Raw genomic sequence first — 55612 nt, forward strand, 5'->3', positions numbered from 1 at the left:
ATTGAATAAAGTAAAGATTTTCTATTATAATGAGTAAACTAAAATTTTCTTTTATTATTAAATTACTAATTCTGCAATTACCACTTAATTAAAATTCAAAAATTTATAAATAGGAAATTATATATTGGTTCTAATTTATCATAATAATAATAAAAATGATATTCTCATTCATATCAACTCAAAATATTCGGATTGAAATGCCAAATCAATTGCAAAATAAAAGTGATAAGAACTGAAGGTGGAGTCTTATCACCCAATTTTTTTCTGTAGACTCAGATTTCTGTAGGAACCCAATCTTGAATTGTACACCGTGGAAGATTGCTTGTCAATCAAATATATCTTTGTATCTGTATCTACTGAATACACGTGCATGCAAAGCTCTGATCACATATACATATACATATATATATATCTGTATCTACTGAATACACGTGCATGCAAAGCTCTGATCACATATACATATACATATACATATATATATGTACATTCACATCCAATTTTAGATTACTTGATTTGTTTTGTGTTATATACAGCGGTAGGATTATAAAAAACTGAAACTTGTATTTTTCCGCAGGGAAAGAAGGGGAAAAGAAAAAGGTTTGGTGTTTGCTATGTGCCTACATTGATGGGGGAAAGAAGAAATTGTTTTTCATGTTTGGCGGTCTGAATTTTCTTAGGAAGCCCTTATACATTTACACACACACACACACACACACATATACTCATATATAAGCTCTGATATGTATAGTGTTGACGGTCTACAGGTATATGCATAGATAGTATTATGGATTCAGTAAAATTCCCAAATAATTCATCCTTAAGTTGCCAACACACTCTTACTTAAACATTACAAGTGCGCACCGTGTAGCTCCGACAGATAGCCAATTCATTTTTAATTTATATTATTTCTTTACCTATTTATGTTTATAAGTCTGTACAATACAAATTCATATCTTATATTCTCCCTAAAGATTAATAATTTTACTTAAAAATAAATAAATAAATAAACTAAGAACAAATTTAGGTACATGATAATTTTATCTTTGGTTTTTTTTTTTTTAATAATAAAATCATGAGATTTACTTTATGAATAGTAAAAAAGATTCAGTACGAATGGTCATGATAATCTGTTGACCAGCAATATCTTTGTTAATTGTACTTGTGACTGAACTAAAATTATATACCATTCAATTTAGGGTTCTTTTGGAAAAAAAAAAAAAAAAATACATGGTGGGTCAATATATATACATACATATAGACATACACACGCAAGTATAGAATGATGAATTGTTGAAAAATCAGGTGGAATGAGTGAGATGGCTAGAATTTATTACAAAAGAAATTATTTTTTTCTTGAAAAAAATAATTAACCATTCAATCAAATATATCAATCATTTTCTGTTGAAGGAAGAGAACTAAAAAAATAACAAAATTTAAAATAACAAAATTTTCATCGAAGTTATACAATAATTTTTTAACTTATTCACAGATAACTAAATTAACACATAAAACCCATGAAAGAAATGTAATTAAAGAAAGGAAATGTAACCCTAAGTCAGAATAAAGTAAACCTAAAGAACTAATCAAATTATAATCTCATTGTGCAATGTCTTTCACTTGGATAAAAGTCAAATCCTATTATCTTGCCAATTGCATTTCAAAGAGCACAACTTATTCTTCTTAAGCCATTAAATAGAAAGGACCCCTTAGCATATTGACATATAATTCCTAAACCTGACTAAACCTTACATCCCATAAAAGCATCATAATTAAGCTTATAAATACAAAGATGTGGCAGACACCAATGCGTAGGCAAATTTTCTACCTATTGTACATACGCATCCTTCTTTAACATCTCAAATTCATCAATATGCATATGCAATTGCAACTTTGCTAAGTATCCTAAATATACTGTTGTCAAGAATGGATAGATCATTTATAAGTCAAGATAATTTAATTGTCGTAGGAAAATAATCAAAAAATTGCTTAAAGGGCTTAACTTCCAAATATCCCTTATATATAAAAGAGTTCTAAATAAATAGTCAACACACTCTTCACCTTCACCTTCCCCACACATCTTTTAGATTATGTCTACATCCATACCTCTTTAAACTAAGCAAAAATTCACAATAATGATATTCTTAGTTAAACACCACATAAGATACTTTTTCCTTGGTGAAGTATTAAAGTTCTAAATTTTTTTCTAACATAGATTCATTCCATAAAATGATGATCCCGCCACATTTACCAACATTTACCTTGATAAACTTATAAATCCAAACTTAACAGTGGATAATTCAAATGACTCATCTTTTATTTTAATTTGTTAGGAGATTTTCTATACCTCATCGGTAGACTCTCTATCAACTGCACTTCATGAAGATGAAATAACTCTAATAAGAGGTTAAAATTCTTATATGATCTATCATAAATAATGAAATTAAAAACTTAAATTATAGAAGAAATAGTTGGTATAGGACTCCAAATCCTCCCACTCGGTTGTTCTAGAAGCCATTCATCCTCCCATAGTCGAATGTTACTATCATTCCCTACCCTCCATCTAAATAACATATTAAAGTAATTTTTTATCCAACAATATGCTTCTTTATATATAGTTAGGTTGTCTACCCAACGTCACCTTAAAAAAATCTCTGTCTTTAAAATATCTTGTCCTTTTTAATTAAAAAATAAAGAAATTATAATTCTCTAGCATCTTAAAGTTTGTTTAGCAAATAAAGCTTTATTAAAACACTCAAAATCCCTAAATCCAAGGTTATCAAGAGTTTTGGCAAACTATAAAAAGACCAACAAAGCTAATGGATCTTAAAATGTTGCTCCTACTAATGCCATTAGAAATTTGCTAGCTATCTCTCAAGTTGTTTACAAGCACCTTTAGGAGGTAACACCATCCTCATGACACAGGAGGGAATAACTTGTATTATTAATTTAATATGTTTCTTGCCTACACTTAAAGAGAGTAAATGACCATCATTGTTGAATTCACCTTATCATTCTCTCTTATGTCCAAAAATCTCATTCAAAAATCGACTAACCATTGCCAAAACCGCCAAATATTTAGCATGTCCCGCCATCCCATGAACACCCAATATATGACATAGTTCTTTACAATGTTAATGATAACAAAAGTGAAATGGGTGGAGTAGATGGAGCAATCTTTATACCAATAATTAGTTCAATATCTTCAACTATCTATAATATAGCTAAGAATGCTTTTATACAAATAATAAACAAATAAGACAATAAATCATCCCTTACGGGCAACCTTTTTATGGATACATAACTGTAAAGGTTAACCATTTATCAAGACATAATAGGAACAAATGATATGTATGTCATCATAAGTAAGACAGAAGCAAGGTAAAAACCTAAGTTGAAAAGTTTTTTTTTTTTTTCAAAAAGGGTCAAACAATTCTATGATATGCCTTGCTAACATTTAGCTCTAAAGCAAAATAGCCAAAATGCATTTCTTATGAAACGGACCAGTTAAAAAAAGTAACCATAACATTGTTTGTAATCAATCTACTAAGTATAAAAGCAAATTGTGAGATATACTCATGCAAAAAATTCTTTAAACAATTTATAACACATTTCATAATCAATTTCATAATTACATTACATTAGCTAATATGTCTAAATCATTTAAGGTTTTTGGTTATGAGACTTTAGGCACAATGGTGATATATGTATGATTTATCCTATGTAATGATGTACGATTATTAAGTGCATCAAGAATCTAGTTATATATACATGAATAATGTACCAAAATTTTTAAAAGAATAGAGAAGACATACCATCCATTATTGGAATTTCAGTATTGGTATATTTATTTTATTGCCACAAAAACTTCCTTAGCAATGTGTGGTGTATTTGTCCTATAACCAACAAATCACCACTACTCTATAACTAGATTATGGCATGAAGGTTCTTGCAACCACGTAGCTTAAAAATAAAATAAATTTTTTCTTTTTTAATGTATGTCAAGATTTTTATAGTATTGAAGATAGTAACAACACAATCAGAATCGTACTTAAATGAATATTGAATATAAGAAAATAAAAAATTGATCTCTAAGAATTTATCATAATGAATCTCTCTGACATTTCTTATACATTTTCTAAACCTTTACGCCTATTGCACCAAGTAAATTGATAGCGTAATGAATCTATCTGACATTTCTTATATATTCTCTAAACCTTTACACCTATTACATCAACTAAATTGATAGTTCACGTAGCCCAAGTCTATTAGATTACATGCTTATAATGTCCTTCTAAAAGTCTCCATTTTTGGCCATGGAACAATTCAACTCCCTTTCTTTTCATGGTGATAAAAGATTTTATTAAAATCTGCCCACAACCACCACCCAAGAACTTGATATTGTGTGAGACAATTCTAATAATAGATCTTAAGTTCTTTGTTTATGTACATTGTCAAACTATTTATAAATACATGTAAATTGTCACGCTAATTCATCAACAATAGATAAAATATGTCAATATAATTATTAAAACAAGACAAAATCTCAAAGACAAAATCTCCATGTTATTAGTTTTTGGATTCAATACGTCATACAACAGAGTGCACGCGTGCATATACAAATTCCATGAGTATGTTGAATAAAACCCACTACAGCCACCCAATTCCACCTAATGACCTATCTCTTCATTTCCTCCATTGCCGTCTATATTTACATATATATATACACACACACACACACACACACATATATATATGTGTGTACGTTAAGTGGTCAAGGTTTTAGCAGTGAAAAATTGTATATTATTTTATCGAATTTTGCAGTATAAGAGACATTTGTCATATTCTCATTATAAGAAGATTTTTTAAGTCTTAAACATAAAATTAATCTATTTGTAATGCTAGATAAACCTAAAAATTCCAAATAAAAATTTTAGCATCAACAACCACATTAAATATATATATATATATATGAAACTAGGCTAGTGAATCTTTATTTACCGTATTATTATTGCACATTAATTTTTAATTATTGTTTTTAATATATATTAGCGGGCTTTACCTTGAGCAACAAAACATTAAAGACGAGCTACCTTTTCGTGTATCACACAATCTGAAGTACGTAATATACTTTTTTCAGGTGTTAAATTTCAGCTTCTTCCAAGAAAGTCATCGTTATAATTAGCAATAATTTCATTCTAAACGTGTATAATCCATATTTATATATGCATATTATATGCTAGCTAGTTACGTATAGACCAGCTATATATATGTATATTTAATCAAAGAAATAGCAATAGCATGCAAGAAGATTCCATGTTGCTGTAATTTAATTCACGTGTAGTACGTATCAATTTATCACTAACCTATGCATACATGTGTATGTGTGAATTTTACCGAACTCGATTTTGTCGTTTTCTTGGAATCCTATTGCCACGCAATCATTTGTTGACTTTCCTAACAAGGTGGGCTTGACTCTTCACTGTGTAACTTTATCTCTTGGTGACTCAACTGTAACACCTAAATTAAATTAATTATATAATTAATTAATTAATCATCAAAGCTTTTTCCAAATTATGATAAAAGAAGAAAATTGCATTCTCCTTCTTTTAGAGTAAAACGGGTACGTCTAATAAAAAATTATATTTCTTCAACTATGAAGTCTATGTGACATATTCACTTTAATATTATTTTAAAAAATTCTAAATAAAAATTGTATTATGCTTTATATATTATTTAAAAATTGTAAAATTTGTACATATGATAAAATGGTATCTTCTAATCACAAATTATATATATATATATTTGGGAAATCATTTGGAGGGAGGGAGGGAGGGGGAAAAAGGAGACTTGGTACACATCCCAAAAAGGGGAAGAACAAATCTTTAAAGAAATAATGCAAAAGCATATATGTATATGTATTGATGATATAGTGGTGAATGACATGGATTCTTCTCACGACCTTACGATTTGAAGCACAAAGAAGAACATCATCTCAGAAACACTTTACTATTGGTAGTCTCCGCCACTTTCATTTGGACAATCACCTAGTCAACAATCAACATGATCCACTCACTCATTCCATAAGCAAAAGGAATAATTTTTTTTTTTTAATGTTTATTGGAGTAGATATATTGAAATTTCTTAATGTGTTATTTAAAAAAATGGTAACATATTGATTTATAAATTAAAATATTAGTAGATAGTTTTTTATATTTTGATTTAATAACGTGTCATTTCAATAATCAAATCAATTCAAATTGAGTAGAGAATTATTCTTGTTAACATAAATAAATGAGAGTGGTTGGATTATGATTCACTTACTAAAGAATAAACTATTGTTTACCGATCAATAGAGAAACTAACTATCCATCCATGATGAGTTAACTCTCATCTGCCCGACCCACCAAGAAGTGGTGTGGATTTGTATTTATCCATTAATGAGTGAACTATCATATATATAAACAGGTCTGATTTATTCTCTATTTATCAAGAAGTTGATTGACTATATTTGTATAGGATAATATTTTTTTATGATAATAATCGCAATAAGTAAATTTATATTAATTAAAAAAAATTAAAAAATTGTTGATATACATATCTTTTTTTTTTATTTAATGTATATTATTATCATTTATTTATTTAAATAAAAAATTATTTTTACTAAATTTAATTTTTATTTACTACAACTTTTAAATTCTATTGAAATCAAATATAGATAAAAGAAATTTATTTATTTTTGTTAAAATTTTACAAGTATTGAAAATAATTTTATAATTATTAAAAAAAAAAAGACTTCGTTGTAACATGACAAGCTGTTCAAAAAATATTTCATCTTCATATATAATATTTTTTTTATGGTTATAATATGATAAGATAGACATTAAAGATGATTATATATACATATATATATATATATATGAATTATTCTAAGACCACACTTGAAATACCTGGACTTTATTTCTTAGATTTTTTTATAATAATATACTCTTATTTTAATTTTTCGTCACAAAACAATAAATATTAAATTATAAATAATTTCAAGTTAAATTAAGATAATACACTTTAAATAAATTATTTAGAATATTAAATTTCATCATTTTAAAAATTCTATAATTATATAATTTAAATAAATATAAATTTAAAAATCATAAAAAATAGTCTAAAAATCTGAATACCTTCCCTGTTTTTTTCTTTGCTAACCCGACATCTTTTTCCTTTTAAAAAATCTCAATATTTCTCCGTCCCCGTTGTCATTCCACGTGGCTTATTTGACAAGGCTTTTTTTTTTTTTTTTTTTTTTTAAAAAGAAAAATTGCGACGACAAAGAATTAAATGAATACCTGCCTCTTGGCTTTGTTTATTTATCATTGACTCATAAGTTCCCTATCTACCAATCAGCTCCAAGTCATCACTGCCAGCAAAACAGGTACTATGAGATACAGTGAGCTCAAGTTTATTTGACCCGATTACGTGTCTTAATACTATTGGTCAACTGTTTCACTAATTTAGTTCTGATGGCCCACTTATTCCACATGATTTGTTTTTGTATGATGCAGGTTGAAAGGCACAGGTCAAATTCATGCATCTGACCTTGGAAGATAACGTCAGTTTAGCCTTTTATTATTTATTTATTTTTTGAAAAAAAAAAAGGAGTGGGGCCAGAATTAGCATAAATTAATATTAATATTAAGAATAATTAAATCTGTAATCTTAATGCTCAAAAAGTTTAGAACCTTTACTACTTATTTGTTTGATTCTCCTTTTATTAATGTTAATTAATTAATTTTATTAGAATATTAATATTTTTTTTAAAGAAAGAATATTGATTAATTAGTATGATTTGTTTGTTTTTGTCTGAGAGGAAAAATAAATTAAGGAGCCTGGGTAGCCCAAGTTAATTTGAAGGGTCAGTATTAATTAAGAAAATTATGATTATAAATATTTTATGTGTTTGAAAATTATAAAAAAAATTAATATTATTTGTCAATGATTACATTGCATTTTGGGTTTATAAGTGAGGCCTACACACCAAGGTTTTTGGAAATTAAATTAAACCAAAGAAAAAAGTAGATTCAATATGTCTGTTTTAATGATCAGCTTGTAAAAAAGACAATAACACAGATATTTTAATTAATTAATTAGCTAGTGTTTTATACATGTTTGGCTTGATTATATATATATATATATATATATATATAGAGAGAGAGAGAGAGAGAAGCACAGGAGTACAATTCCAATATATATGTATTATAATAAGAAAATGATAACCCCCCCCCCCCCCACTAATAACTTCTCTTGGTGGGTTTAAATTTTTAAATAATTTTTGGAAATAATAATTTTTTTTAAAAAAAAAAAAAAAAAAATGGAATGCTAATCGTTAGTTTCTTCACAGGTGCATGTATGTAATCATACTCTTAACAGGTAGAAACTAGGAATCTTCTAGCTGGAAATTCCACTCTATCATATTTATCACTACTACATCTATACACATCATAATATTTAATACTAATTATACTATATTAGGCTTAATTAATATGGCTAGTTTGTTGAATTAATGAAAACCATATCCTTATAATTAATTACCGGTTTATTCTTTCCTAATAATGTTATTATATAAAATGGTAATCCCTTATTATTTAATCCAAGAGATTATTCGAGAGAGAGAAATTTAAGATTATTAGTGACTGTTATTATGATATATATGACTGGTATTATATAAACATTATTTATATTTATATCTATATAATTATTATGGAGATATATATAAATATAATTACCATAGAGAAATTAATTGCACGACAGATTAGGTGTATTATTGGCAACAGAAGTTTCAAAGACATTGACATACTGAAAAGCTTTTGAGCTTTTTCTCATTTGTATGGTTCTGGAAATATTGCTTGAAAGCTATATAGATATATATACACACACTGTACATATAGTATATAACATTAGCAGACAGTGCAGACAAGACGGAACAAGATCTGTGGGGACAAATGTTCAGTTCTGTGTCGCAGTCCAGAAGAGAATAGCCACAAAACATGCACGCTGCAGTACTCACTCTTTCCCTCTCTATTTTCTTTTTTTTTTTTTCCCCTTAAATCTCCTGTGCCATACACACGCACATATATATATATATATATATAACTAGTTAGGTTTAATTAACAATCCATGAAACTAATCATGTTTAGTTTACCTGATCTTCTCTCTTTTGAAGAATCAGTTTCTTAACATGTGCAAGTTCTATATATTTTATGTGCGGCAACACTGTATATTATTATTATTTTTTAAAAAAGTGAACCTACTAGTCATCCTTATATGGACAAGTAGAAAAACTATGCTTCAACCATAGTTTTTCCACTTTGGTGACTGATACACAATATATATATATATATATGTATGTATATAGGTATGTTGCTTCTTCTCCAGAAGTTGAAGTTGGGTGGTAAAGCCAAGCTGGGTGGGTTGCTGTAAACATGGGTATAAATAAATAAATAATTATTTATTTCTGAAAAACCTTTGAATGGAGTGATATTATGGTAGGGATCACTAATCAGTGTTTAGCTATATAAAGTAGCTAGGTCGGTACAACTCTATTAGGGTTGCCCAAAATTTTCACCAAAATTCAGTTCATTTGGCCATGTAATTAATATATATCCATGCATGTCCACCTCCATCCCTAAATTAATATCTTCTCTGCTATATTATTCAAGGAGCATGTAGAATTAAATTATCCCACAACCTCATCCAAATTTAATATCTTATTTTATCAAAAAGTACTTGTATATCTATACCGGCCACCTAACAACCTCAATCAACTATACTCATATATGATATATATATATATATATATAAATGTATAAAATAAATATACTTGATCAATTTTTTTTTATTAATTTTAAGTTTTTAGTGTAATCAATTTAACAATGTTATTTAACAAGTACGAGAGTAATTTTTTTTTTTCTCCAAAAGAGGAGAGCAACCAAGTGATTAAGATTTGATCTAAGTTGAAACTACGATGCAAAGGTTGGATCAATTTTTTTATTAATTTAAGTTCTTATTATAATCAATTTAACTATGTTATTTAACAAGTACAAGAGTAATTTTTTTCTCTTAAAGAGGAGAGCAACCAAGTGATTCACATTTGATCTAAGTTGAAACTAAGATACAAAAGTTGGATTTAGGAATTTAAAAGCAAAGAGCAAACTTCTCTTTAAATGACTTAATTATTTATTGTCTGTTTTGGATTCATCTTGAGTTATGATTTTTGTAGGCTATAAAGTGAAGGTTGATGAAGAAAAACTTGAAAGAGGAAGGCTAGTAAGACAACATCAATAAAAGAGACCTTGAACTAGTGTTTTAAAGTAAATGGAGTGATAGGGGCAAGGTTTACAAGGATAAAAAGGATAGCAACTTATAAGTGATAAAAAAGTTTGAGAGAATGAATTAGAGTCTAGTAGTTGATAAGACCGTCTAACTAAGATTAAGACAATAAAAAATGAAAGTTAATGAGAGTAAGCAACTAACTTCGTAAGGACTAAAAAAAATACGAGATTAAAAATGACCCAAACTTTACTGTACATGTTGATGGTCATCTTGGAGTTAGGAACTCATTTTTTCTCTTTAATGATTAAAAGAAATAAATGATGAGACTACAACTAAGAGTTTTTTGACTTATAACTTTGACATTCAAGTTATTCGGTGGAAAGTTAATATAAATGATAAAAACTTGATAAATTCTACTAGAGATAATAGCTCAAACTACATACATAAAAAAAGCTTTGGCACAACTAGAGCTAAGTGATGAAAACACGATTAACCAAATTGTTGGTAGTCAACTAATGAGCAATCTTGAAGTAAATATGAAGCCTTTGGCAAGTTGGTTTTGTAAAATTAGTTAATCCAAGTCAAACATTCTAGCATTGAGCACGTAGAAGTCCACTTGTATAATAGTTGGGTCCAGAATTTGGTCCGAAATTAATTTTAAAGTTTTAAAAAAATGTATAAAAATATAATTTTTAAGATTTTAAATTTTGTTTAATGTAAAATTAGAAAAAAAAATAGGCTGAGAATGAAACTGAAAATAATTTTGGAAAAAATGGGTGAAATTTTGGATTCAAATGGTATTTTTGAAAGAAAATTTGAAAACTAGAGGCCAAAACGCAATTAAGAAAAATTGCACCACGTAGGATTGCCTAGTCAGCAGCTCCAACGAATCGAAGTGCGCTACGTGGTAAGACACGTTGACTCAGTGCCTCGCGGGAGGCCACGCTGGCAATCTGCGTATTTGCGATCGGACGGTCCAGATGCGTTCCTGCGTACGTGGACGATTCAGATCCGTTCCATCTTCAAGCGCGATCGGACGGTCGCGATTAAACATGATAAACAGTCTAGATTCGTTCTCTCTTTAAATGCGATCGTACGGTCGAGATTAATTGCGACAAACGGTCCAGATTCATTTCTTCTTTAAATACAATCGGACGATCGTGATCAAACACGATGAACGGTCCATATTTAAGGAAGACGAATATAAATATCTCGCATCATAGCGAATCCAAATCCTAGCCGCCAGCCTCCCGCCGGAGAAGAAGAACCAGTCACCGGAGAAATGAGCTAATCGCCGCTCGCCGTCGCGCCAGAGCCACCTCCGACCGCCAAAAAAGATAAAAATTCTCTTATATGCTCGAAATTTAATTCAAACACCTCCATGGCCAAATCGGAGCAAAAAAAAAAGGCAAATTAGCTAAAAATTGCGGGTAAAGCTCGGCAACACTGCCGCAGGCAAAATTCGAAATCGCATCCGATGAGCCCCTTCCCGTTTTCCGTTTCGTACGATTTTTTCACAATTATGTTTTCTACATGTTGACAGAAAAAAACGCGCAGCCGCGAAGGTGAGTCGGCGGAGCCACCTCACCGAAAAGTTCCGCCACCGGTAAGTTTTTATTTTTTGATGTTTTTGGCCAACCGAGGCTTCCTAACGTATTTTCTCGCAGGGATGGGTATAAAATCAGTCAAAACTGGTAAAAAACGGTCAGGCCAAGGCAAATTGCCATCGCAGCTAGCAGTACCATTGTCGGAACACGGTGGTGCTACCGTGTTGGAATTTCAGAATTGGCCAAAAAAGATTTTTAACACAAATTTTAGATTTTTTGGGAGTATTTTTAGGTACGTGAAACGTGTTTTAATCTCCGCAGGAAAATTTAGGAGATTCGGATACCGCCATTAGGCGCAGTAGAAAGTTCGGTGTTTCGAACATTGATTCAGATAAGAATCCCTCACCTTATTCCCTATTATTGAATTAAAGTTTAATTATCAATAATACAATATTTTACGTAATTTAAAAAATTTTGAGAATTAATTACAGGTTACTAATGGAGCTAGAATCGGTTATTTATTATTATTTGTCCTGTTTAACTGATTATTTGACTTTACAGCTTTAAATGTATGATAATATACTAGAATTGGTAAAATGATTCAATTGTTTTTCCTTAATTCATGTATTATTTGTCTTGCATAATTTACGGTTGAATTGTGAAACATAAAATTAAACGTAAACAGAAAATTGATTAGTTAAGTGAATGAATGAATGGTAATCTTACTGGATATCCTATGAGATGGTGGATGGACCGGGTACATACGGAACCCTACTGTGAATGTCACCTCATATCGGATGGGGTATCAAGAATTGGTATTTTTGGTGCTCATACCGGACGATGTATGGGGAGGCTCGTTTCACCCTCATATCGGACGAAGTATCAAAAATTAGTATTTTGATGCTCATACCAGAAGGGGTATTGGGGACAATCCGTTTCACCATCATACCAGACGGAGTATCGATGATTAGTATTTTTGAGGCTCATATCAGATGGGATATGGGGACAGCTGGTTAGATAATAAGGTTGGATGTTGGTTTACGCGTAGTGGGACATCTCTATGGACATCCATGGATACTAGTAGACAAATAAAAATGGAAAGTTTATATTCTTACTTACTTGAATATGATATTATGATATTGTTGAGCTATTGTCTCTATAGGTCGGTTTTGAAAATCTCGCAACGGTAAACATGCAATAAATAATTTTACTTATGATAAATGAATTTACTTAATTAAGAACTTTATTGGTTGTTTTTATGATTTTTACCAACCTTAGTTTTTGTATCAGTGAGTAGTGTGATATTCTTACTAGACTAGTGTAACTTACCCATTCATTAACTATTTCAGATCAAGAGAACTAAGATTCAGCCCGATCAATAAAGGGGTTGTGAATAGTTCACCATCGAGACTCCTTCAAAAGCTAGTGAAGGTCGTCTTAGGATGCTCAGTTGTTTACTTTTCATTTATTTCGTTGATTTTTATTTGTTCTTTTAGAATGAACATTTCCGTAGTTCTATTGGGTATTTTAAACTATTGTGTAAGAAATGTAAACTCTAACTCTATTATTCCGCTTCCGCATTCAATTTATGATTTTATTTTCTTTTAAGTTCTGGACCGTTACAGTTGGTATTAGAGTCGCGTTTCTTGAACCATTCCTTACACAAAGACTTAAAAACACCAAATACGAATTATCACTCAATCATTCCTTGTGAAACATAAAGTACAAAGACATGAGAAGATGAGGTCCCTTATCGAATAGGGCAGCCCAAGACGGGTCACTTTGGGAGGATGTCGATCGACTTTGAGATTTTAGAGAAGCTTATCTCTGCCTAGAAGGCCAGGGAAGAGAGGAGGAAACTATCTGATCCTCCTCCACTTTCATACTATGGGTCGCTCCTACAATAAGAGGATTTAATGCCACCTCGATGCAACTCTACTCCTCCGTTATATCATCCGACACCGTCACAATACAATTCAAAACCCCTACTGTATCATCCGACACCGTTACAGGGCCACCCGGTCCCTCCTAAGCAATATCTGGCCCCTATTCTACGGGATCAGTTTCACCCATGATGGACCTGATAAAGATTGACATGGGGGATCCTAATGTATTTTTAAGAATGAACTAGTTAGTGACGTATCACGCCACTGTAGATTATTTTTACGAGAAAAAATATATTTAAGCATCCTAACGAAGAGTCATTTATAAGCTAATAAAAATTTTGAATATTATTTTTTCATAACAATTTTCCTATTACTAAGTGTTTTAACTCGACTGTTTTCTCAAACTAGGCAAACTTAAGAGAAAAATTTATATTCGAGAGATTCTGGTGGTTCGAGACTTTCCGAATGTATTTTTGAATGAATTACCTGAACGGCTAGTGGATAGAGAAGTTGAATTCACCCTAGATCTTTAGTCAAGCACCCAACTTATTTCGGTTACTTCTAACTGCATGAGTCGTGTTGAGATGGAGGAGTTAAAGGAACATATCAATAAATTGCAGGATAGTTGATTCATTCGACATAGTGTGTCCCCTTGGGGTGTTAGAGTCACATTTGTAAGGAAGAGAGATGAGACCTTAAGATCATATATTGACTACAGATGACTGAACAGGGTCACGATAAAAAATAAATACCCCCTCCCCAGGATGGATGACCTTTTTGATTAGTTGTAGGGTGTTCAGGTCTTCTCCAAAATAGACCTGCGTTCAGGTTACCATCAAGTAAATATCAAGGCAAAAGACATTCCTAAAATAGCTTTTCAAATCAGGTATGGACACTATGAGTTTCTGGTCATACTATTTGGACTAACCAATGCACCAGCCATCTTCATAGATTTGATGAACAGGGTTTTCAGATAATTCCTGAATCAGTTCGTCATTGTATTTATCGATGATATCCTGCTATATTCAAAAAGCAGACATGAACACGCTCACCATCTGACTCAAGTTTTGCAGGTTCTTAGAGAAAAGAAGTTATATGCAAAGTTGAGTAAGTGTGGGTTCTGGTTCGAGCAGACTACCTTCCTGGGACATATCATATCAAGGGATGGAGTGTCAGTGAACCCTAAAAAAATTAAAGCAGTGCTCGGTTGGAAAAAATTGACCTTGGTAAAGGAGATTCGTAGCTTTTTGGGGATGACAGATTAGTACCGCAAGTTTGTGGAAGAATTTTCTAGCTTAGCTGCTTCTTTGACTCAGCTCACAAAGAAGAACGTTAAGTTTGAGTGGAACGAGGACTGTGAAAAGAGTTTTTCGGAACTAAAGAAGTGGTTGACTACTGCACCTGTGTTGGCCTTGCTGAGCAGGCCAGGTGGATATACAATTTATAGTAATGGTTTCTACATAGGGTTGGGTTGTGTTCAGTTGCAGTATGAAAATGTCATAGCTTATGGTTCCAGACAGTTGAAGACTCATGAGAAAAACTACCCCATCTATGACTTAGAACTTGTCGCGATTATTCACGCCTTGAAGACTTGGCACCATTACTTGTACAGGGAGACTTTTGATATCTATACCGACCATAAAAGCTTGAAACATATATTCACTTAAAAGAATCTCAACATGCATCAGAGATGATGGATAGAACTCCTCAAGGACTACGATTGCAACATCTTGTATCAACCAGGTAAGGACAATGTGGTAGCTGACGCACTCAATAGAAAAAGTACAGGTATATTAGCTTACATAATAGTTTTAGAATGCAGGGTAATAGGAGCTGCATAATAGGTACACCTTTAGGACGTGAAGAGAGTTACATATTTGGCCCCCCTGACTATTCAATCTGAGTTTATTCAGAGAATAAAGGAAACTCAATTCGCTGATTCCTCCCTAGTAGCCCTAAAAAAAGATGTAGAATAAGGAGTAAATTCAAAATTTTAAGTCTCTACCGATGGATTGCTCAGATTTCAAGACAGAGAGTGTATTTTATATGACAGTGAGCTAAAAAGGGATATCGTGACAGAGGCTCATAATTCAAAATTTTTCATACACCCTGGAAGTACCAAGATATATTAAAGTATGCGACCCCGATTTTTCGAGCTTGTGTTCTTGATTTCGAGAGCCATTGGGATGATCATTTACCCTTAATAGAGTTCGCCTACAATAACAGCTACCAAGTAAGTATCGACATGGTTCTATACGAGACATTATTTGGCCGCCCATGCAGATCATTGATTTGTTGGGAAGAGGTGGGTGATCGAAAATTATTCGGCCTAGATCTTGTGGAGGAGACTATAGCCAAAATAGTTAAGATCAGGTAGAACATCCAGACAGCTCAAATCAGGCAGAAGAATTATGTGGACACCCGGAGGAAGGATCTACAATTTGAGAAAGGTGATCGAGTGTTTCTTAAGGTCACTTCTTTCAAGGGAATCAATAGATTTGGCAAGAGGAAGAAACTAAATCCCTAGTTTATTGGGGCATTTGAAATCTTATGTAGAATTGGTACCGCTGCCTACAGACTGGCACTACCTCCAGAACTATTCAAAATCTATAATGTGTTTCATGTGTCAATGTTACGCAAGTACAACTCGGATCCCTCTCATATCTTGGTCTACGAGCCTCTTTCACTCTAGAAAGATCTGTCCTATGAGTAGGTACCGGTGGGTATTATGGGCTGAAAGAGCAGAGTATTCTGCAACTGAAATATTTTATTTGTTAAAGTCTTATAGCAGAATAACACACAGAGAGAGGCCACATAGGAACTAGAATCAGAATTCAGAGTCCAATATCCCCAACTGTTTGCTTGAGTGAAAGAGAGACAAATTTGAGGGATAAAATTTTTTTTAAGAGAGGAAAAGTTGTAATACTAGACCCGAAATTTGGCCCGAGATTAATTTTAAAATTTAAAAAAATGTATAAAAATATAATATATAAATTTATAAATTTTGTTTAATGTAAAATTAGGACAAAAATAGATTGAGGATGAAATTGAAAACAATTTTAGGAAAAAGTGGTGAAAATTTGGATTCGGATGGTATTTTTGAAAGAAAAATCAGAAACTGTAGGTCAAAATGTAATTAAAAAAATTATACCATGTAGGACTGCCCAGTCAGCAGTCCCGACGAACTGGAGCACGCCGTGTGACAAGGCGTGCTGACTCGGTATCACGCGGGAGGCCACACTGGCAATCTGCGTGCCCGTGATAGAATGACATAGATGCGTTCCCACGCATGTGGACAGATTGGATCTGTTCTATCCTCAGACGCGATCAAACGGTCGTGACTAAATGCAATGAACAGTCCAGATTCATTCTCTCTTTAAACGCGATCGTACGATCGAAATCAACTCGTAATGAATGGTTCAGATTCATTTTCTCTTTAAACGAGATCGGACGGTCGATATTAAACGCAATGAACAGTTCAGATTTAATGGATATGAGTATAAATATCTCGCATCACAACGAATCCAAACCCTAGCCGCCAGCCTCCTACCAGAGAAGAAGAATCAGTCGCCGGAGAAGGGAGCCGGGAGCCGACCGCCGTCCGCCACCAAGCCGGAGCCACCTTCGACCGCCAAAAAAGGTAAAAATTCTTCTATCTACTCGTAATTTTATTCCAAACACCTCCATGGCAAAATCAGAGCAAAAGGAATGGCAAACGAGCCGGAAACCGTTAGTAAAGCCTGGTGGCGCTGCCGCAGGCAAAACCCAAAATTACATCCGATGAGCCCCTTTGCGTTTCCTATTTCGTGTGATTTTTTCATTAATGTCTTCACCATTATGTTTTTTATAGGTTGATCAAAGAAAAATACACAGTTGGGAAGGTGAGCCGGCAGAGCCACCACACAGGAAAATCCCGCCGTCGGTAAGTTTTTATTTTTTTTGACTTTTTTCGGAAAACTAAAGCCCCTTAACATATTTTCTTGCAGGGATGGTTATAAAAACGATCGAAACCAGCCAAAAATGGCCAAAAATGGTCAGGCTGAGGCGAATCGTTGCCACGGGCAGCAATGCCGTTACTAGAATACGGCGGTGCTGCTATGCTAGAATTCTGAAATTAGCCGAAAAAGATTTTTAACACCAATTTTGAGTTTTTTTTTTTGTATTTTTAGGTACATAAAGCGTGTTTTAATCTCCGCAGGAAATTCGGGGACCGCCATTAGGCGCAGTAGAAAGTTTAGTATTTTGGAAACCGATTCAGATAAGAATCCCTCACCTTATTTCCTATTATGGAATTAAAGTTTAATTATCAATAATACGGTATTTTGCGTAATTTAGAAAACTTCAAGAATTAATTATAGGTTACTGATGGAGTCAGAACTAGTTATTTATTATTGTTTGTCCTGTTTAACCAATTGTTTGACTTTATAACTTTAAATGCATGATAATATACTAGAATTAATAAAATGATTCAGTTGTATTTTCTTAATGCATGTATTATTTGTGTTACATAATTTACGGTTGAATTGTAAAACTAAAAATTAAACGTAAACATAAAATTGATTTATTAAGTTAATGAATGAATGGTAGCCTTACTGGATATCATGGGAGATAGTGGACGGACTGGGTATATAGAGAACCCTACCATAAACGTCGCCTCATATCGGACGGGGTATCGATAATTAGTATTTTTGGCGCTCATACCGGACGAGCTATAGGGATGACCCATTTTACTCTCATACCGGAGGGAGTATAGATGATTGGTATTTTTGGCGCTCATACGGGACGAGGTATGGGAACGACCTGTTTCACCCTCATACCGAACAGAGTATCAATGATTGGTATTTTTGGTGCTCATACCAAATAGGATATGGGGACGGTCCGTTTCACCCTCATACCGGATGGGGAGGGATGATATTTTTGATGCTTATACCGGACAGGGTATGGGGATGGCCGGTTAGTTGACAAGATTGGATGTTGGTTCACGCGTAGTGGGATATCTTTATGGACCCCCATGGATACTAGTAGATAAATAAAAAAAGAAAGTTGTTATTCTTACTTACTTGAATATGAGATTATGATGTTGTTGAACTATTATCTCTATAGGTCAATTTTAGAAATCTCACAACGGTAAATATGCAATAAATGGTTTTACTTATGATAAATAAATTTACTTAAATTAAGAGCTCCATTGGTTGTTTTTATGATTTTTACCAACCTTCAGTTTCTGTATCGATGAGTAGTGTGATATTCTTACTGGGCTAGTGTAGCTCACTCCTTCATTAACTATTTCATATCAAGAGGACCAAGATTCAAATCTTGATCAATAAAGGAGTTGTGAATATTATTATCTGTATAGATTTTTTTTATAAATCCTACTACGATAAGTGAACGGTAAATGATTTTTATGATTAATAAATAAGTTTGCTAAATTTAATGCTCCATTAGTTTTTTTTTTATACCAACATTTACTTTTATGTCGGTGATGTAGTGTGATATTCTTACTGGGGTAGTGTAGATCACCCCTTCATTAACTATTTCAGATTAAGAGGACCAAGATTTAAATCTTGATCAATAAAGGAGTTATGAATAATTCACCATCCAGACTCCTTTAAAAACTAATGAAGGTCGTCCTAGGATGTTCAGTTGTTTACTTTTCGTTTATTTCGTTGATTTTCGTTTGTTCTTTTAGAAGAGATATTCTCATAATCTTATTGGGTATTTTAAATTATTGTATAAAGAATGTAAACCCTAACTCTATTATTCTACTTTCGGATTCAATTTATGATTTTATTTTCCGGACCATTACAACTTGTGTCTAAAGTACTACTTTTGAAGCTGAGGCACATTAAATTAAAGGCAATTGTGCGTTAAAATGGTTAAACTGATTGGTTTTAGCTTAACCACTTGATAGAGTTAACATAAAGAAGAAAACTGTAATCGAGAGACTTCTTTTACGAAGGAGATCATACACTCTTCAAGCAAACCAAGACTGACCTTTGTCATAGACTCTAATACGACATTCGAGCACAAACAACTATCACATAAAGAAAATAGTTGCAAAATTATTCTAAATCTATCAATTCAAGTAGCTACTACACAACAACTATTAAAAAACACACAAGTGAACACTTATAATCAAACATCAGAAGAACATAAATCAATTGACTCCATTTCTACTACAAGATTAACACAATAAGTGATGAAGACAACTATATGGAACTACATTTCCATGATATACTATAGCAACTTGGAAGACTTCTCTCTTTCACAATATGTAGTCATCTAGTTGGTAAAGATTTTTGTACTTTCAATCCCATCTAAAGCCAAATAAGCATATTTGGCTCATTATTCCATATATAATTTCTTATACTTTTATAAAGCCTAATCTTTTAAAGGTAAAATAATTTATTAACAATGTAACAACACACTACCACGCATAGTTACAAAACAAAATTAACAATCCAACCATATAATGAAGCAACGTACAAGCACAAAAAAAGATAAAATAAAAGGCTATGCTACTTGAAATAATGGAAGAATTTAATGTTGTGTCCCTCAAGGGTGTTGTCTAAAATCAAAATTTGAAAGTGTACCCTATCACCCAAAAGTTGAGGCATCAACAAAATCCACAAAATAAGTTTTCAGTTAGTTATAAGGAAGCGTAATAGAGAAAGTTGAGAAGACAACAGAGGTACGATTAGATTAGTTGATTCAACTAAATAACACAGGTGGTAGATAGAATGCTTCTAATGTAATAAGACTATACACCAAAACCTCTGTCCAAAGATGATGTATTCCAAGTACAACTTACACATATGAAAGCCAAATACAAAAAGAAAAATTAAAAAGCAAACAAACAAACAAACAAAGATAAAATAAATTCCCATTGGACGAAGAAATACATGAACCTAAAAAAGGGAAAACATGACCAAATATAATAAGCATATATAAAAAGGCATCATTAAAGACACATTATTCCATCCAGAACAGTTAAATGAAAAACTTATCTACCGAAATATTAGAGGAACATCCATCATGGGAGCAGGTAAAGTAGTCATTAGATATGGTCTTGAAAAAGGCATAAAATCGTGGAAACAACAGCTCTGTAAGAGGGTATGAACACTTAGTGACTTGGTTTACATATTTGCTCATAAGAAATAAAATTAGAAACATATCACTAACCTAAACACAAAATCCATATCGAGTTATAAGTAATCACCAACTTTAAATACACTTGCCAATTCCTTTATACCAACATTTAAATAGGTCATCAAACCCATAAAAAGCTCCATGCCAAAATTTGAGCTATAGTCAACCTGAAAAGTCCCAGTTATATATATATATATCATAATGCAAACTATAAAAGAGAAAAGAAAACAAAAGTCACATATACTTGTTAAAAATAAAAATAAGAAAATATTATTAGTTAGAATAACATTTAAAATTATCAAGAGCACATATATGTAATCAAAGAACCCTATAGTAAGATTTTATTTTTTTTAAAAAAAAAGAGAATGAGGAGATAAAAGTCCCAAGTTAGTTTCCCAAAATCTAGCACACATAGGTTACAAACAAGTTATAAGATAGGTTACAAACAAGTTATAAGATATTCATCTCACCCCACCCTTATTCTACTGAGTTCATTTCCATATTAATGCATGTGAGCACCACCAACTTCAGCATTGCAATCCCATTCCTGATGAAATTGACTATGTGGTTCATCCTTCACAGTATAAAACTAATCATTAGAAACCCAAGTAATAGCCACCTTTAAATCGCTTTTAATGACAATTTCCGTATTTATTGGTTCCTTCATTGAGACACTAATATAATAATCTTACTAATTATCAATAGCTCGACATGATTAGACTTTATAATTCTAACATTCCTTATAAAGATAAATTTAAAACTTCCAATCTCATCCCTCAACACGCCTCTTATTCTTAGACCTGGTTTTCTTCACACACCGAAGCATCCACATTGAATTTCATTATGCTAATTGGAGGTGGCATCCACATGGCAAGTTTAACATATTTTCCAAGCTCTTTTTCTGGCCTAACTACCAAAATTGGTATCATCATTTGATGTATAGAGTATCCTCCATACTCTTTCTATAAAGTCCACCACATTAGTCTAATATAAATTAAATCTCATATCTTTTTAATCTAAAGTTATTTCTCCTTAAAAACTTTTTTTTTTATTTTATACTAGCCAAATTGGCCATATACTTTCATATACTAATACTATTAAAACTCTTCTTGAATAGATAGAACCTCTAATGTTCTACCATAAAGAGAAACAAATGGTAATATTTGGTGGGCATACCTATGTTATACCCCACCACAAGAGACAAAAGCTGTAAACTAGCTAATTTTTTCTACAATGCAATAGAACTTGGCCAATTGCCTTTTTATTATTCTTACAAAAAAGACATTCCTTTGAAATTTTTAACATGTAGAAGCAATTGTATAGGTAGTCAATAATTATTATCTTATCTTTAATAAGTTGTCAGATAAAAACTTTCACCTTTGAATATATTATAAACTCCAATACCAAAGCCTTAATTAGTGTCTACTCTAGAGCTAATTCGTAGATGACTTTCCTAAAGGATTTTAACAAAAAATTATCATCCCTTATTTCACTTCCTAGCTTGTATATCTTTCTTAAACTTGAACAATTTTATCCTTTATCTTTCTTAAACCTAGTCATTTTCAAACTCTATATATTTTGACTATAAAAAAAAATACTTAGTTTTATGAAATTCCATTTACTACACATGTAAAAGTCCCTTGGTGGAAGAGAAGCATAACAAACCAAGATGGTTATTGATACTTACAATGTTTCTCTAAATAGAGTTGCACTACTTAATTACAATTTACAAGGGTCCAGTTATAATTAAACGAACAAAAGTTTGTCTCATAATTAAAACTTTATTCATCAATAATCTAAACTCACATGAAACTTAATTGAAAGAGTTATTTGTGAGCAGCTCTTGAATCCCCTTTCATGATCACATTATGCACTCCCTAGGCTATTATAATGTCCGCCTCAAGAATTGTTGCATGAAATCTTCATTAGTGTAAGAATGCATTGCAGCATAATTGTTGTTGGGATTTCATGCATACGTATAGATAGTCTTAGATAATCTTGTTCTATTCTTTGAGCAGATATTGATCTTACCTCTTAACTTTTCTCTATCTCATATAGTTACCATTTAAGCTTTTTAATTAATGAGAGGGGTTCAATCCATTTTAAATTGTAAACCTATTGATTTTTACTCTATCAAATTCTCCAATGAATCAATATAAGTCATGTCTTGAGGGAGGATAATTGTCATTTATTCTTATTATAGCAACTCATAAAAACCTGTCGAATGAAGGGAGTCATAACTTAAAAGGAAAATCTTCCAAACAACGTTTGCAAAATCACAATCATATTTTAGTCTAATTATTGTATAAACATTACAGAAAGAAAGCTAAATAATAATTGAATATCTTTTGCTTGTCATTTAGTCTTATTATAGCAACTCATAAAAACCTGTCGAAGGAAGGGAGTCATAACTGAAGAGGCAAATCTTCCAAACAACGTTTGCAAAATCACAATCTTATTTTAGTCTAATTATTGTATAAACATTACAAAAAGAAAGCTAAATAACAATTGAATATCTTTTGCTTAGTTTTTGATATATTAATTAAAACTTAGTAAAAATTTTAATATCTTTATTTTACTTTGATTCTCAACCCCTACAATTTTAACTTAAAATAGTTATGTCAATAGAATTTATTGATCTAGTTTTTAAAGATATGTAATAAGCTTATCAATGTAATGCAAATAATATATAAAAATATGAGTAAATTACCAAATTAATATTTTTTTTAATTATAGTTTGGTTCTTAACATTTTCTATTTATTTCAAATGTTCATATTTTTTAATAAAAATTAAAATAATTAAACTGCATTTGGATACTTTAAAAAAATAATTTGAAAAAACAAATTTAAATAATTAATTAAATTGTTAAATCAATAACAATAATAAATATGCATAATATTATTATTAATTTATTAATCTTATATTTAATTAATTAGTTAAAATTATTATTTTTGAATATTTTTTTAAAGCATCAAAATATAATCTAAGCAATTTAACTTTTTATATTAAAAGATAAATAAATAAGTTAGACATTTAAAGTAAATAAAAATTATTATAAATTAAATTATAATAAAAAATATTAAGTCCTAATTTTATAACAAATACAAAAACATTATAAAATAATTTAATAATTTTTTCTAAAGCACAAAACATGAATATCCTTGTAACGACTCCGGAAATATCCAAATGAAATGAAAGATAATTAAAGTGCGGAAGCGTAATAAAAGTTCAGGGTTTACATTCCTTACACAAATAACTGAAAGTACCAAACAGTGTTACGAAATTCACCCTTTTGAAAGAAACACAAGAAATAAAGAAATCTGGCATCTACTTGCAATCCTCTTGCGGATTGAGCTATAGAACCTGATCATCTTAATTTGAAATATTTAAATAAGGGATGAGCTACACTAGCCCAGTAAGGATATCACACTACATCACCGACACAGAAGTAAAGGTTGGTATAAAAAAAATACTAATGGATCATTAAATTTAGCAAACTCATTTATTAATCATAAAAATTATTTACCGTTCACTTATCGTAATGGGATTTATAAAAATAATCAATATAGATAATAATATTATACAGATCATGATTTCATGTATAATCAACAATCATATAACATATTATAAATCTATATCCATCATCAATAAATCAAACAATAAATATCACTCTTTTTGACAGCCTGCTAGTATCAATGGGGGTTCATAGGGATGTCCCCGTTACACGTGAACCCTTTCATTTAACATTCTTAATTACGGGCCGTCTCCATACCTCGTCCGGTATGAGCACCAATTTACCAAACCTCAATACCCCATCCGGTATAAGGGTAAAGCGAGCCGTCCCCATACCCCGTCTGGTATGAACACCAATTTACCAAATCTCCATATCCTATCCGGTATGAGACAACGTTCACGGTAGGGTTCCCTATGTCCCCCGTTAGTCCACCATCTCCCAGAATATCTAGTAAGGTTGTCGTTTCATCTATTCATTTTATCACCCAATTTTCCGTTACTTTTAACCTCTATTTTTCCAATTCAACCGTAAATACGTAAAATAAAAATATATGCATTCAAAGTCATAAAATAAATTAATGAGGTACTAACATGCATTTGAACTGTAAAACAATCAACAAAGCAACAGTAGAAAATTTTTGGTTCTGGCTCCATTAGCAATCCGTAATTGATTATGCACATTTTCTAAATTCACACAAATATTGTATTATTATTTATTTAGACTTCAGTTCTATGATAGGGAATAAGGTGATGGATCTTTACTCGATTTGATGTTTGAAAAGCTAAGCTGTTCGACTACGCCTATGGGCGATTTTTGAGTTCTCTGAATTTTTTTCTAGAATTAAAACGCGCTAATAGTACTTAAAAATATCCCAAACAAATCTAAAATCAGTCATGGGAACCACTTGGTCAATTTCAGAATTCCAGCACGGTGGCTCCGCCGTGCTCCAATGACGGCGCCGCCACGGGCGGCGGTGATCCTCCTCGAGTTGGCTGTTTTCGGCCGAATTCAGTTGATTCTGCATCGATCCCTGTGAGAAAACACGTTAAAGGGCCTCAATTGGTAAAAAAATTACAAAAAATCGAAACTCACCAGCGGCGGGGCTCTCCGGTGTGGCAACTCCTCCAACTCACATTACGGTTAGGTATTTTGCTTTGGTCAACCTATAAAGAAGGATACGGTGATCACAATGGTGGAAAAATTACACAAAATAGGAATCGAAAAGGGCTTCATCGAAGATATTTTGTGAAATTCCCCGCAGCGGCACCGCCGGACTTTATCGACGTTTTTTGACTAATTGGCCGATCTTTTTGCTCTGATTTAGTCATGTGTGTGCTTAAAATTAAATTTTGAGCAATAGGAGAAACTTTTACCTTTTTTGGCGGTCGAAAAAAGCTCCGATGCGGCGGCGGGTGGTAGCGGTGTCCTTCCGGCAGCAAGGTCTTCTTCTCCGTTAATGGTGTCTGGCAGCTAGGGTTAGGGTTTGGTATGGATGGGGGTTTTTTATATCCGTTCGCTTTTGATTTGGGTCATCCATCGCGTTTGATCTAGACCGTCCGATCGCGATTAAATAGGGAATGAATCTAGGCCGTCCATCACGATCCACTCTGGGCCTTCCGATCGCGTTCAAATTTGACCATCCGATCGCGTTTGGGGAGAGAACACATCTGGGCCATCCGTGGGCGCTGGAAAGGATTTGGGCCATTTGATTGTGGGTACGTGGATCGCCCGTGTGGCCTCCTACGTGTCATCGCGTTAACGTCCGCTGCCACGCGACACGTCCTGATTCACCGGGCCTGCTGAGCGGGCGTCTGACGTGGTGAAACTTCTCTAAATTATATTTTGACCCATATTTTCTTATTTTTCTTTTAAAAATACCCATATAACCTAAATTTTCACCTCTTTTCCCCAAAATTATTTTCAATTTAATATTCCATCAATTTTACTTCATTTTTACGCTAAATTAAAATTAAAAAATTAAAAAATTAATTTAAGGTTTTACAACTCTCCCCCCTTAAAAGAATTTGGTCTCTCAAATTTGTCTCTCCCACTCTAAATCAAACAGATGGGGTTAGTTAACTTTGAAGTCTGGGTTAGTTAACTTTGAAGTCTGATTCTAGCTCCCATGTGATCTCTCTCGGTGTGTGGTTCCGTTATAGGACCTTAATAAAGGAAATTTTCTGATTGCGGAGTAATCTGCTCTTTCGGTTCATAATGTCGACTGGTACTTCTTCGTAGGACAGATCCTCCTGGAGTGAGAGAGGCTCGTGGGCCAAGATGTGGGAGGGGTCTGGCTAGTATTTGCGTAGTATGGACACATGAAACACATTATGGACCTTGAAAAGTTCTGGAGGCAGTGCTAATCTGTAGGTGGCAGTACCAATTCTGTCTAAGATTTCAAATGGTCCAATAAATCAGGGATTCAGTTTCTCTCTCTTGTCGAATCTACTGATTCCCTTGAAAAGAGTGACCTTGAGGAGCACCCGATCGTCCTTTTCAAATTCTAAATCCCTCATTCGGGTGTCCGCATAACTCTTCTGCCTGCTCTAAGCCGTCTAGATTTTCTTCCTGATCTTAACTATTTTAGATGTAGTCTCCTCTACCAGATATGGGCCGAACAATTTTCTATCACCCACTTCTTCCCAACAAATCGGCGATTTATATGGGCACCCATATAATGCTCATACAGAGCTATGCCAATACTCGCTTGGTAGCTGTTGTTGTAAGCGAACTCTATCAGGGGAGATGGTCATCCCAATGGCCCCCGAAGTCAAGAACACAAGTTCATAACATATCATCAAGTGTGCGGATTGTCATTTCTGACTGTCCATCGGTCTAAGGGTGGAATGCAGTACTAAGGGACAGCTTTGTTCCCATGGCTTGCTGAAAGCTAAACCAAAACCGAGAAGTGAACCTAGGGTCCCTGTCGGATACAAATGTCAGTGGTACTCCATATAATCTGACTATTTTCTGGATATACATTGTTGCTAATTTATCTAAGACATCGGTTATCGTGATGGCTAAGAAGTGGGAAGACTTGGTAAGCCAGTCAACAAGTACCCAGATGACATCATGTCCTAAACGTGCCTTAAGTAATCCTGTCACGAAGTCCATGGTGATATATTCCTACATCCACTCTGGAATTGGTAATGGCTGAAGTAGCTTATCTGAGTGTTGATGGGCTGCCTTGACATGCTGACATACCAAAGACTTAGAAATAAAGTCAGCTATATCTTTTTTCATCCTGTTCCACCAAAATTGGGGTCGCATACTTTGGTACATCTTAGTGCTTTCAGGATGCATGGCGAACTTTGAGTTATGGGCCTCTGTCATAATGTCCATCTTTAACTCACTGTCACTTGGAATACACACCCTGTCCTAGAATCTAAGCAACCCATTGGCGGAGACTCAAAATTCTGAGTTAACTCCTTGTTCTGCATCTTTTTTAGGGCTGCTGGGGTGGAATCGGCGGACTGAGCTTCCCTTATTCTATAGATTAACTCAGGCTAAACGGTCAGGTGGCCCAAACATGTGACTCTTCTCAGGTCCTGAAGTCGTACCTGCTGCACAGCCCCTATCTACCTGCATTCTGAAACCATAAATTAGGCTAATGTACCTGCACTTTTCCTGCTGAGTGCGTTGGCTACCATGTTGGCCTTACTTGGGTGATACAAGATATCGCAATCATAGTCTTTGAGAAGTTCTATCTATATCTCTGACGCATGTTGAGATCCTTTTGAGTGAATATGTGTTTCAAACTCTTATGATCGATATAAATCTGAAAGGTCTACCCATGCAAATAATTGTGCCAAGTTTTCAAGACGTGTATGATTGTAGCAAGCTCTAAGTCGTTGGTGGGATAGTTTTTCTCATGACTCTTTAACTGTCTGCATCCATAGGCTATGACCTTCTTATACTGCATCAAAACATAACCCAGACCTAGGTAGGAGGTATCACTATAAACTGTATATCCACCCGATCCATTCGACAAGACCAACACAGGTGCAGTAGTTAGCCGCTTCTTTAGTTCTGAAAAATTTCTTTCACAGTTCTCGTTCCACTAAAACTTGACATTCTTCTTCGTGAGCCGAGTCAGAGGAACAGCTAGACTAGAAAGTCTTTCCACAAATCTGCGATAATAACTCACAATTCCTAGGAAACTATGGATCTCCTTAACTAATATCAATTTTTTCCAACTGAGCACTGTTTCAACCTTTTCGAAGTTCACTGACACTCCATCCTTTGATATGATGTGTCTTAGGAAGGTAGTCTGTTCAAGTCAAAATCCACACTTACTCAACTTTGCATACAACTTCTTTTCTCTAAGAACCTGTAAAACTTGAGTCAGATGGTGAACTTGTTCCTTTCTAATTTTTGAATAAACCAAGATGTCATTAATGAACACAATAACAAACTGATTTAGGAATTGTCTGAAAACTCTATTTATCAAGTCTATGAAGATGGCTGGAACGTTGGTTAGTCCAAATGGCATGACTAGGAACTCATAGTATCCGTACCTGATTTGAAAGACTGTCTTGGGGATGTCTTTTGCCCTGATTTTTACCTGATGGTAATCTGAACGCAGGTCTATTTTAGAGAAGACCTGGGCACCCTACAATTGATCGAAGTAGTCATCAATCCTGGAGAGGGGATACTAGTTCTTGATTGTGACTCTGTTCAGACCTCTGTAATCAATACATAACTTCAACGTCCCATCTCCCTTTCTGGCAAAAGTTACTTCGGCACCCCAAGGGGACACACTATGTCAGGTAAACCCACTATCCTACAATTCAGTGATCTGTCTCCTCAGTTCCTCCATCTCAACACGGCTCATGTGGTAAGGAGCGACTGAAATGGGCTGGGTGCCTAACTGAAGGTCTATGGTGAATTTGACTTCTCTATCCACTGGCAGTCCGATTAATTCATCTGAAAACACATCTGGAAAGTTTCAGACTACCAGAATATCTTGAATACAAATCTCTTTCTTGGGCTTGCCTAGTTAGAGAAAACAGCAGGGTTAAAGTACTTGATAATGAGAAAATTTACCGTGAGGGAATAAATGCTAAACGATTTTATTAATTTGTAAATGGCTCCTCATTAGGAGGATTGAATACAACCTTCTTGCTAAAACAATGTACGGTGACGTGATACACTGTTAACTAGTTCATTCCTAGAATTATATCACAGTCCTCGATCTCTAATTCTATTAGGTTCATACTCAATTTCCTATCTACTATATCTATGACACAGGCTATATATACAATTTCTCCCAATAGTGTCATACTCCCAGCAGTAGATACAAACAACACATAATCAAGTTTATCAGGTAATACATTAAATTTTGATGCAAAAATAGGTGAAACAAATGAATGCGATGCACCAGTATCAATCAAAACATGAGTAAGATGGTTACAGATAGTGTACATACGTTGCATTATGTTCGGGTTGGCTTCTGCATCATGTTGGGTGAGATTATAAGCTCTGTCCTAAATAGGAGGTCTGGCTTGCTTCTGGTTCCTTGGGAACTCCATCGCATAATGTTGGTCACAACTACATATATGATAGGAGTTGTTGAGGTGATAGTAGGGTCAGTCCCCATGATCCCTGTCACAATGCTGACAGATCTTATCGCGTCCTGCCATTGGAGCTTGAGGGGGAGCTTAGATCATCGGTATGGGCCTCTTGTTCTGTTGAACAGTTGCAGTAGGTGCTGGTCTGCAAGGTGAAGCTGAGGGTCTAAGGTTCCCTACTGCCTGAGAGAATGTGCAAAAGCTCCTCTCCACTAGCTGTGCCTTGGCTAGAACAACCGAATAAGTCTTGAGCTCCAGCACAAACAATTACTGTCTAATCTCTAGGCGGAGACCCCACTCAAACCTTCTAGCCTTCCTGCCTTCATCCAGTAATGTCTCAGGTGAATATCAGCCAAACTCTAGAAACTTGCGAGCATATTCTAACACAGTCATGGTTTCCTGAACCAATTGTATAAACTCTATCTCTTTCATATGTCGGAGATGCTTTGGAAGGTTCTGCACGAAAAACCGCCAGGAACTGTTCCCAAGTAACTGGAACAGGTAGGGTGGTCTGTTTGAGTTCCAACCAGCGGTCTGCTTCTTCCACTAGCATGTAGGTAGCAAGAGTGACTTTTTATTCGGGAGTCACTCCTAGGGTCTTGAAGGTCTTCTCTGTCTCTACTAACCAGTACTCGGCATCTTCAAAAGAGGACATCCCCTGCAAAAGTAGATGAATTTAATCTCTTATACCTCTCTTTGTATTCTGGGTCCATCATGGGAGGAGCTGGGTCTGGGTCCCATGGAAGAGGGACTGGGCCACGCTGAGGATGGACTGGGTGGCCCTGCGGTGGTACTTATTGATAAGGTGGGGGCACCGGATTATATTGTGGTAGTGCCGAGTGGTACTGTAGAGGAGCAGGGTCGTACCCGGGTGGCTCGGGATCCTCTCGTCGTAGGGGTAGCTCAACTTGTGGTAGTAGGGGAGGGTCAAGTAGCTCCCTCCTTTCCTCTCGGCCCTGTTGGGCAGCAATAAGTCTCTCCATCATCTCAAATATCTAGTCAACATCTTCTCTAAGTGAGTCATCCCGGGCTGCTCAGTTTAGTGGGAGTCTCCCTCTTCTCATCTATCTGTACCTGCATTTCACAAGGAACAGTTGAGTAATAATCCATTGTTTTGGTGTTCCCTAGGAATTTTGTGTAAGGAATGGGTCCAAAGAACCTGACTCTGATACCAACTGTAACAACCCTGGAAATATCCAAATAAAATGAAAGATAATTAAAGTGCGGAAGCATAATAAAAGTTCAGGGTTTAAATTCCTTAGACAAATAACTGAACGTACCAAACAGTGTTACAGAATTCACTATTTTGAAAGAAACACAAGAAATAAAGAAATAAACGAAAAATCAAGAAATCTAGCATTTACTCGTAATCCTCTTGCGGATCGGGCTATGGAACCTGATCCTCTTGATTTAAAATGGTTAAATAAGGGATGAGCTACACTAGCTCAGTAAGGATATCACATTACATCATCGACACAGAAGTAAAGGTTGGTATAAAATTTAAAAAAATACCAATGGAGCATTAAATTTAGCAAACTCATTTATTAGTCATAAAAATCATTTACTGTAGTGAGATTTATAAAAATAATCTATACAGACAATAATATTATACAGATCACAATTCCATGTATAATCAGCAATCATAGCACATATTATAAATGTATATCCATCATCAATAAATCAAACATTAACTATCACTTTTTTTGTCAGCCTGCTAGTATCTGTTGGGGTTCATAGGGATGTCCCCGCTACACGTGAACTCTTTTATTTAACATTCTCAATTACGGGCCGTCCTCATACCTCGTCCGGTATGAGTGTCAATTTACCAAACTTCAATACCCTATTCGGTACGATGGTGAAGCGGGTCGTCCCCATACCCCGTCCGGTATGAGTGCCAATTTACCAAATCTCCATACCCCGTTTGATATGAGACAACGTTCACGGTAGGATTTTCTATGTCTCCGGTCCATCCACCATCTCCCAGGATATCCAGTAAGACTGTTGTTTTATCTATTCATTTCATCACATAATTTTTCATTTACCTTTAATCTCCATTTTTTCAATTCAACCGTAAACACATAAAACAACAATACATGTATCCAAAGCCATAAAATCAATTAATGAGGTACTAACATGCATTTGAACTGTAAAACAATCAACAAAGCAACAGTATAGAATTTTCGGTTCTATTTTCATTAGTAATCCGTAATTAATTATGCACATTTTCTAAATTCACACAAATATTGTATTATTATTTATTTAGACTTCAGTTCTATAATAGAGAATAGGGTGAGGAATCCTTATTCGATTTGATGTTCGAAAAGCTAAGCTGTTCGACTGCACTTACGAGCGATTCTTGGGTTTCTTGAATTTTTCTTCGGAAATTAAAATGCACTAATAGTACCTACAAATGTCCCAAACAAACCCAAAATCAGTTCTGAGACCCACTTGGTCAATTTCAGAATTCCGGCATGGCAGCTCCGTCGTACTCCGGCAACGGTGGCACGGTTCGCCTCGGATTGGCTGTTTTCGGCCATTTTCGGCTGATTCTGCATCGATCCCTGCGAGAAAACACGTTAAAGGGCCTCGGTTAGACCAAAAAATACAAAAAATTGAAACTCACTAGCGGTAGGACTCTCCGATACGACAGCTCATTCGGCTCACATTGCGGTTGGATGTTTTGCTCCAGTCAACCTGTAGAGAAGGACACAGTGATCACAATGGTAGAAACATTACACATAACGAAAATAAAAAAGGGCCTCATTGAAGGCGTTTTTTGACCAATTGACTGGTATTTTTGCTCTGATTTGGCCATGAGTGTCTTAAAATTGAATTTCGAGCAAAATGTGAAATTTTTACCTTTTTTGGCAGTTGAAAAAAGCTCAGTGCGGCGGCGGATGGCAGCGGTGTCCTTCCGGTGATCCGATCTTGTTCTCCAGCGAGGGGGTCTGGCAGCTAGGGTTAGGGTTTGGTGTAGATGGGGATTATTTATATCCGTCCGCTTTTGATCTAGACCGTCCATTGTGTTTGATCTAAACCGTCCAATCGCGATTAAATAGGGAGTGCATATGGGCTGTTCATCGCGATCCAATCTGAACCGTCTATCGCGATCCACTCTGGACCGTTCGATCGCATTCAAATCTGACCGTCCGATCGTGTTTGAGGAGGGAACGCATCTAGGCCGTCTGTGCGTGCGGGAGTGGATCTGTGTCGTTCGATCGCTGGCACGTGGATCGCCTGCGTGGCACTGCGTCAGCGTCCGCTGCCACACGACGCGTCTTGATTCGCCAGGCCTGCTGACCTGGCGTCTGACGTGGCGAAACTTCTCTAAGTTATATTTTGACCCATATTTTTCGATTTTTCTTTCAAAAATACCCTCAAAACTCAAGTTTTCACCTTTTTCTCTCAAAATTATTTTCAATTTAATCCTCTATCAATTTTATTTTATTTTTACTCTTAATTAAAATTAAAAAATTAAAAAATTAAGAATTTACATTTATAATTAAACTCTAAATTACAAAAAAAATTAATTTATATAAAAAGAGCATTTATGAGCATTGTATATATTAATACTCTATAGAAAATAATATCTTGATATCACAATAAAACTACATTTATGAGCAATGCATATATTAATGCAAGACAGAAAATAATATTTTGATATAATAATCAATTTTAATACATAAACAGTAAACTAACAATAAAAATTGTGATTCTTTTTTTTTTTTTAATTTACAAAATATTTTTGGTTGTTATACCTTGCACCGACAAAAAAGACCATTAAATAACTAAGCTATGAGGCACTATTATCATAATAATTTAATATTATATATATATGTATATATATATATATACTAAATGAAGAATTAAGTTGTAATAAGTAATTTCCTTATGATCCCACTAATCTCATGTATAAAGTTTTGTATTTTACCAACTTTATTATATATATAAATTCAAATACCTTTTTTTTTAAAAAAAATTTTACATTTAGTAATAGAAGGTTTATATAAATCCATAGTAGTAGTCTTTCTCTAGGTGGCAAGTAAAGTCTTACATATATACATATACAAATATATATGTATGTATAGGCCAACATATCCACTTGCCAATTTGGGTAACTATATAGATAGATTTATACCCAAAAAAAAAAAAAGAACAATGAATGAAAGCAAGAGATTAACAAGTTTGTTAAGTTGTGGAATGAGTTTACATTTGTTTTTGTCTTTTTTCTCTCTTCACTTGCGAATCTGGTCTGGATAAGCTCTCGTCTCCCCCACCACCAACATTAATTTTTCCACATTGCTAGCCACTCTTCACTGCTCTACTGTCTTGTCCTTTTGTTTGTGTTCCATGTTTCCAATATGTTTATGTATGTATATATATACATATACGTACATACATATATATATATATATATATCAGATCATCTCATAGTCTATACCAGTGTGCTCATTCATGATCATGACTTTAATCTTAATTTTACTTGTAAGCCAAACAAGGCGGCTACATACACCTACTCAAATTAATTTTCACATGTGTATATCTATATCCACACTAACAATCATAAATAATAATAATAATAATAAAAATACCAGATTAGTAATTGAATTCGACACTTATTAACAATAATTTAGTTCTTATTTCTCTTTTCGTTATAATTTTGATTTTTTAATGATTTCTATTTATTTTAAACATTGAGTTCTTTCTATTTCTTAATAAATAAATAAAAATTGAAATTAGATGAGTTATTTTTAGACATTTTTAAAATAATTTTAACTAATTAATATATAAAAATATTAATTTATCAAAAAAATTATTCTATTTGAGTTTATTTATTTATTTAATATCTAAATATAATTTAACTAAATTCAACGTTTTATGTTAAGAGATAGAAGAAACTATGCATTAAAAATAAATGAAAAATATTATGAATCAAAATTATAATAAAAAAAAAAGAGTAATAATTGCAGCAAATATCAAACTTCCATGACTAATTTGATCATTTACCTTAAATAATATATATATGTATATAGAAATCAACTTTAGTACCGACATAGGTTCTATACTTAATTCTTATAATATTACAAATTTCATTCATATTTTGTTGGATGCAAAAACACTTAAGAAAATAGGTTTTTATAGCTGATGATACCCCATTAATCAACTAATTAATATTAATAAACTCTTTAAGGATAATTAATTTTTGGGTCACGAACATCAACCACCCTCTTCAATTTCCAATTTTCATTTCGTATCTGGTGTCACATTAAATAGAAAATTATATTAAGAAATTCTAAGGCGGGGAATTCAATTAGTTCTAATCAAAGTCATTCACAAAAGATTTTTAAGGAACACATTGACTGAATTAAATCATAGTGTTTCTGAGGGGATGATGATATGGACCAAATTGTGGAATTGGGTTAGAATTGCAATCTCTGGGTTGTCTAAATTTGGTGGATTTAACATAAATGTTTACACCCATTATTCAATTGGGCTTTTGAAAATTTTAATGGACACCCAAATCAATTAAATTTTAATTTCTTTTTTTACAAATTTTTTCATACTCTTTTTGAAAATTTTAGAAAAAAAAAAATGATTTTATATAGCTGCTAAAACTATAAAGTTTTTGTTTTTTTAATTAAAGATATTAAAAACTATAAGGATTTTAGAAAATTTATTTTATTTAAAAATTGTAAATTCTTTGAGCTCATGAGATAAAATTTTTTTTAATACTTGCATATTTATAGATTTTTTTTTTTTTTTTTTTGATATAAACATGCAGAATTATGATATATTCAACTCTAGATTTGGTACCTTGTAATTTTTCAACCAAGTTATTACTTTACCCTCTATTTAACCAAATGATGTAATAAATAAAAGCTACATCTTTACCCCCCCACACACACAGACAGGGTCCTGCATAATATAAGAAGAAAGAAATTATTCTCAAGACTAATTGAAATAAGAAGTTATTTTCATTTTTCTTTTAATATTAAATAAAAATTTCAAACATTTTCATTGATTGAGGAAAGCATATGCATCAACTATCGGATATATAATTTAATTTATGACCTATAACTAATTTAATTACATTATTATTTTTTTACTAAATAGTTTTATGCTTGTATAATTCTTTCTAAGGCTGTGGGTTTTAAGTTTTTGAGATACGTGCTTCCTTTGTTTTCATAAATAAATTTATATTGTTATACAAACTAATTAATAAAAATATAAATTACTATTTTAGTTTCCAAATTACGAATTATTTTTTTAATTTAATCCTTAATATATTTTTTTATTTCAAATTATTTCTTGAAATTTCATCACTTTTTGGATTAATTTGCAAAAAATGCTTATAATTCAATGAAAAATAAATAATAATTCGCCTAAAACTATCATCTCTCGGTCAAAATCATTATCAAAAATTTTATTTTGCTTCAATACCATAAAAATTCCAACTAAAATAAAACATCGAAAGCATCATTGTAGCCCTAGTTTTTCTTTCTCGGTATTTTTTTCTTCTTTTTTTTTAGGTGTTAAATTGATAGAATTAAAATTTTGAAAAACTTGTGGAAGTATGAAGACCAATTTGAAATTTAAAAAAAAAAAAAATTAAGTTAGAAGTAAATATTTTAATATAATATATAAAAGTTTTTTTTTTAAAAAAAATTAGAATATTATTGTAAACAATAATAAATTTGCCAAAAAAAAAAGAGACAAATGAATTGAATAGATGCCACGTCTTGTACAGTTTGGTTTTGAAATAATTGATGGACGGACACCTGCAATAATAATTGTCCCTCCCCCTCTTTTAAAACAAATTATTTTATTTCCTTTTTTCATTTTTCATTTTTCATTTTAATTTGGCAAACAAAAAGTAAAATGAATTTGTAGGCAGAAAGGAATTGAATCTTTCATATGCTCAAAATCAACACCTCAATACTCATTGGCTTCCTCATCAATTTCCTCCATTCCCCAACAACCACTCCACTCCACTCCACTCCATACATACACACACACACATATATATATATATATATTATATAATCCCTGCAATATTTGTATATGCACTTACAGCTTGGGTCACTTGTTTGGACACAAATTTCTCATGCCAATTTTATAACCTCGTTGACTCCTATGTTACCACCTTTTGGCATCTTTTTTGTTTTGATCGTAACATAATCTTTTTATCTCTTTTAAGATTTATATATATTAAATTAAATAAAATTTATTTACGTAATTTAAATCGAGAAGCAAGAATAACAATATTAAGTATACCGAAACTGTATAAATTTTTTAAATAAAATATATAATTCACATTGATAATTATTTCATTAATTTTTATAACATGATCCTCACGTAACGATAATGGGTATAAAAATTTTGTTTATTATAACATATAATTTAACTAAATATAATAACTGAAAGGTGAAATACAAAATTAGAAATTAGAAAAATATTTTCTTAGTTAGATTTTTTTTTTTTAATAAAAAAAAAAAAAAAAAGTTGTTCTTGGTGCAACACAGAAGAGAAGAAAGCTCTCGTTGGTTTTTTCAGTTTGCTTGTTTCCATTTAACAGATTTTGATTGCAAGCAACTCTGGTTTTCTTTTTCTTTTTCTTTTTTTTTTTTTTTAAAAAAAAAGAAGAAGAAGAAATCAAAAAGCGAAGAAGGAGAGCTACGGGTTTGTGCGGTCAAAAACAACATAAAAACAAAAAAAAAAAAAAAAATAAAAAAAGAATTAGAATAAAGTAGGGCAGAAGTGCTTTTGTATGCAAGTTGCAGAAAAAGTTAGTCCTTTTTTTTAAAAAAAAAAAGGGAGGAAGTGGACAGTTTTCTCATTAACACTCAAAAAAAAAATTTAACTTTACATATATTGCCTTCAATTGTTTTGTGTGTCTGGTGGACCCAAAAAAATATTGTATGTTGAAACAATGTAATTTGGTATTTTTCTTCAAAGCTTTTAAACATTTTGGTACTGCAAAGTTTTTACACATTTTGTTTGCATTATATTCGTTGTCCTTTAGAAAATCAAATTCTAACTTAACCTAAAAATGGCTAAGGTTTTACGATTACTGGGTATTGAATTGCTGAACCAGAGTACGGCCGTGATTTATCTTTTTCAGAAAAAGATTTCAAAGAAATGGAGTCCATGGAGTGCCACTTATTGTACCAAACAAACCTTGAATATATTTAATTTTTTGTTTGAATATGTAAATTTTGTATTTGTAGAAGAGCCTATAGATGAGAAATTCAGTGGATTGATAGAATTAAAGATTTCGGTTATCGGTCACATCACTCTGCACTTGACTACAAGGGAACATTATTGCAATAAATTTTAAGTGCTTTATATATATATAAATATAATGAGAAGCCAGAAAAGCACCCAATTGGGGGAATCCTTAACCCCAATTTTCATATATATATATATATAAAAGCCAAGAATGAAAAAGCTGAATGCTTCCCAAAATCATCTCTCTCCATCTTACCAAATGAAAGCAGGATACCCTCCAATAGGGTCAAAAGAATTTTATACACTTTGAAGAATCATAAAACCCCAGAAGCCAAGATTCCTTCTTCACCAGCAAAATCATCTCTTTTGGGTATTAATTTACAAGAAACAAAAATGTATCAACCATAATCTAAAGGAACCAAAAAGGAAACATGGACTAAAACTATAGGTCAATATAATTATATACTCATTTACATAATAACTACATCTTGTATGATTCTTCTCTGCCCCCAAGCGTGTCATCTTCATTGTGATCAAAATTAGACAGGAGAATGAAAGCATTAGATGCTTCTATTAGTGGCCTCTGTTTTTGGCATGGGTCAATATTCGATTGTCAACTCCAGTCAACAAATCACCCATCAACATGTATATAAAACTTAATAGAAAAGTAAATATATACATATATATATATATATATATATATTGTTCAAAAAAGGCATCCCATTAAGCAGTCACTAAACAAATTAGTCATTAAAACGAATGCATGGTGACTAAGCAAATTTTTAGAAGGCATCTGGTGACATGGCTGGTTGTGTCCAAATCAACTGCTTCCACTCTAGTTGCATGAGTGAAAGTGTGCCACGTAACCAGACTAATCATTCCCATTGTTTCCTCTTTTAATTCTCACTGTACATAAAACTATTCATCAATGGAGATTAGAATTAGGTATCACCCATGAGTCAAATTGCCTGGATTGCAGAAAGGGGGAGTTTTAAACTGGGAAAACAAGTTAACCGGTTAAACAACAATAACATGGTTTTAACAACTCTGCTTCCAATACTTTATGAAATTATAATCAACCATGATTGTAAAAGATGTATATTTACATACAGCACAAACTTTCTAAAGCTCTGAAATGAACCCAGATGATAATTTTATCTCCTTGATGCCTGTACTTCACCAATCATGGTAAACTTGGAAGCTGCTTAATAATTTCTCATGGGTCATTTAGGAGATGATGACCCTTTACCTAAATTGGATAATGTGTTGTTGAGAATGCCCTGTGACAACCACCAACTCATTCATACACCCAAACACACAGTGGGAATACAAGTAAACAAGCTCATGCCTTCTTGACAAATAGTCTGCTATGAATACCAAATCACAAAATCGACCTAACTGACCTCTTTTGTAGAGTTTGATATCTAAGGACTAAACCGAGTCATTCATCAACATATTCACATAAAAAAACCATCATATGGGAATCCAACATGACTAACATTGATTTTGCATATTCATATCTTGATCGGAAACCAGAACTCCCTCCATTTCATCCATGAATTCTACCGATGCTGCACAGACTGCATGTGAAAACCATAAGGCCCATGAATTTCACTGATGCTGCATAGACTGCATGTGAAAACCATAAGGTCCAAACTGAGACTCATGAAGAGTTCCTCTAAGCAGATTTTGCTCTTGTACCTTAAGTCCGTATGAAGAAATACTATAGAAAGGGGCCATGAAAGCATTGCCATTTGCTGGATTGAAAGCTGCAGCAGCTGCTCCTCCATTTTGTGGCTTCCAGTCAAATAGTCCTTTTCCCATTCCACCTACCTTTGGTTGCTGCTGCTGAATGCTTGCAGTCGAATGATTCGGTGATGAAGGTGAATTGTTGTCAGGAGAAACGGATTTTGAGTCTGGAACATTAACAGTTGTGATATCGTGGATGCTCGACCGTCTTTTATCCTTTCCTCCAGTGAGCTGCCTAATGAAGTACTTTTGAGCATGACTGGCAACCTGAGTCGGAGTCCTAGTAGTCACGAAATTTCTTGATATGTTTCTCCAGTCCCCTTTACCATACTTTTTAAGGCCAAGAAGAAATTGCCTGGATAATCAGAAACCAATCATAAATTTCTGGCAACACTAAATATTTGAGAATTATACATATAAACCAACTCGTGGGAATTCAAATAATCTGGAGGATCTAGCATATCCGTACAGTCACTTTGAGTTAATTACTTTAGCATCTAATCTAATCTCAACTAAGCTTTTCATACCAACTTCCTACAATCCAATCAGATTATCCACCTCAACAATCAGAAAAAATTGACTATACATGTGAAGGAACATATAGAGTCCACAGTAGTCGTACACCAAAAAGTTTTTATTTCTAATTATAACCCAACTGAATCCATAATTAGCAGAGAGAAACTAGAACAACATTCAGAAACATGTAAATAGTTACCTGTGTTCTTCTTCAGTCCAGGGTACTCCTTTCTTTCTTTCCTGATCAGAAGGTCGGATTCCGGTGGCCCTCCTCCCGCCGGGACTATAAAATTGTCCCAACCCATCAAATCCATGATTGCTGCTAACCAACTCTAATTTGAAAGAATCAGTGGTATAGCCAGGAATTGGGATCAATCCTGCCTCTATGTCACTCACATCCTCCTCTAATTCCCTGTACTGTTTGATCACATCTCCCACTGTCTTCCCCGGAATCATGGCTGCAACCTTAACCCAACGGTCAGGCGTATCCTTGTCGTAAAAAGCAAGAGCATTTTCGAAGCGTTTGTTCTCTTCAGGGGTCCATCTTGCACCTTTGCTTTCTTGGAATAACCAGTTGGAGTTCTGCAGATAAGAAGCTGGAGACAGAATTTCAATTCCTCTGTTCATCATTCTGGTTATGTATACTGTGGAGTTTTGCGAAAAAAATCTCGCATGCCAAAGATGATTTAGACAATGGACAACACTCTCTCTCTCTCTTTGAATGATCAAAGAGAGAGAAACCCAGAAAGAAAATGCAAATAAGTGGGAGAGTTTTATGGGGAAAGTAGCATCAAATCAACAAGCATTTCAATGGAATCTGAGTAACTTTTGTTATTTATTTTTATCCTTGCACATAAGTATAAATTTGAGGAATCTAGAAAAGTCCCCAGCTTTCCGAAACCCAAGGAAAATTCGACAACCAATAGAGAAAAGCAGATCTCAAGTGTAGTCCAATTATAAACCCTAGACCCTAATATCAGATCCAAATTCACACGAACTTTAAAACCCAAAACAAATTAAGCAAAACCCAGATAAAATTTCGTAAAACCAAGCAGAATTCTTGAGAAATTTTGGAGCTTTTCAAGTTCAGAAAAAAATAAGACTGAGGACCTCTCCAGTGCAAAAAAAACAGAGAAGTAAGTGAAAATCTCCAAGACCCAAATGAGAAGAAACAGAGAATTTCTAGGAGAAAAAATTTGAGAAGCTATTTGCTATTGTTGGTTATGGAAGGTAAAGCAAAAGCAAAAGCAAAAAGCAAATGAAAGCAGAGTGTATGTATCTGTGTATGCAAGGGAAGAAAGAAGAGTTTATGCATAATATGCATACGAGAGAAGAGAGGAAATAATGAAGAGGAGGGAAAAAGGTCAAAGATGTTGAGTCGTGATTGGTTGAAATGCCAAAATAAATGGTCAAGTTGCAAGAGAGGTGACCAATCAAACGACAGAAAATGAAAAAGGAGAGTTTGCTATTGGCCAATTTTGTTAAGATGGCAGTAGGGGGGCTTTTTGGTAATTGTGTGCTCCAGGTAAATGACCTCGCCAATTGCGACCATTCAGCTGTAGCACGTGACATGTTTGTGCTCCTCGACATATATTTTCATACCTTTAATTAATTATTTTTATGTTTTTGTTTCTCATCAACCAATTCCTCTACAATTATTATTATTATTATTTTCATCTCTAAATTAATAATTTTTTATTTTTTTATTTTTTTAACTATTATTGCCTATTTGGGTTGTAATTGTTGTAAGAATTTCTTTAGTTTTTTGATGATATGATAGCAACTAAAAGGTTACCTAATTTTTTAAATGCATATAATATTGTAAATAAATTTCCTTTTCCATTTTTTAAAAAACTTCAAATTTTGAAATAATAAATATTTTATTTTAAAATTAATTTTAAGGAATAAAACATTATTACCATTTTTTTTAATAGAGATTAATGTTATTTGTAAAGAAAATTCGAGCATCTCGAGGTTTCAACTTTTCTTTTCCTTCAAATTGTGGAAAATAAAGAGGAAGAAAAATGATTAAAATTTTTAAGTATAATTATTATTTTTTATTTTTTATTTTTACGTCCTAAATTTTTATATTATTAGCAAATAGTATCATTAACTATTTTCTTATAACTAATAATTTTTTATAAAATTAAATTAAATAAAATACTAAACTCCTTTCATTTTTTTTTAATTTTTGGTTATTCAAATAAATAAAACATATTTTATTTTGTATCTATGGAAGTCTAATTTTTTATTTTCTGTTCATTTATTAATATTTACAAAAATATAATGTAAACTTGTAGAACTTAGATGGATAATTCTATAAATTTAAAAATAAATATTTATTTTACATTAATAAAAATATCTTTCTATTGCATATGATTAGTAACTTAATACATCATTTAAATAGGTAAGTAATATTATATCAGATAACATTCTATATTACTTATATATTTAGCAGATAGTCAATCATATGATTTTAAATACATACTTAGATTGTTAAATAATATAACATATTTTTTATTTAAAAAAGTGATTTAAAATATTAAATAAGTCATTAAAAATATTATGTATCTATGTAAATTATTAAGTTGCACTAGATACTATTTAAGTAACTAAATAGTTTAAGTTACGAATTAACTAAATAGTTAGGTAATATTATTTATTTACCTTAAAAGCATAGTAAGAGCTTAGTTAGAAGGTGGTACCAATTCCATCGTATTTTTATAAAAGATACAAAAATATCATTAAGAAAAATATTAAATTATTAAAAACTTTTAACTTAATGTACATATTTCTCAAGCACTTAAAGGTAATATTATTTTTCTACTTCAATGGTAAAGGGGCATCTTAGGTAGAAGGTGATGATTTGATCATAACAATTTCATCATATTTTTCAAAGAAATAAACACAAAATCTCATTAAGACAAATATTAAACTACTAAAAATTTTAAAATAAAATTTCCTAAATTAGTGATAAATTAATTAAAGTTCTAATTGGATAAAACTCAACCAACATTATTGTTAACTAATTAATTAATTAATTAAGCGAAGGTATTGAAGTGCCAGTCAAAGGAAGACATATTTTGTAAAAATGAAGGAGAGGAGGTCTAAGGGTAACAAATTAAAATAGGAAAACAAAAATCCAAATATTATAATAGATTGAGATAAAAATAAAAATTTATAAATTATATATTCAAATTATTCAATACAAACTCAACAAAAAGTCCATCCAAATTTGCATCATATGTTTTTATAATTAGGATTTTATTATAATAAATGGGTTAGTTTAATAATTTTAAAAATAAAGTAGTACCATATGTAAATACCTTATATATATATATATATATATATATACATATATATATGATAGTTATATGTATAGAGAGTTTGCGGAAAAGACAAGGTGGGAATTCTACTCCTATCCTCGTTCTTACTTTTATTCTCAATTTAAAATGTAACGGCCCCAGAAATTTAAAATGAAATGTGTATTAAAAATATCAAATGCGGAAGCGAAGTCAAAATTTCGATTAACATCCCTTACACTAAAACCAAAAATGTGCTCACAAAATATAAAAGATCAAACTAACTAAAGGAGAACTCGAAAGTAAAAGCTATGAATATGACTATGGAGTCTTCAGGCGTCCCCTTCGTCATCCTCCTGCGGAACGGGCTCGGGAACAATGTCTTCCTGATCTGAAATGATTAAATAAGGAATGAGCTACACTAGCCCAGTAAAGACATCACGATATCTCACCATCACGGAGATAAAGGTGGGTAGAAAACACAAAAAGACCAATGGAGCATAATTTACAACAAATCCTTTTGCCAATAATAAATCCTTTACCATCCACTTATCTCGGTGAAATTCATAAAATAATATACGAAAGCAATAACATTATCATCATCATGAAATCATATAAACTGTATAACATAATACTTATCACGCCTTTTGTAATTCAATCATTACACAACATATTTTCCTCATTTACCAGCCTACTAGTATCCATGGGGATCCATAGGGGTCCCGCTACCCGTTAACCCTTAACACTTGAAACCAGATTCTAGGGCCGTCCCCATACCCCGTCCGGTATGGGCGCCAAAACTATAAACCTCATTACCCCGTCCGGTATGAAGGTGAAACGGGCCGTCCCCATACCCCGTCCGGTATAGGCGCCAAAACACATAAGGTCTCCATACCCCGTCCGGTATGAGAAACCACAATCCCGGTAGGGTTCCCTACGGACTCGGTCCGTCCACCATCTCCCAGGATATCTAGTCAGGCTGACCACATTATACAATTATCAATTTACATAATCTTTCATTCTCCTTTTCCTTAGTCAGCATCATCAAGTCACACACAAACAAGCAAAACAGTAATTTATGCTTAACAAGACAACATACAGCATCGGTTACTCAGTTATTCAACCCATAATAAATAAAACAGTAAAATATGCACATGAAACTATGAAATAAAAACATCAGACCTCATACTGCATTTAAAACTGTAAAATATGCCAAATAACAGTTAATCGACAACCACACTAGACTCGGGCTCCATTAGCGACCTTAAGCAATTTCACTCATACGTTAATTAAAGAAATACCGTTTTATCATTTTTGAACTTTAATACCGTGATAGGAAATAGGGTGAGGGGTCCTTACTCGTTTCGGAGTCCGAACACGGCTTCACAGTGCGCCTACAGGCTGTCCCTAATTTTTCCTGAATTTTTTCTGGGGAACTGAAACGCACTACTGGTACCTGCACGTGTTCCAAAAAATCCCAAATTAGGCCCAGGGCCCCTTTTTGGCCAATATCGCAATTCCGGCACGGCGGCTCCGCCGTGCTCCGGCGACGGCGGCTCCGCCGTGCTCCGGTGACGGCGCCGCCGCAAGCGGCGGCGATTCGCCTCGGTTTGGCCGTTTTTGGCCGAATTCGGCCACACTTGCATCGGTCCTTGCGATAAAACAACCCTAGGGCCCTCGGGGGGCCAAACAATTACGGAAAACCGAAGCTTACCGGCGGCGGTGCTCTCGGGTGCGGCGGCTCTCCGGTGAGGTTCGTGTTTTGGTGATTCGGCTTCAATCAACCTGTAGAGAAAAGAATGGTGATCCCGGTGATATAAAAATTGCATCAAACGGAAGCCGGGAAGGGCCTCATCGGAGGCAAAAATCGAGGAGGGGCGCGGTGGCGCCGCTGGGTTTCGGCCGTGTTTTCCGGCCGTTTAGCCAGAATTTTAGCTCCGATTTGGCCACAGGGGAAATCAGGATGGAAAAACGAGTCGGGGTATGAAATTTACCTCGATCGGCAGTCGGAAATCTCTCCGGTGCGGCGGCGGGTGGCGGCAGCCGGCTTCTCCGGCGTCTGGTTCGTCTTCTCCGGCGAGGGCAGGCGGCTAGGGTTTTTGTGGTCAGGTGTGGCGGTTCTATTTATACCCTTTTGCCTTTTGATCTCAGCCGTCCATTTTGATTTAATCTGGGCTGTCCGATCGCGCGTACGCGGATCGCCAACGTGGCCCGTCCCTGGTCGACGTGGTTTTGCCACGTGGTAGGTCCTGGTTGGCCAGGACCTGCTGACTGGGTCTGCTGACGTGGCTGCTGACGTGGCACTCTTTTTTTAAAAAAAAAAAAACCTAATTAAAAATATTTAATAATAAAATAATAAATTTTTTTCCAAATTTCCGGGCGTTACATAAAATGGTGCCAATAATTTTTTTTTCTTCTCTCCATTTAGTCAATTACCAAATGCGGGTGTTTGCTTGTCCATAAGAATACTTCCCGAAGAAACTAAATTAAGTTGTTATCTCAATTACTTATAAATGAATGCAATACAAAATTAATTTATATATACACTGAATTAGTGTTAAAAAATCATATGTATTTAATAAATATGAGAAAACTTGAATAATAAAGTATAGAATTCTATTTTTAACTATAATAATATTGAGTTCTATAGCAAAGTATTTTATTTATGAACATATTGTATAAGATGACAATGTTAATTTTTATTTTTATTTTGTCAAATATAAAATGAATTAAAGACTCAAAATGTAATTTACAAGATCTTCAGGGATGGACCTCATAAATTTTCATTTTTTAAGAGCATATTTTATTACAGTACGGACTTCTTTATTTTTGTACCTTGGGGTCCATCCAATTAAACAAACTATGAAATTCACAGTTAATGCCCTAATTTCAAATACATTGTGCTTGAGTCTCTAATTTAGGGCATCTAAGGTCTCTATTGCTGCTTGGATAGCTCTTTATGAATCGCAAAAGACTCAGATGTGATAAATGACAATTTTTTTAGCCTATTTAAGGATAATAAGATCGTCTCCCATGCTTTTGTATCGTCATCCAATTTTAAATGCAAGCAACATATGCTTCATTCTTAAAGATAGTTGCATCGCAAAAAAAGTTAATGATAACATAATTATTTGTTTGTAGTTGAAGATAAAGATTCTCTTGAATATCTATCATCAAGAACCTTAGTACATATTAGAAGGATGTTTGAACTTCATTAAACATCGATAGTGTTGAAGGTAAATTCATGAGTCATGTTTGTGCTTTGAAAAGTTTCTCCATTTTCAAACTAAATTATTGACAATTGATATATAGGGTAGAATTTCTTTTTTCTTCCAAGATTTGTTGAGAATCATATTAAACTTGTAACAAAAGAATATATGATATAGTTTAGTTTTAAGACCGCATTTAAAAAAAAAAAGTCACAGCATTTGAATTGCATAACATTCAATTAAGTTATGGCTATAGCTTTCAAGGCCACAAGCAAAGAGATAACAATGATTAACTGTAACAGCCCCGAAAATTAAAATGAAATGTATATATTTATTCTAAGTGCGGAAGCGAAATAAAATATATTATGATTAACATCCCTTATACAATAATCAAAACGTATTAAAGATATGAAAGAATAAAGTAACTAAAGAAAATACTATGAATGAATACTATAAGAAAAATAAATAAATTCTTACTCTTCTACTCGCCGTTTTTTGCGAAACGAGCTCGAGAACCTAGTCCTCCTGATCTGAAATGGTTAAGTAAGGAATGAGCTATACTAGCCCAGTAAAGATGTCACACTATCTCACTATCATAGTAATAAAGGTTGGTAGAAAATAAAAACGACCAATGGAGCATAATTCATAACAAATTCATTTATCAATAATAAAACCCTTTACTGTCCACTTACCTCGGTGAGATTCATGAAAACAACTTATGAAAACAATAACATTATAAACATCATAAGATCATGCACACTCTGTAGCATAACACATATCATACTTTTGTATTTCAATCATCAGGCAACAAATTTCTTCTTTTATCAACCTACTAGTATCCATGGGGATCCATAGGGGTTCCCGCTAGACGTGAACCATTCACCTTAATTCCAGGGCCATCCCCATACCTTGTCCAATATGAGCACCAAAATCATAAACCTCAATACCTCGTCCGGTATGAGGGTGAAGCGGGCCGTCCCCATACCCCGTCCGGTATGAGCACTAAAACATTTAAAGTCTCCATACCCTGTCCAATATGAGAGACCACGTTCCCGATAGGGTTTCCTATGGACTCGGTCCGTCCACCATCTCTCAGGATATCTAGTGAGACTGTCGACTTATCCATTTATAAATTCACATACCCTTTTTATTTTTCTTAGTCTCAATTACCCAATCAACATGAATACGTAAACCAGTAACGCACACCAAATAAGGCAACACAACATCAGGTTCACAATAATTCAAACCATAATAGATTAAACAATGATTCATGCATACGAAACCACATAATAAACAATCAAATACTCTACTGCATTTAGACTGTAAAATACATCAAACAGAAACAGACCGACAAATATATCAGGTTCGGGCTCCATTAGCAATCTTAATTAATTATACATATTTATTAATTCATAAAATACCGTTTTATCATTTATTAAGCTTTAATACTGTGATAAGAAATAGGGTGAGGGATTCTTACTTGTTTTGGAGTCTGAAATCGGGTTCTCACTGTACCTACGGGTAGTCTCGAGATTTCTTGAATTTTTTTCCGAAAACTGAAACACACTTCCGGCAGCAATCCGCCTCGGGTTTGCCGTTTTTGACTGAATTCAAAGAAACTTGCATTGGTTCCTGTGATAAAACACCCCTAGGGCCCTTGGTGGGCCAAAAAAATCCAGAAAATCGAGACTTACTAGCGGCGGAGCTCTCAGGTGCGGTGGCTCCTCCGGCGCGAGTCACGATTTAGTATTTTGCTCTGGTTAACATGTAGAGGAAAGAACGGTGGTCACAGTGGTGTAAAATTTACATCGAACGGGAATCAGGAATGGCCTCATCGGAGGTAAAAATCGAGAAAACCCGCGGTGGCGTCGTTGGGCTTCGGTAGTATTTTTCGGCCAATTGGCCGGTGGTTTGACTCTGATTTGGCCACAGGTGGGTTCAGCATCAAAAACTGAGCCAATGGGAGAAATTTTACCTCGTTTGGCGGTCGGAAAGTGCCCCGGTGCGGCGGCAAGTGACGGCAGTCGATTCCTCTGATGGCTAGGCTGTCTTCTCCGGCGAGGGCTCTGGCTGCTAGGGTTTGGGGTTGGGTGTGGATGAGATTATTTACAACCTTCCTCTTTTAATCTGAGCCGTCCATCACAATTTAATCTGGACCGTCCGATCGCGATTAAATTAAAAATGAATCTGGACTGTCCATCACGATGCGATCTGAACCGTCCGTGCGCACGTTTGATCTGGACTGTCCGTGCGTGCAGGAATGGGTCTCAGCTGTCCGATCGCGCGCACGCGGATCGCCCACGTGACCCGTTCCGCGTGGCCTTCCCGCATCAGTGTCTCTGCCACGCGGCGTGTCTTGGTTGGCAGGAGCTGCTGACCGGGCTACTAACGTGGCTGTTGACGTAGCGTAATTTTTTTAAATTGCATTTTGACCTCCGATTTCTGATTTTTTTTTTCAAAAACACCCTCATAATCTGAATTTTCACCTTTTTTTTTTCCAAAATTATTTTCAATTAAACCCCAAAAATAATTTTACCCATTATTATTATCATTATTTTTATTTTTATTTCCCATTAAATTAAATTAAACTAAATTAAAACATTTATATTATTACTTAAATAAATAAATAAAAGAAAAAATTAAAATAAAACTAAATTATAATAATTCCAATAATAATAACAAAAATAAAAAAAAAAATTGGGTGTTACATTAACATCCAAGTTTTGTGAGTCAGAGATGCATATAAGAGATATAGTTAAGAACTGCCACCATAAGATTTTATGTTGCTATAAAATCTTTAGTTTTCCATAAGGCTTTCCAGAGTGATGAGTCACCTTTTGAATTGTTTAAATTTTGAGAGGTCCATAAAATTGCATAACTCAATTTAGCAGTGTAAATGCCTTTAGAAATAGAAGTCTATATTCACTTATCCTCAATGAGAAAATGGATAAATGAATTTTCCTGATCTCTTATATCATATTTTGATTAAATAATCGATAGGTGTAAATTCTAACTTTGAGTTGGTTGGTCAATCAATTGGCTAGTTATAACACAAATAGGTGGAATTGTTGATGAAGGCGCAAAACCCTTCAAGGAACGAATTCTATGATCGTCCAAAATTCTAATTAAGTTCCCATCCTCCATCTTTTAACATGCTCCCCCTTTTTAAGGTCATGAGCTTGAATAAGGCCTTTCTAAAAATAGGAATCTTTAGTGTTCTGTGTGTAAAGAAAGGAAGAATTGCACAAATGCATTGCCTTAATAATAAAGATCTACAATTTTGATTCCTCTTAAACAAGTTTTTAGCTAATTTAAGCAAACAAAATAATATTAAAATATTTTAGATTCCTAAAGCCTAAACCTCCACATTCTCTTTGCTTACAGAGGTTATTCCAACTAATCAGAACAAATTCTCTATTCTACCCTTATTTAAAACCCCACCAAAATCTTCTAGTGAGTTAATTTAAAGTATCACATGTTTTTGGGGGATAAGAAGTGTAGACATATGAGAAAAGGAAAGGGAATTGAGAATCGTCTTAATGAAGGTATAACGTCCAATATAAGAGAATAAGTTATTTTTTAGCTTGCTAGCTTGGCCTTGAGTTTTCCCACTAGATCGTGAAAATATGTATTAATAAAATGACCCATTACCAAAGGTAAACCTAAATATTTTATATTTATTGAGGTAGACCTTAAACTAACTATATTTTTTCGGGAACACTTTTTTTGTTTCCTCTGGTTATTATTGAATCAGATTGATTATTTTTCTTTATTTAGCTTCTGTCTTGACCATTCACAGTAAGTGTACATTTCATCACTTATTTTGAAACTTTTTTCTTAAGTTGAAACAAAATGAATAAATCATTTACAAATAAGAGGTGATTTATTGAAGGTGTCCGTCGAGCCACCTTGACTCCCTAAAAGAGACCAACATTTTTAACTTGGTTAAGCAATGTTCATAAGGCTTCTGTGGATAAAATAAAGAGATAAAGGGAGAAAAGATCTCATTGCTTATGGAGTTCCATTTATAACTGTTGTATAAAATTAGAAACATTCACAACACTCATTGTAAAAAGACACAACTCTTCGTGAGTCTAAAAGGAAGAAACCTTTATTGTAAAAAATATGACTCTTGATGAGCATATAAGAGAGAAAAAATTGTTATTGTTGAATAAAGAAAGCAGATAACATTAGCAAATATATATTACCATTTTCTCTCTCACATTGGGTTTTAGGGTGTGAAAATTACTCGAAACTCTAGTAGCATCTAGGAGAAAACAAAAAGTATAAACAATTAAGGATCATGGGCAGAAAAGAAAACATCTTATCCTATTGCTTCCGCATTAATGTTAGTCCTAATTTTCTAACAGTGATATCAGAACCTATTTGCTTGTATCTATCCCTGCAATAATCATGCTCTAATTTAGATTAAGTTTGTTGATTTTTTTTATGATAATGAATCCAGAAAATACGTTATTTTTTTCATGTATATTTTTGTTTTCTAATAATCTGAAAATAAAAACATTGCATGAGTGGCACATTTATCTTCCTTTGATTTTGCTCCTAAATGTAAATATTGAGATGGTTGAATATATGTAAATGTTTGTGGCAATTGTGCTTGCCGATAATAAAAATTGGGTATTTTGGTTTTTTCCACAGTGGTGTTTAAAAGAAAAAAAAAAATTGGAATTTTAGCCATGGGTGAAAATTGAAAGAAAAAAAATGAAGAGGATGATGCATTGTGTGGTATGTAAAAAAAAAAAATTGTGTATGCATGCAGTTTATGCCTGAAGGAAGAAAAAAAAACTAGGAGAGAAAGAAAAATGCTGAAGATGTATATATGTATGTGTATATATATATAGAAAACTAAAAAAAATAGGAGGAGGATTATGCATTGTGTGTGCAAGAAAAAAAAACAAGTGTATTGTATATGCGTGAAAGAAAAGAAAAAAAAAGGGGAGAGAAAAAATAAGATTGAAGATATATATATACACACATATATATATATATATATATGCATATATATATGTATAGCAAACTCTTTACAAAGGAATGCAAGAACCCTTCTATTTTATTTTATTTTTTCTTCTTTTCTCTCTCATCATAATGATGGTGATTTCATCAATTTTGTTTTTTCTCTTTAGAAAGAAAAAGAAAAAAATCAAATGTTGAGATTGAGCCATAAAATATTGGTAGTGACCGGTACAAATATGATCTGGTTGCATACCAGGAATGGTTTAAGAAGGATCCCTTTGTACGATATACTATGTTGTATTACATACATAACAATACCATTGGGGAGTTTGAGAGTTGTTCCACGACTAAGGACATGTGGGATAAGCTTAAGGTCACTTATGGTTAGACATCCGCTATAAGACTCTATGTCTTGGATTTAAAGTGGATAAAGTATGAAATGGATCCAAAACACAGTATAGTTAAACACTCATGTGTCATGAGTGTTATAATCTATGACCTTAGAGCTGGAAGGCATGACATAAGAGATCATATGTAGGTTCTGCATATGATTAATTCACTTTAAGATAAAACTGAATATTGGAAAAATTTTAAACTCATGATGGTTTATAGTGAACACATTAATACTTTCTCTAAAATTGCTGGACACATTGAAATGGAGGTTAAGTATCAAAAGGTAATTAAACCTTTCAATGTGGCGCTTGTTGCCCATGAGGTTAGACCCAAGGGAAACAAGCCTAATTGTGTCAAGCAATTTAAAAAAGTTCGGCGCCCCTTTCAAGCCAATGGTCCTAAAGGTGGTGTGGCCAAACAACATAAGGTTAAGGGCCATAAAGAGAAAAATGTAGTGTGTATAAAGTGTTACAACTGTGGCAACAAGGGTCACTTCACTCGTGATTATTTTGAGCTGAAAAAGGTACATTTCTTTATTTTGCCTATTGATTTATTTATTTTCTATGCATTATGTAGCACCCGGAAAGGAGGAAAAAAAAAAAAAAAAAAAAAAAAAAAAGGGGCCACGTCAGCAGCCACGTCAGCAGGCCCGGTCAGCAGTCCCGGCCAACCAGGGCCTGCCACGTGGCAAGACCGCGTCACTCCAAAAGGAGCCACGTTGGCGATCCGCGTGGGTGCGATCCGACGGCCCAGATCAATCACGCGATCGGACGGCCCAGATTCAATCGCACGGACGGCCCAGATTCAATCAAAAACGAACGGCCCAGATTAAAACAAAATGAACGGCTGTGATCAAAAGGCAAGGGGTTATAAATAGAACCCCCACACCAGACCACAAACCCTAGCCGCCAGCCGCTCGCCGGAGAAGACGAACCAGAGGCCGACCGCCGCCACCCGCCGCCACTCGCCGCCGCACCGGGGAAATTTCCGACCGCCGATCGAGGTAAATTTCATACCCCCTACTCGTTTTTCCCCACTGATTCCTCCTATGGCCAAATCGAAGCCGAAATCCCGGCCAAACGGCCGGAATACGCGGCCGAAGCCCAGCAGCGCCGCCGCGCCCCCTCTCGATTTTTGCCTCCGACGAGGCCCTTCCCGGCCTCCGTTCGATGCAATTTTTATATCACCGTGATCACCATTCTTTTCTCTACAGGTTGACCGGAGTCGAATCACCAAAACACGAACCTCGCCGGAGAGCCGCCGCACCCGAGAGCGCCGCCGCCGGTAAGCTCCGTTTTTCCGTGATTTTTTTGCCCCCCGAGGGCCCTAAGGTTGTTTTCTGACAAGGACCAATGCGAGTGTGGCCGAATTCGACCGAAAACGGCCGAAAACAGCCAACCCGAGGCGACTCGCCGCCGCCAGCGGCGGCGCCGTCGCCGGAGCACGGCGGAGCCGCCTTGCCGGAGTTGCGATTTGGGCCGAAAGAGGCCCTGGGCCTAATTTGGATTTTTTTTGGAACACGTGCAGGTACGGTTAGTGTGTTTCAGTTTCCCGGGAAAAATTCAGGGAAAATTAGGGACGGCCTGCAGGCGCACTGTGAATCGTATTCGGATCCCGAAAACAAGTAAGGACCCCTCACCCTATTTCCTATCACGGTATTAAAGTTCAAAATGATAAAACGGTATTTCTTGAATTAACGAATGTGTGAAATTGCTTAAGGTGGCTAATGGAGCCCGAGTCTAGTGTGATTGGTGATTTACTGTTATTTGGCCTGTTTACAGCTTTAAATGCAAAATGAGGTTTGATGTGTTTATTTTACAGATTTGTGCGCATTTACTACGTTTTTATTAATCATGGGTTGAATGACTGAAAAACTGATACTGTATGTTGTATGTTCGGCATGAATTACTGTTTGCTTGTTTGTATGTGAATTGATGATGCTGATTGAGGAAAAGGAAAATGAAAGGTTGTGTAGACTGATAATTGTATTATGGGGGTCAGCCTGACTAGATATCTTGGGAGATGGTGGACGGACCGGGTCCGTAGGGAACCCTACCGGGATTGTGGTCTCACATGCCGGACGGGGTATGGAGATCTTATGGTTTTGGCGCCCATACCGGACGGGGTATGGGGACGGCCCGTTTCACCCTCATACCGGACGGGGTATTGAGGTTTATGGTTTTGGCGCCCATACCGGACGGGGTATGGGGACGGCCCGTTTCACCCTCATACCGGACGGGGTATTGAGGTTCATGGTTTTGGCGCCCATACCGGACGGGGTATGGGGACGGCCCTGGAAACTGATTATGAATGTTAAAGGTTAACGGGTAGCGGAACCCCTATGGACCCCCACGGATACTAGTAGGCTGGTAAATGAGAAAAAGATATGTTGTACAATGATTGAATTACAAGAGGCGTGATAAGTGTTATGTTTTACAGCTTATATTATTCAATGATTATGATAATGTTATTGTTTTTCTTATATAGTTTTCATAAATTCCACCAAGGTAAGTGGATGGTAAAGGTTTTCATGTTAATAAACGAGTTTGTTGTAAATTATGCTCCATTGGTCTTTTTTGTGTTTTTCTACCCACCTTTATCTCCGTGACGGTGAGATATCGTGATGTTCTTACTGGGCTAGTGTAGCTCACTCCTTAATTAACCATTTCAGATCAGGAAGACATGGTTCCCGAGCCCGTTCCGCAGGAGGACGACGAAGGGGATGCCTAGAGACTCTGTAGTCATACGCATAGTTTTATTTTCGAGTTTCTTTCTTAGTTAGTTTAATCTTTTATATTTTAAGTACGTTTTTTGGTTTTTCGTGTAAGGGATGTTAACTAAAATTTTGATCTCGCTTCCGCATTCGATATATTTAAATACTTATTTCTTTTTAATATTTCCGGGGCCGTTACACATTAGTTGCTAATTATTCTCCTAATTGGATTATAGACACGGGAGCAAGCAAACTTGTAATTCAAGATCGAGCTGGATTCGTGGACTACCATCGTGTCCTGATGGGTTCGTAAACTGTTGTATTAGGCAACGATAGCGAAGAGGATGTCCTTGGAATCGAAACATACCAGCTCAAGTTATGTGGAGGAAATACTTTACTCCTTCATGATACTCTCTATGCACTCGGGTTATGATGTTGTTTACTTTTAGTTGTTTTCTTATTGAGATTAGGTTCTTTTTTAACTTTAAGCCTAGTACTTTAGATATTTTATATCATGGGGATGTATTTGGTCATGGG

The 55612-nt window shown here is 34.0% G+C and overlaps 1 protein-coding gene and 1 long non-coding RNA gene across 2 annotated transcripts; one reads left to right on the top strand and one right to left on the bottom strand.

Moving 5' to 3' along the window:
• Positions 1-39546: 39546 nt before the first annotated feature.
• LOC110812989 (transcription factor DIVARICATA) lies at positions 39547-41767 on the bottom strand. The gene is made up of 2 exons (XM_022039974.2): positions 40684-41767; positions 39547-40323 (listed from the first exon to the last, which is right to left on the bottom strand). Exons 1-2 carry the CDS (start codon positions 41112-41114, stop codon positions 39831-39833), a joined length of 924 nt encoding a protein of 307 aa, XP_021895666.1. The 5' UTR covers positions 41115-41767; the 3' UTR covers positions 39547-39830.
• An 11081-nt stretch (positions 41768-52848) lies between these two features.
• Positions 52849-55258, top strand: LOC148240409 (uncharacterized). Its single transcript, XR_015814129.1, has 2 exons — positions 52849-53646; positions 53890-55258. It is a non-coding gene; the product is annotated as an uncharacterized LOC148240409 (long non-coding RNA).
• The last annotated feature ends 354 nt before the right edge of the window (positions 55259-55612 follow it).

The sequence above is a fragment of the Carica papaya genome, chromosome 8 (genome assembly GCF_054855325.1).
Source record: "Carica papaya isolate Zhongbai chromosome 8, ASM5485532v1, whole genome shotgun sequence".
Taxonomy (NCBI): domain Eukaryota; kingdom Viridiplantae; phylum Streptophyta; class Magnoliopsida; order Brassicales; family Caricaceae; genus Carica; species Carica papaya.

What these genes read in the sequence shown, in the direction of transcription:
- LOC110812989 (XM_022039974.2), bottom strand. Translation starts at nt 41,114, where the DNA reads ATGATGAACAGAGGAATTGAAATTCTGTCTCCAGCTTCTTATCTGCAG. An exon ending in TGGACTGAAGAAGAACACAG is followed by an intron (nt 40,324 to 40,683) that starts GTAACTATTTAC and finishes CTGATTATCCAG; the next exon opens with GCAATTTCTTCTTGGCCTTA.